This window comes from Bos mutus, chromosome 9 (genome assembly GCF_027580195.1).
Source record: "Bos mutus isolate GX-2022 chromosome 9, NWIPB_WYAK_1.1, whole genome shotgun sequence".
NCBI classification, from domain to species: Eukaryota; Metazoa; Chordata; class Mammalia; order Artiodactyla; family Bovidae; genus Bos; species Bos mutus.
Genome location: NC_091625.1, coordinates 19789098 through 19861186, shown reverse-complemented (window position 1 = coordinate 19861186; position 72089 = coordinate 19789098). Strand labels below are relative to the sequence as shown.

Genomic DNA, 72089 nt, shown 5'->3' with positions numbered 1-72089 from the left:
ATTGGAAGGACTGATGCTGAAGCTCCAATCCTTTGGCCAACTGATGTAAAGAGCTGACTCATTGGAAAAGACCCTGAAGATGGGAAAGATTGAAGGCAGGAGGAGAAGGGGGCAACAGAGGATGAGATGGTTGGATGGCTTCAATGACTTGATGGACACGAGTTTGAGCAAACTCCAGGAGATAGTGAAGGACAGGGAAGCTTGGTGTGCAGACATCTGTGGGGTCACAGAGTTGGATACAACTGAACGACTGAACAACAACAACCAGCAGAAACGGGAATGTCCCCATTAAATAAATGAAAGGGAGGAGCCATGGAAAACAAGATGTGCATGCCTATCTGCCCTGATGATTCTGTAGTGCTACTACAGGGGCATGGCTACCCTCACTAAATGACCTGCCACACGCATCCTAATTCCCTGAAAGGTCTTTAAGAATTGAGACTAAAAAGTCAATGCCAAAACCTGGGAGAATGAACATGCTATTAGGAATGACTTTGGAGATATCAATGATGGTCTCAGACCTTTACATGGAGCGAGAGCCTCAGACTCTGGAAAGGATAAGCAAGCTTAGAGTAACTTGGCACTGAAAAAACTAAACTGAAAGCAAAGGCTTCAGGGAGAGATACACTTCCTGGCATTTCCCCAGGACTTGGCTCATCTGGATGCTAAGGTCCGACCAAGCTATTGAGCAAGGGACCTCAACCGGCCAGGCTTGCTCAGGTCTGAACCATCAACCAGCACTGAGATGTCTCCCAGGCTGTGACGCTTCTAGTGACACAGCCAGGGAGGTCTTTGACAAACCATGACCTCTGGCCACCCTAATGATACTTCATGCCCAGTGTGGTTCCAAGGGAGGTCATGTGAGCCAAAAATCAGATTTCAGAGGAAGGGTCTGAGAGCACTTTTCATGATGCAAAGGCATGATTCATGGGTGTTCATTGTAGCTAATGGGAACTCCCCGCTATGACTTCTTCCTGGTCCCCAGCATGAGTGGCGAGAAAGCAACAGGTCTGTTGCAGGAAGAGGGACTCCTTTCCAGGACCAGAAGGGGGGTTCTTGTCTAACACTTGGAGATGAATTGTCCAAGGAGACACACATGTTGACAAAGCAAGAGATGTTTTGGGAAGGGGCACCTGGGCAGAGAATAGCAGGGTAAGGGAACCCAGGAGAATTGCTCTGCCAAGAGGCTCGCAGTCTCCGGTTTTATGATGATGGGATTAGTTTCTGGGTTGTCTTTGGCCAATCATTCTGGCTCAGGGTCCTTCCTGGTATTGCTTACATTGCTCAGCCAAGATGGATGCAACAAGGATTCTGGGAGGTGGTGGGACATGTGATGTCTTCTTTTTGACCTTTCCCGAATTCCTCTGGTTAGTTCTGCATTCCTTATCAGGACCTCCTGTCTTGAAATAACTGACAAAAATGGTTACTATGGTTCCTGATCAGGATGTGCAGATTCAGTCCGTGTGTTTTGCCTAACAGGTCCACAACCTTTAAAATTAACACTTTAATCTTCAGTGACAGACAAACTCTTCCCAAAGTGCACAAATATTAAGTAAACCGGTTGTAATGAAAGCAGTTTCTGTCAAGTTTTTTAATGCTGTGATTCAGTGATTTGAGAATTACAGAATGGATTTGAGAATTACAGAATGAATGTTGAATTCTTAAAAATGCTGTGCTGTGCTCAGACACTCAGTTGTGTCCAACTCTTTGCAATGCCATGGACTATAGACCATCAGGCTCCTCTGTCCATAGGATTCTCCAGGCAAGAATACTGGAGTGGGCTGCCATTTCCTCCTCCAGGGGATCTTCCTGACCCAGAGATCGAGTCCATGTCTCTTATAACTACTGTACTGGCAGATGGATTCTTTACTACTAGGGCCACTTGGGAAGCCCCTTTTTATAAATAACCTAGTTCTGTTTCTAATTGTGCTTAACATTTACTTGTGGCCCAACATATGTTGAGTTTTTCTTTCCCTGGGTTTTCCATAGTAAAATGACGAGCTACTGTCCACGAGAATAAAATTTTTATTATGGGGTCATATTTACTCCAGTGAGTGCAATGATTTAAGGATCTGGTTGTCAGGCCGTACTAGCTTGAATTACTTACTAATACATGGCCTTGGGTAAATCTTATGACTCCCTTCCCCCATCTACTAAGTGGTCAAATAATAGTTCTTACCTCCGTGAATTGTTGTAATGATTCACTGAGATTGTTTAGAATGAAGTGAAGCAAAAGTCACTCAGTTGTGTCCAACTTTTGTGACCCCCTGGACTATACATACAGTCCATGGAATTCTCCAGGCCAGAATACTGGAGTGGGTAACCTTTCCCTTCTCCAGGGGATCTTCCCAAGCCAGGGAGTGAACCCAGGTCTCCCACACTGCAGGCAGATTCTTTACCAGCTGAGCCACAAAGGAAGTCCAAGAATACTGGAGTGGGTAGCCTATCCCTTCTCCAGCGGATCTTCCTGACCCAGGAATCGAACTGGGGTCTCCTGCATTGCAGGTGGATTCTTTACCAACTAAGCTATCGGGGAAGCCCTTTATTTAGAATAGTACCTGGCATAAATTACGTTACTACTAGTATTCTCTATATTGATTGTGCGTGCTTAGTTAATTTGAACTTTCTATGTGACATATATTTGCAAAACAGTTGATGAGGAACATGAGCCAGGGACTTAAAACATTAGACTTGGGGAGATAAATTTTATTGCACACAACTAACTAGTAATGTTTTCAGTAGTTTGATGTGTGACCAGCCTCAGATAGTCAGTGTATTGATGGGATCTAGCACAGACCCCCAGGTAGTACAGCACATTGAGATTCAGAGTAACTGGACCCAAGGCATTGGTCAGCCTTAGCTTACCACTCAAGCAGTGTAGTTGCGTCCGAGGATCTAGAGGGGAAGAACAGACTGACCAAAGAAACCTGATACCCTCTCCTGCAGTCCCCTTGGAAGTACAGTGTAGTGTTGCTTTCAGGATTTTGACCTTTAAAGAGTCATTCAAGTGACCTCACTTTCAAATGTAGCTATTTCTGAGAAGTAGTTATATACAGATTCTTAGTTTATTTTGGTCTTCTGTGTTCCTAATTCCCACAAATAGCAGCCCCACACTGCAAAAGCCAGAAAGCTACTATTGCCCTTGTTTGTCACCTTCCCCAATTAAAGCGACCAAATCTGCCTGCAGTGCAGGAGACCCTGGTTCGATCCCTGGGTTGGGAAGATCCCCTGGAGAAGGGAAAGGCTACCTACTCCAGTATTCTGGCCTAGAGAATTCCACGGACTGTATAGACTATGGGATCGCAAAGAGTTGGACACGACTGAGCGACTTTCACTTTCACTTTATTGCTTTCAAAGAAAATATTTTATTTGGATGTGCAGGGTGTTAGTTGAGGTACATGAGACCTTTAATCTTCGCAGCATGTGAGATCTTCAATTGGGGCATGCAGACTCTTAGTTGGGGCATACGGGATCTAGTTCCCTGAGCAGGGATCGAACCCAGGTCCCCCTGCATTGGGAGAAGTGTCTTAGGCCCTGGACCACCAGGGAAGTCCCCCGTATTATTGCTTTTACCTCGTATTTACTGAATTCCTCTTCTTTCCACCCTAATCCACTGCCATAGTTGCAGCGCTCACTGTCTCACTGATGACTGCCATAGCCTTTAGCAATTATCTTATTTGCTTATGTTCCCACTACTCCATTTTTCTCAAAGAATGAGAAAAACATTTTAAAGTACAGGTAGAGACAGAACTGTGTCTCAGTCCTGCTTTAAAACTTTTAAGTGGTTCCCAGCAGGTGGCAGGAAAAGAAGTAACTCTTTCCTGTGGTCTACAGGTTCCTCACACTTGTCCCTTACTCCCCACTCCAGCTCCTGCTATGCCCCTACCAGCTTTTAGGGATAGAAACTCTGGGAGTTGGTGATGGACAGGGAGGCCTGGTGTGCTGCAGTCCATGGGGTCTCAAAGAGCCGGACACAACTGAGTGACTAAACTGAACTGAACTGATTGTCTTATTTACTTTATGTCCCCAGCCCTAGATTCAATAAATATCTGCAGAAGGGAGGAATGCCTGCATGCATAACAACAAGCACAAACTTAAAAAGCAAAAAAAAAATGTTTTCAGCTCTAGGTTTTCTATGAATGGTTCAAATTTGCTTTCAGACTGTAAAAGTGAAACTTCAAATTTCAGCTAGAAACTCAATTTGAACACAGAAACCGACTGTAGAAACCGTATTTAAAATATGTAAGTACATATACATAGGGCTTCCCAGGTAGTTCAGTGGTAAAGAATCTGCCTGCCAATGTAGGAGACTAGGGTTCAATCCTTGGGTCGGGAAGATCCCCTGGAGGAAGAAATGGCAACCCACCCCAGCATTCTTGCCTGGAAAATCCCATGGACAGAGGAGCCTGGCGGACTACAGTCCATGAGGTCATAAAGAGTCGGACATGATTGAGCATGCACGCATGAACATATATATGTGTTTATGTGTGTATATACTAATATATATGTATACACACCAGAGAAGGCAATGGCACCCCACTCCAGTACTCTTGCCTGGAAAATCCCATGGATGGAGGAGCCTGGTAGGCTTGCAGTCCATGGGGTCGCTAAGAGTCGGACACGACTGAGCGACTTCACTTTCACTTTTCACTTTCATGCATTGGAGAAGGAAATGGCAGCCCACTCCAGTGTTCTTGCCTGGAGAATCCCAGGGATGGGGGAGCCTGGTGGGCTGCCGTCTATGGGGTCACACAGAGTCGGACACGACTGAAGTGACTTAGCATAGCATAGCATGTATACACACAGAGATGTTTTTCATAGACTGTAAATATTCTTATTTCCTAAAAACCTACACATTTTTTAGCATGATAAACATATTGATATTTACATTTTTTTGCCAGATTAAAAAAATGAGATTTCAAAAAATTAAATCATGATAATTAAAAATTAACTTTTAAAGCAGGCATCTAGGCTTTTAAGATTAGCTTCATCATTAGGAAAATAGAGGGTAAAGAGGACCACAGTAAGACCACAAAGAAAGGCAAGGAGTTGCTGTGACTGGAGCCCAAGAATCAGGCCAAAGGAGTGCACACCTGACCCTTTGCAGCTGTGACCTGGTAGTGTCTGGCTGCATGTTGCAGCTGCATGTGGCAACTCATTGGACACCATTTCAGCCACCTGTAAATCACATCATCAAGTACATCAACTGAGTACCTCCTATATAACAAGTGCTATGCTAGGTCAGAAGAAGGCGTGGGGGACGTAAAACACGTCTTGACTGAAGGAGCTCAAAATCTAGCAGGAGAGACAAAAGTATGAATTAGCTACTAATTATGGCAGCATATTCAAAATGCTGACCCCAGGAAGAAGCTTCTGCCTGAGTGATGAGACCTGAGGAGCCTAAACCAGTTTCTCAAGGGAAGTGACATGAACTGGGCCTTGAAGGGAGATCCATCATAGGACCCAATGTGCGTACTGGCAAGGGAGATGGTGAATCCATGGCAATGTAGGTGCCAGATGGAACGTCAGGGGAAGGGATGGAAAGGAAGCTGGACAGGTTGGCTGAGGTCAGTGATCGGTGTGAAGGGCAATCTAAATAATAAATGGAAGGGACTTCCTTGGCAGTCCAGTGGTTAAGACATCACCTTCTAATGCAGGGGGTGCGGGCTTAATCCCTGGTCAGGAGGCTAAGATCTCACATGCCTTGCAGCCCAAAAATCAAGACATAAAACAAACAATAGAGTAACAAATTTGACAAAGACTGTAAAAATGATCCACATCAAAAGCCTACAAGAGTTGTAAACCCAGCATACCAGTCTGATGCTCTAAAACCAGACCACTCCAGAGAGGGGGATTCCATGGAGGACTGTTCCTTATCCATGAAGCAACAGGGACTACTGAGCCAGGGTCATTTTGATTTGTTAAGTTTCAAAATCTACATCATGGTCTTAATTTAGTGTTAGAGAAGTTGCCCTCTTCTTTGCCATGGTTTTCAAAATGCTAATCAAACCATGTACAATCCAAGCATTTATGATTTTCTAAATGTGGTTTTCTAATATAGCCTTATTAGAGCTAGCTATTTGACCATCCTAGTAAAACGTGCTTTTTTATCTTCCCGCTGTGGAAACTTTTTACTTTTATGTAAAACTGTGGACCCCATATTTTTACTTTTATGCGTTTATTTATATTCTTACCTCTTGTACAAATGAGTTCATGTAGTCTGTAATGGCCACAGAATAAAATAAGGGTAAAACTTAAGTAGGAATAAAGAACTATGACCAGGAAAATAGGAAAAAAAAAAAAGTAAAGTTCAAGACCAAGGGAAAAAGAATAAATGTGCAGATGATAAGAACAGATACAGGACTTCCCTGGTGGTCCAGTAGCTAGACAACACACTCCCAGTGCAGGGGGCCCAGGGTCATTCCCTGGTCAGGCAACTGGGTCTCACATGCTGCAACTGAAGTTCACAGGCTGCAACGAAAGATCCTGCATGCTGCAATGAAGACTGAAGATCCTGTGGGCTGCCACTAACCCAGTACAGGCAAATAAACAAATAAATATTACCAAAAAAAAGCCCAGATATAATTCTTTCAGAAGAGCTTCCTGGGAACCAAAGCAAAAAGGGGTATGCCCCATTCAACTGACAGTTCTCACCAGGAGAAAGAGCAGAGCACAGCAGTTGCTCAGGAGACATGTCTTCTAGATCCAGGTCTTCTACTAGCTTGTGTGGCCTTGGAACAGTAGCTGAAGACACACTGTGTGTCAGAGTCCTCATCTGTGAACGTATGATAATATCTCATTTAGCCTCTCTCGGGAGAATCAGATGAGTCTGATTCTTTTGTGTAAACACAAAAGTGCCTTGAATATTGTGAAATGTCATACACATGGAAGGTATTATTGTTTCTGCTGCTGCTGCTAAGTCGTGTCAGTCGTGTCCAACTCTGTGTGACCCCATAAACAGCAGCCCACCAGGCTCCCCTGTCCCTGGGATTCTCCATGTAAGAACACTGGAGTGGGTTGTCATTTCCTTCTCCAATGCATGAAAGTGAAAAGTGAAAGGGAAGTCACTCAGTCATGTCCGACCCTTAGCAACCCCATGGACTCCTCCGTCCATGGGATTTTCCAGGCAAGAGTACTGGAGTGGGTTGCTATATCCTACTCCAGGGAATTTTCCCAACTCAGGGGTCGAACCCACATCTCCTGTGTCTCCTGCATTGCAGGCAGATTCTTTACCCTCTGAGCCATCAGGGAATGCTCATGCTGCTCCTGCTGCTGCTAAGTCGCTTCAGTCGTGTCCGACTCTGTGCGACCGCATAGACAGCAGTCCACCAGGCTCCCCCGTCTCTGGGATTCTCCAGGCAAGAACACTGGAGTGGGCTGCCATTTCCTTGTCCAATGCATGAAAGTGAAAAGTGAAAGTGAAGTCACTCAGTCGTGTCTGACCCTTAGCAACCCCATGGACTCCTCCGTCCATGGGATTTTCCAGGCAAGAGTTGCTTTCTCCAATTATCGTTTCTAATACTGAGAAAATGACCTTCAGTGTTTCTGTGGTCTGTTGGCAACAAGACTGAGTCCATGGATCTCAGCAGTCATTCCTGTCAGTAGGGTACTCACGTTGAGTCACATCAGCTCACCAGGTAAATCACACTCTAGCTATCCCACAGGTAGCGAACTATCATTCTCCTGGCCTTAAATGATACAATTCCTGGGACACGTCAAGTCTGCCTCTATAGAAACAGCATTCAGAAACATCTCTCAGCTCTTCCACTATAGATAATCCCTTCTCTTCTGTTTACTTATAGATTTATTTGGACCCTCCAGTACACAGCTGAGTTAATCTACACTGATACTATTCTGTGCCATTTATGGCACATGCTCATTGCTAATACATGTAAATATCTTCTCTAAATTTTGCCATTAACTTTTTTTCCTCCTTCTCTAGCATTGCCTTTCCCCCAAATAAATACCTATTTTAATATTTGACATATACCATTTAACTTGGGGCTTCCCTTGTGGTTCAGTTGGTAAAGAATCTGCTTGCAGTATGGGAGACCTGGGTTCGATCCCTGGGTTGGGAAGATCCCCTGGAGAAGGGAATGGCTACCCACTCCAGTATCCATGGGCTTACGAAGAGTCGGACACGACTGAGCGACTTTCACTTCTTCACCATTTAAGTTATATATTTCTTTATAAAAATATTTTTCTGTGTGTATTTATTTTATTATTATATTTTACATATTTATTTGGCTGCACCAGGTCTTAGTTGCAGCATGTTCTCTGCAACTAGGTTCTCAGGACCTAGTTCTCTGATCAGGGATTGAACCTGGGCTTCCTGTGTGAAAAGCATGAAGTCTTAATCCCTGGACCACTAGGGATGTCTCTGTGTGCACTTATTTAATTAAATGTTCTTGTTTCTGTTTCTCACTTTCTTAGCACTATTTTCGAGATCTATGCATGGTGGCTCATGGACAACTAGTGTACTGCTACTGGCATTTCCGCCATTGATTTCCCCATTTCTCCCAAGACAGATTGCCTCCAATTTCTTGCCCACCAATGTGTTGCCAGAAACATCCTTGAATGCTTCTCTGTGAATATTTGTTTAGTCTTACAAGCTTTAAAAATTCTAACAATTTAAATGAGAAACTGTCACTGCAATAAAATAGTTGAAGTGTGGTCTCTACTATCTTTGACAAGAATTAGGGAGTCAGAAAAAAAGTGAGAAATAAAAGAATTTAAATAAATGAATTTAAAATGAAAAAAATTACATTTTAAAGTAGGAAGACAACCAATGAATAATCAATATAAGTTTTATTCTTCTACAACCCAAGAGTATGGAACAATTGGCTGAATGGTACGTATCCATTTCCCTTTTAATATTTCTGCTGTGTTGTGGAAAGAAGAGAAAGATTGAAAGATCTGTGACTGACTTCGGAAATGGATTTCTTAAAGTATAAATACTTTATATTCATTATATTATGCTCTTGGCTCACTCATGTAATCATGTATCATGACTTACTCATGCAACAGCCATTGCCTTTTCCTTGTAACCAGGTACATCAACAGCCAAAACTCCTCTGCTTCTGCTCTGAGAACCCAAGACCTACTTGGGCTTTCTTTTCCTTCCCTATCCTAGCAATGACTGGCCTCAGGACAGAATGTTTATGTCATGGCCTCTGAGTTTGGAAACACATTCAGACCCCTTGTCCAGGGCCATCTGCTATGTTAAACATACAGGCCAAGAGCACAACCAAAATCTAAACATCACTTTTTCTACAAAGCCTTCTAACCCTGGATTGCAAAAGAGGCCTGAGTGTTCCTCTGAGCAAATGTCAAGAGTGTGAGAGTTTGTTGTGAGCAAATAAGAGAGTGTGAGAGCTGGCATTTAATGACTGGGTGACTTCATGGGGACCAAGGTGTCAAGGTGTTCCATGTTCTTAATTTCCTTGCTCTCCACTCTCTTCCTCTCCCCTTTAATGTGATCTTTCAAATAACAAGGAGAGAACGTGCTTTAGAGAGCAAAAGCATCTATAGATGAGGGAAATAAAATTAATCAAATTGCTGCAGTTAAAACATCTCTTCTGGTGTCAAAATTGGAATAGAGATGATTCCCCTTACTACTTGCTCTTTCACTTCACATTACCAATTTTTATATCATGTCTCTCAGGAAGGATGCAATGATTCATTTTGTAGATCCCGTAGCAGTCTTTCTTACCCAGTTTCAATTAGCCTGGTCTTGAAAGTATTTCGTATTGACATCCTCTTCTTTGTCACCTGACCTGAGCCTCAATGCGAGAAGAAGAGACAAAGTTGAGGAGTAAATGTATCTTAATCTGGGGCAAGAAGCTCATTTGTGTACATTAAAATGCACCCAAGAGGACTTCCCTGGTGGCTCAGTGGTTAAGAATCTGCCTGCCTGTGCAGGGGACATGGGTTCGATTCCCAGTCAGGGAAGAATGCACATGCCTCAGAGCAACCAAGCGCCTGTGCCACAACTACTAAAACCAGCACTCCCTAGGGGCCGTGTTCTGCAGTGAGTCAATATGATGAGAAGCCTGAGCACTGCAACTAGAGTAGCCACTGCTGGCAGTAACCAGGGAAAGCCCACGTGCAGCAAAGAAGACCCAGTGCAGCCAAAGATTGAAAAAAAAAAAGCATCCAAGAGCAGTAAGACTTAAGTCTTAGAACAGTTCCGGGCCTGTTTCCTCATTCGTATATTCAGAATATTAGTGAACTTACATATATTAGTGAAATATCCAGTTCTTCACTCCAACCACTGCTGACTGTCCTCTTTCCATGCGTTCTCTTCAGCAATCACAAATTTGGGAGAAGTTGCCTATCTAGTCACATAGACACAGCTATTGTACATGATGTCATCAAGTGTCCGGTATGTCCTTGGCATTTTATATTCCTTGCTCCACTTCATTCTCAAAATAATGCGGTAAGGTATTGTTAACCATATTGTACATAAGAGGGAAAAGGCATTGACAGAGGTTAAGGAAGTGGCATGAGAACCCACAGTTAGGAAGTGATGAAGCTGGGGCTCAAGTCCATCAACCCCTAAATCTACCCTCTTTCCGTTAAAACATACTGCTGACCATGCAAATGAGTGCCAACCAACATGCAGACGGTAAAGGCCAGAGTTGTTCTCTTTCCATCCTAAGTACCACTGGCAATTAAGTGTCTGTTTTTCAGGTGGTGTGCTGGACATTGGGAACCAAAAAGGTATATCAGGGTCTTACATTTACAGGAAGAGATAAAGATGGAGAGGCCATACTGAGTGGATAAAGGAGCTCAAAGGAGAGGCTTCTTATTCTGGGCTGGGATACTCACCGAGGCAGTAGAAGTGAAGAGGCCTAGAGAAAATGTCTGTGTCCAAGCAGAACAAGGGTATGTGTACTATTTAGGACACTTTCAACTACATATAACAGACGACATGCAGCTTAGCTTAATTATGACTATTTTTAAAACTATTTACTTACTCACTTATTTGGTTGTGCCAGGTCTTAGTGGCAGCACATGGGATCTTTAGTTATGGCAAGCAAACTCTGAATTGTGATCTAGTTCCCTGACCTGGGATAGAACCCAGGCCCCCTGCGTGGGAAGCATGGAGTCTTAGCCATTAGACCACCAGGGAAGTCCCCAACTTGGCTTAATCATTAAGGAAATGTTATTATCCCATAAAACAAGAACTTCCACAGTGAGATGGCTTCAGAGCTAACCTCATGCTCTGGCACATCCCCAAGGATCCATGCTTTTTTCCCACCCTTCTGGTCTGCCCTCCTCCTTCTAATCCGCTTCACAGTTGCAGGGGGGCGACTAGAGTTTAAGATCAATGCAGACATGACTACATCCAGAAGACTAGGTACTGCTTCTTTCCATAAGTTTATTTTTACCACTAGGATATACTTCCAAGAGCTCCCTGACTTCCCTTCGTATTTCATTTGCCAGAATTAAGATCTGTGCCTAGGACTGAACTTGTCTTTGGCAGAACAATGAGACTACCAAGTCGAGCTTCGGCCAATCAATATCGACTCCTAGAGCCAGGGACAGAGCCAGTTTTCTCTGAGTCCCTTGGAGAGGGGTCTGGACACCTCTGTGGAACCTGAGCCCTGCTTCCAGGCAGAAAGAGGGAAGAGCTGTGAGCAGGCAGTTAGTGTGGCTGCCGTATGCACACAGGATAGGAGGTGACTACCCTCTAGAAGCCAACCAGCAAGGGTGTCACATGAAGTACTGGATGGGCACAAGATTGGACTGGCAGCTAGGCAGACCAGAATGAGAATTATCGGGCTACTTGTTGAAAATACAGAAAAAAGGAATGAATAAAAGAATGTGTCTTTGGGCAAACAGAAAGATGTATTATTTCCTTCACATGCCAACTAAATAGAAAGTAATCTAGCATAGTTTCTGGGAGAAGGCAGTGGCACTCCCACTCCAGTACTCTTGCCTGGAAAATCCCATGGACGGAGGAGCCTGGTACGCTGCAGTCCATGGGGTCGCTAGGAGTCGGACACGACTGAGCGACTTCACTTTCACGCACTGGAGAAGGAAATGGCAACTTACTCCAGTGTTCTTGCCTGGAGAATCCCAGGGACGGGGGAGCCTGGTGGGCTGCCGTCTATGGGGTCGCACAGAGTTGGACACAACTGATGTGACTTAGCAGCAGCAGCAGCAGCATAGTTTCTATTCTGTCTAGATCATTAATTTCCTTTTTAACATCCTCAAATTTTCCTTAGTTTTTTTTTTTTTTTTGGAGAGGGGGTTATGCCCCATGGCATGTAGGATTATCCCAGTGCCCCCAGCAGTGAGAGCATGGAGTTTTAACCACTGGAACATCAGGTAAGTCCTCTAGTTTTTTAAAATTACTTTAAACCTCTAACATTATCAGCAGTCTTCTTGTTCCTTTACTGCTGACCATTTCTTTCATGCATAATTGGTTATTTTCTGATCATGGAGCAAAGGGTTCCTCCAACTCCAACAGGGAGAAAGGTAGGGAATAAAAGATATGGGAGGTGTAGGCCATCAGGTGCAAATACAGACATAGAATAGCAGAATGACAAGAAAAGTTTTTCAAGTTCAGTCTTGCCAAGAGGAAAGGATCTCTTCAAAGTCAGAAAACAAGCCAATTAAGTACTGAAAGAAATATATTAACCCTAATATTTACTGGGTACTTCTGCTGTGCCAAGCACTTATCTAAGCACTTTTCATGTACTGACTCATTCATTGCCCACTGCTGCTGCTGCTGCTGCTAAGTCACTTCAGTCGTGTCTGACTCTATGCGACCCCATAGACGGGAGCCCACCAGGCTCCCTCGTCCCTGGGATTCTCAAGGTCCACTGTGACCCTGCAAATTAGGAACAGGGTCTTAGTCTGTAAAATGGGGACAATAACTGAGGCCTGGAACAGTTAAGTAATGTTTCCAAGATCACACAAGTAGTAAGCAGTGGGGTCAAGATTCAACCTCAGGTAGTTGCCTCAAACCACACTCTCTTTCCATTACTGCCTCATAATGAGAAGGTATAGATTGGACTAAAGTTTAATTGCATATCAATAATAAAAAAATAGGCCATATATATTAAGTACTTATTAAGTGTCTAGTATTGTGCTAAGTACTCTGAAGCATCACGACATTCACTCTTCAGAGTAATCATGTAAAGTACTGCTGTTGTTCAGTTGCTAAATCATGTCTGTGACCCCATGGAATGCAGCAAGCCAAGCACCCTGTCCTTCACTATCTCCTGAAGTTTGCTCAGACTCATGTCCATTGAGTTGGTGATGCTATCTGACTATCCCAGCCTCTGCTGCTCCCTTCTTCTCCTGCACTCAATCTTTCCCAGCATCAGGGTTTTTTCCAGTGAGTTAGCTCTTTGAATCAGATAGCTAAAGTATTGGAGCTTCAGCATCAGTCCTTCCAATGAATATTTAGGGTTGATTTCCTTTAGCGTTGACTGGTTTGATCTTCTTGCAGTCCATGAGACTCTCAACAGTCTTCTCTAGCACAATTTGAAAGCATCAGTTCTTTGGTGCTCAGACTTCTTTATAGTCCAGTCTCACATCCATAGACGACTACTGGAAAAGCTTTCACTATATGAACCTTTGTCAGTAAAGTGATGTCTCTGCTTTTTAAATATGCTGTCCAGGTTTGTCACTGCTTTCCTTCCAAGGAGGGAGCATCTTTTAATTTCATGGCTGCAGTCACCATGTGAAGTGATTTTGGAGCCCAAGAAACTAAAATCTGTCACTGCTTCTGCTTTTTCACCTTCTATTTGCCATGAAGTAATGGGACTGCATGCCATGATCTTAGTTTTTTGAATGTTACCTTTTTCACTCTCCTCTTTCACTTTCATCAAGAGGCTCTTTAGTTCCTCTTCACTTTCTGCCATTAGAGTGGTATCACCTGCATATTTGAGGTTGTTGATATTTCTCCCAGCAATCTTGATTCTAGCTTGTGAGTGATCCAGCCCAACATTTCCCATAATGTACCCTGCACATAAGTTAAATAAGCAGGGTGACAATATATAGCCTTCTCATTCTCCTTTCCCAATTTTGTGCCAGTCAGTTGTTCCATGTCTGATTTTGTTGCTTCTTGACCCACATAGATGTTTCTCAGAAGACAGATAAGGTAGTCTGGTATTCCCACATCTTTAAGAATTTTCCACAGTTTATTGTGATCCACACAAAGGCTTTAGTGTGGTCAATGAAGCAGAAGTAGATATTTTTCTGGAATTTCCTTACTTTCTCTATGATCCAATGAATGCTGGCAATTTGACCTCTGGTTCCTCTACCTTTTCTAAAACCAGCTTGTACTTCTGGAATTTCTCAGTTCAAATACTGCTGAAGTCTAACTTGAAGGATTTTGAACATAACCTCACTACCATGTGAAATAAGTACAACTGTATGGTAGTTTGAACATTCTTTGGCATTGTCCTTCTTTGGGATTGAAATGAAAACTGACCTGTTCCACTGTGGCCACTGCTCAGTTTTCCAAATTTCCTGGCATACTGAGTGCAGCACTTTCACAGCATCATCTTTTAGAATTTGTAATTGCTCAGGTAGAATTCCATCACCTCCACTAGCTTTGTTTGTAGTGATGCTAAGGCCCACTTGAGGTGGCATGTCTTCGCACATTAGGATATTTGGCTCTAGGTGAGTGACCTCACCATCATGGTTATCCAGGTCATTAAGATTGTTTTTGTATAGTTAGTTCTGTGTATTCTTGTCACCTCTTCTTAAACTCTTCTGCTTCTGTTAGTTCCTGTTTCTGTCCCTCATCATGCCCATCTTTGCATGAAACGTTACCGTGGTATTTCCAGTTTTCTTGAAGAGATCTCTAGTCTTTTCCATTCTATTGTTTTTCTCTATTTCTTTGCATTTTTCATTTAAGAAGGCCTTCTTCTCTCTTCTTGCCTTTCTTTGGACTCTACATTCGGTTGGGTATGTCTTTGCCTTTCTTCCTTGCCTTTTGCATCTCTTCTCAGTTATTTGTAAAGTCTCCTCAGACAACCACTTTGCCTTCTTGCATTTCTTTTTCTTGGGGATGGCTTTGGTCACTGCCTCCTACACAATGTTACCAACCTCTGTCCATGGTTCTTCAGGCACTTGAGATCTCTACCAGGTTTAATTCCTTATCCATTCATTGCCTCCACTGTATAATCATACAGGATTTGATTTAGGTCATACCTGAATGTCCTAGTGGTTTTGCCTACTTTCTTCAATTTAAGCCTGAATTCTGCAATAGGGAGCTCATGATCTGAGCCACAGTCAACTCCAGGTCTTGCTTTTGCTGACTGTATAGAGCTTCTTCATCTTTGGCTGCAGGAATAAATCAATCTGATTTCGGGATTGACCATCTGATGATGTCTATGTGTACAGTCGTTTCTTGTGTTGTTGGAATAGCATGTTTGCTATGACCACTGTGTTCTCTTGATAAAACTTGTAAGGTATTGTCAGTTTCATTTTATAGTGGAGAAAGCAAGGCTTGGAGAGATTAAGCAATTATGAAAAAATTACACAGAGCATGACAGAGCCAGGGTTCAAATTCATATCTGAATAACTCCAAAGACAATGCCCTAAATTATGCAAACAAAGGATGAGGAGAAAGTTTCAGGTGAGGACCTGAATTATAATTCAAAGATTAGAAAAACAGAGGCATTAAAGGCCAAGCCTATGTCAATCATTCTGACAGTTGCTTTTACCTCATAATTTAAGTTCATCTCAGTTATTAAACCTTTCTTAGAATTAGGTCTCACATCTGAAAATCTGGAATCAAGTTAGGTATTAATTATTCTCACCTAGATAAAGATTCATAAGATATAGACTCTTAAAACTTAACATAGTTTTCTTTAAAAAAAAAAAAAAAAAAAGCTATAGAGATTTCAAGAAAAAATAAGAGGTCTAGGATGGTAAGTCAGAAGATCTGGATCCTAGTTTCTACTCTGAAAAGGAACAGCAGTGCATCCTTGGGTAACTTGCTAATTTTCATAGCTGTTTCTTCATCTACTGAGTGACATCCTCTAAGAAGGCTGCCCTTTTAGGCATTTCTACAATTACAACTCAGGAAGGAAGCAGTTCCTTGGCTCCTGAGTGTCAAAATCACTCAGCTCACAAAATGAGGCAAGACAAAATTATCATCATCTCCCCTGATTTCTACTCGTGGGCTCACCTTACAACCTGAATTCCTAGTCACCAATTGGCATGAAGGTGACATGCTCCTCTCAGGAGAAATAGGGTGTTATTTAAATCAAACTGTCCACTTGCACTGGTTTCCTGTCACTCCTCTTTCCTCTTGCTGGTATATTCTGGTATCTGAGGCCCCCATTCACCTTCCTTGATGTCTTCTTAGCTCCCTTTTCAGACTCGGGCATTCAACAAGTATTTATCACGTGTTTACAGGGTGTGTCTAACAAAGAGTCCTTCCTTCCTGTTTGTTTCTTTCAATCAAAAAGCCATCTTGGGCTTCCCTGGTGGCTCAGTGGTAAAGAATCCACCTGCCAATGCAAGGGACTCTGCCAACCCTTGCCCCAATTCTATGCTGAATTCTCCTCCGCTCAAGCACTTTCATGAATATGCATATACCCTTAAATTAAAACTTCCCCAATTTTGCTGTTCCAGGAGACACTGCTTTGGGAAAGATCCCTGGTATTCTTCTTACTGCAAATAATAAATCCTTCCTTCTGCTTTCTGGGTTGCATCTTTTGGCTCAACACCAACTAAGAGGAAAACCCAATTTTCAGGTAAACAACACTGATGCTGCTACTCAAGGAAGCACACTTTGGAAACCACCATTGTACAGGATGGAATGGAGGACACGGGAGTGTCAGGACAAGAAGGGGTTTACAGACGAGAGTGCAAGAATGGGAGGGAGTCATATACAAATTCGGTGTGTGGTTGGGATAGAAAAGAGAAAAGTGGGGGGAAAGGGAGACAAAATTGTTCAGAGTTCAAATCTGGAGACTGAAGTGGCAAGAAAAAAGACAGAGAATGTGGGGACTTCCCTGGTGGTCCAGTGGTTAAGACTCCTCACTTCCACTTCAGAGGGCATGGGTTTGATCCCTGGTTGGGGAACTAAGATCCTACATGCCCTATGGCACAGCAAAAAAAAAAAGGAGAATGTTGGCTGTAGAGCCATCTTGATAATCAGAAGAACAAAATATCAATCTTTGTAAAAGAAAAAAAAAAATCATTCTTCATCATAAGGAGTTGCTGCTTGAGCTGAACCCTTCTTGACTTGTTCCATGTTGCCCCCAGTCATAGAAGGTTAAGCACCAAGGACCAGTTGCTGAGGACAAAACAAATGCAATGATCTGCAAAAACGCAAGGAAAGTTCTCTGGGCAGTGACCAGATAGATTTGGGTAACTAGCAATCGTCAGTCTTTCAACCTGACCTGACCCACTTAGCAAGCCAGTCCCTGGCTAAGACCTACAGCGGAGTTTCAAGTCAGTCCTTGGTGCAGACTCACACCCAAACCAGAAATTCCTGCTGAGGACCAGAACCACAGATGTTGTTGCTGCTGCTCCACACCCAACCTGGGGGTTGTGAACGTTGACTCACTAAGCCACCGGCTTCCAAACTTCTGGGGTGAACGGCACCCTCAGTACCTCCCACCCTTACCACCAGGGGGCCCTCTCAGCCAGCCAAGCACGTGGAGCCAAGGGAGTCTCAGCCTGGGGTGGGAAGAACCTGAAAACATGGCTCCTACTGTATCTCCACAAGAAATCTGTTCTAATTCTTCCTTTCCAGGAAAAAAAGCTTTTATTCATGCTTTCAACTAATATGTATCAAGTGGCAATTACCGGCCAGGCACTGCATTAAGCACTGGGGATACAGTAATGAAGAAAACTAATAAAAGAGGTTTGCTTTATTAGCCTGGTATTACAGTAGAGGGAGGTGAACAGTAAAAAGTTAAATCCATTATAGAGAATGTTAGGAGGATGTTAGAGAATGTTCACGTTAGAGAATGTTAGAACGGTGGCTCAGCTGGTAAAGAATCCACCTGCAATGCGGGAGACCTGGGTTCAATCCTTGGGATGGGAAGATCCCCTGCGGAAGGAAACCACTATCCACTACAGTATTCTGGCCTGGAGAATCCCCACAGAGGAGCCTGGCAGGCTACAGTCCATGGGGTCACAAAGAGTTGGATATGACTGAGAGACTATCACTCAGTTTTCACTCAGGAGGATAAATAATATTTAAAGTAGTAAAGCAAGTAAAGGGATTACGTAGCACAGGGAGAAGGGGGGGGTTGTGATTTTAAATATGCTGTTTAAGCAAGGCCTTATTAGGAAAATGACATTTGAACAAACATAAAGAAATGAGGGAATAAACAGAGTGACTACTGGGGGAAAAGCATTCTAGGGAAGAGAACAGCAAAGACAAAGGCCCTAAGGCCTTGGCCAGATATGACTGCATACAGAAAGCCCGCCTTTAAGACACTGGGCATTTAGCATTTATTTTAAATTAGATGTGACTCAGGTGGACGGTAGGGCTTCCCAGGTGTTGCAGTGGGGAAGAATCCACCTGCCAATAGAGGAGATGCAGAGACACAGTTTTGATCCCTGGGTCAGGAAGACTCCCTGCAGTAGGAAATGGCAACCCACTCTAGTACTCTTGTCTGGAGAATCCCCATGGACAGAGGAGCCTGGTAGGCTACAGTCCATGGGGTCGCAAAGTCAGACAAGACTGAGCATGCATACACAGGTGGAGGGTATTGAGCAGAGCAGCAATACCCTCGATACAGGAGGGTATCGAGCTGCATGTTCTGTGAAGAGCACAGTACAGAGCAACGCAAGTAAAAGCAGAGAGAACAGGTAGGAAGTTACTGCAATGATCCAAGGTGATACAGGTGGAGTAGGTAAGGACTTCGAGTTAGAGATATATCTTGAAAGTGGAACCAACAGGATTTTCTGGTTAGATAGCCTTTTCTTCTCCCTAAAATATTGTTAAATTGAATCTACTTACAAAGGTACTGGGTTGACCACTACACATCAGGAATGGTTTAAATGTAAAATCAAATCTCAGTTTCCAAATCTAATATCAAATTGCTGATAGATCCAAAAAAAAAAAATCCATGACAGTGTCACAGTCTTTATTTATGGATTTATGTTATTAGTTATGTTTTAGGACAAATGATTAACTTCCATTCCTTAAAAGCAAAACAGCTTTGTTGTAGTTTATTCTGAATTATGTAACACAAATTGTAGTTTATTCTGAATTATTTAACACAAAATTTAAAAAAAAAAAGAAATATTTTTTTACATTCACATGATATTTCATAGGAATCAAAACTGTATTTATGAAAGGTTTAAATGATTTAGGAAAATGCTTATGAGAAAAGCAGGTGAAAAAACAGGAGTATAAAGTTATCAATATATTATCTCAATTGTGCAAATATGCCAACTGTTACCAGTAACTAACTCAGGGTGTTGGGATTAGGCATTCTTTGCCAACAAAGGTCCATCTAGTCAAGGCTATGGTTTTTCCTGTGGTTATGTATGGATGTGAGAGTTGGACTGTGAAGAAGGCTGAGTGCCAAAGAATTGATGCTTTTGAACTGTGGTGTTGAAGATTCTTGAGAGTCCCTTGGACTGCAAGGGGATCCAACCAGTCCATTCTGAAGGAGATCAGCCCTGGGATTTCTTTGGAAGGAATGATGCTAAAGCTGAAACTCCAGTACTTTGGCCACCTCATGCGAAGAGTTGACTCATTGGAAAAGACTCTGATGCTGGGAGGGATTGGGGGCAGGAAGAGAAAGGGACGACAGAGGATGAGATGGCTGGATGGCATCACTGACTCGATGGACGTGAGTCTGAGTGAACTCCAGGAGTTGATGATGGACAGGGAGGCCTGGAGTGCTGTGATTCATGGGTCTCAAAGAGTCGGACATGACTGAGCGACTGAACTGAACTGAACTGAACTGATGATTCTATTTTACTTCTCAGGTAGATTAAGATGAGACTATTTTCCTTTTGTAATTAAAAAAACACTAAATGAATAAAATAAATAATCAACAAGGACTTATTGTATAGCATGGGGAACTACTTAATAATCTGTGATAACCTATATGGGAAGAGAATCTGAAAAAGAACAGATATATGTATGTATATAACTAAATCACTTTGCTGTACACCAGAAACTAAAATGCTGTAAACCAACTATACTCCAACAAAACAAACAAAAAGCACTAAATCACTATTTAGTGCTATTAAAATCACTATTTAAATCACTAAAGCACTATTCAAAAGGAAAAGCCTCCATTTTGCTTGGAGAATCCCATGGACAGAGGAGTCTGCGGGGCTACAGTTTATGAGGTCACAAAGAGTCGGACATGACTGAGTGACTAACACAACACGTAAAAGATTAGTTTATATTTATTCCAAGAGATGATATGTAAGAGGCAATTTACCAGATGTAGTCAGCCGATCTGTCCCACCAAAGGGAAGAAAGGTAGCATGCTCAATCTCCCCTAGTATGCTTTCCCAGTGTGGTTCCTAACCCTTCCCCAATCCTTCTCCACTCCTCCGTTATCTGCCTTCAACACACCCCACCCTGACTCCACCACCACCACAAACTCCATTAGACTTTTCTCCTGGGTAGAGTTAGCTAGTCCACCATTGCTCCATGACTAGTTATCACGTTCTTCATTTGCAAATGCTTTTTTAAAAAGCATATTAAACCTTTATATATATATACACACACACACACATACACATAATATGTATCTTATAAGGACATTATAATATCCCTGAACTAAGTGAAGACTTTATTACAGAGTTTGGGCTGGACCCTCTGCTCTACTTGCTTGAGTACAACTGTGTTCTTGCTTTACCTCACTGGTGAAGTTGTAGCCAGAATATAAAACAACCATCCACAATTACTTCCTCCTTACCCTATCTGTGGCTACGGGGACCTTTCTGATCTTATTCTCTCAAATGTCTAATTTAGTACATTTCTAATAATAGTATAAAAATTGGTTATATATATATATATAGGGTTGCCCAAAAAGTTCTTTATGGAAAAACTCAAATGTACTTTCTGACTAACTCAGTATCTATACATATATACACACATTTTACACACACACACACACACACAATTATGGCTCTACAAACATTGTAACCCAATAAAAGTTATTTCTTACTTTAACTATTAAGCAATTAAGTAGTGTCGTTACAAATACATTTTCCTCTTCAGTACAATACACTTTCTCCCTGGAGGTAAAAGTGGAGAAGTAGAGCAGAGAGGAAGGAAGAAAGAAAAGAAGAAAGAGGAAGGAGAACACCATGGAGAGCACCCCAAAGTTGCTCTTTGGGAAAAAAACCCCACCAAAGTGACACAAAAGAGAATACTTCTATTCTGGGCTTCCCTGGTGGTTCGGTGGTAAAGAATCTGTCTGCCAATGCAGTAGACACAGGTTCAATCCCTGATCTGGGAAGATCCCACATACCATGGGACAATTAAGCCCGTGTGCCACAGCGACTGAGGCCCACATGCCCTATGGCCTGTGCTCCATGGAAGCCACCACAATGAGAAGCCTGAGCACTGCAACTAGAGAGCAATCTCCATTTGCAGCAAGTAGAGAAAAGCTGACCAGAAATGAAGACTCAACACAGCCAAAAAAAAAAGAAAATACTTCTACTCTCTTTGTGTTACTCCACACCCAGCAGTCCTGGGAAGCCCTGAACTACAGGATAGGAACCCCTGTTTGAAGCAAAATAAGAAAGGGTATTGTTATATCTTCTGTTAAATTTTAATTAGTGTTGTTCATAGTATATTTTTAGCTTTTTCTATTTTGAACACACAGTTATTACATTAAGCCATGTAACTTCTTTAGCCAATGAATTGTGTATGGAAGTCAAGGATGTCACTTTCAAGGAGTAATTGTAAGAGACAGTGTAAAATTTATCACACTTTCCCTTTCTGTCTGTCATGGCAACCTGAAAGTCTGGGTCTGAGAGTGTAAGGACAACCCAGAGCAATGTCCTCCTTCCTCCCCCATAGATATTAGCAGGAAACAGAATTTTATTGCTTAAAGCTATTGATAACTTTTAGGGTTGCTTGTTACCATGACAATAACCTACTCTGATTGATACAAATACTGGTTTAACAGCAAACACCAGCTTCCTTAAGGACTTCCAACAATTGAGATCAAGCAAATACATCACAAACAAAGACAGACAAAACTCACAAGAAGGGAAGCGTACAGAAGAGTCAACATAGCAAGCCTGAGACTGCTGTCCTTTAAAAGGCTTTCTTATAAGGCTGGCCCTTGGCTGAAGTCTGGGAACTAGGATTTCGGAAGGGTTCCCAGCATTATCTAAGTAGTAAGAGTGGGTCCTTGTGCCTAAACTGTGACGAACAAGCAATCTGGTTTAAGCTAAACATCAGCTTTCCTTCTGGGAGCCTAAAACTTTGGCACATCCCAGACAAAGGGTGAGTATGTGACCAGCCCCCAACAAAAACCTAAGCTGCCAACTCTCTAATGCGCTTCTGTGGTATTGTCACAAATTGCTGCTAGGAAATTAAGTGCACCCTATGTGAACCACTGGGAGAGGACCCTCGGACCTAATGTCTTGTTTCCTGTGGACTTTGCTCCACACACCTTTTCCTTTGCTAATTATACCCTTTCACTAGAATAAGCCATAACCAAATGCTGAATCCTCTGAGTTCTCTGAGCAAATCATCAAACTTGGGAATGGTCTTAGAGATCTCCAATTCAGTAAAAAAAAAAAAATCACCATAAGAGTTAGAAAAAAAAAGATTTCAATGCAGAAATATCACTGGAATCGTAGGTATGAAATGTAAAATTGTTCCATGTAAAATGATTAAAGAATAATAATGTAAAATCATTAAAGAATCACAAATTTGAGGAAGAAGCAAGAAATCAGCAAGGAAAAATGGGCACATTCAAAAAATAACCAAATGGAATTTTTAAAAATGAAAAAGTTTGAAGACATAATAGCTAAGAAATTTTGAGTCAAGAAGATACGTGATTCCAAACACTTGGAAAGCATAATATGTACCAAACAATTAAAAGAAAAAAAAAAAAAAAGACTAGCCATATTTTAGTGAAATAGCAGATTACAAAAGGTAGAAAGATCTTAAAATCAGCTAAAGAGAAAGGCAGATCACTTATTTTGAAATAATAATGAGATGGATAGAAGAGTTTCTAATAGCAATAATGGAAACCAGGCGTACAATAATAACCTCAATGTGCAAAGAGAAAATAGGTATCAGTTTAGAAATCAGACCAGAAAAAAATGTTTATGTGAATCTTAAATAAATATTGTTTGTATAAAATGATAGTAGTCTATGGGGTTATAGTAGGATAAAACTGTTACACCACAATGCCACAGAAGTTGTGTTAATGTAGTTAAAATACATTAAAGTCATTGAATTCTCTGGCAGGAAGTCAAGATATTTGCTTAACTTAAATCTTTGTTAAGTTAAATAAGAATGGTAAAATTTAAGACTAACAACTGAAAAGAAAAAAAGTGAGATAAAATTCTAAGCCGTCAGTGGCGAAATTATGAAATAGAAAAAGAAACACAAAACTAGGAAAAAAGATGGGAAGGGTGACTAAAAAAAAAGGAAGCACAGAACAAATAGATTAAATAGAAATATAAGCATATGATAGTAGGAACACATTTAATATAATCATAATGAATGTTAATAGATTAAAGTTGTCAGGTAAGAAAGAAATTGCCAGTGACAATAAAAGGTAAAATTCAGGTATGTTATTTATGGGATATTCCTAAAAGGACACAGAAATTAAAGAATATATGTGTGTATGAGGCAACTATTAACCAAAGAAACATAGAAAGGCCAAGACAAATATATATTTAGAAACAAAGAGAATCCCTATGAAATGGTGACCATTATATTATATCTAGTGAAATAGTCTCAAAATACACAGGGCAAAACTGGACATAATTTAACAATCAGAAGATGTTATTTTAAACACTGTAATCCTAACTTGATAGCTTGCCCCTTGTTTAAGGGTGTTTTACTATTTTATGATATGTTATTTTTACACAGAAGATCTGATTTTTCAAGAACAAATTAAGGAGATATCAGTATACTGATTAAGAATATACACATACGTAAAACAGTTACTTTTTTAAAAAAAGGAAAAGGTAATTTAGGCCAACACTCTTAAGGATAAGCTTTAAAATCTGTACGAAATAGGAAAAAAAAATCATAAAGAGAGCCAACATTTGCTGGTAGTGAGTCTCAAAGGTAGCCCATGATGATCTCTGCTTCCTAGTAGTCACACCCTGGAGAGAAATTTTAAGATATTTCAATTAACAGAAATGAAAATAGAATTTATTAAAATTTATGGGATGCAGTAAAAGCAGTGCATAAAATAAAATTTACAGCAAAATTAAACAAAAATACAAGAAAGATCTATAATCAATGATTTAAGTCTGTACTTTAGAAAACCAAAAAAGAAAAGCAAATTAAATCCAAAGTAAACAGAAGAAAAAAAATTAATAAAAACTAGAGGAGAAATCACTGAAATTGGAAACAGGAAATCAAAAGAGAAAAATCAACAAAACCAACAGCTGATTTTTTTTGAAAACGATCAATAAAAATTGATAGGTTAAGTTAATCATAGGGTGGGACTGGGCAGAAGCACTGACAGCTGCACTGTGCACTAGAGGGGCCACTGGGACAATTTCACAGCTAACTTAGGGCAGGGGCAGGGGCTTGAAAACAAGATACAGCACAGTCCTGCTTAAGGTCAGCAGGGGGACAGGAGAAACTAGAAGGGCCCAAGATGATGTCAGCTACACTAACAGCCAGTTATCCATTACATCAACAGGCTAAAAAAAGAAAAATCACATAATCATTATTAATATTGATACAGAAAAGCATTTGATAAAATCAAATACCCATTCATGATAAAAACCTTCAGCAATCTAGAAACAGAGATTTCTCAATTTGATAAAGAATAGCCATAAAAAATCATACAGCAAACAGCATACCTAATAGTGAGAAACTTTATCATGTATGCAGAAAATTCAAAATTAAAAAAAAAAATCAATAAAACACTCTTGAAACAAATAACCAACAACAGCAACACCGATATATAAATACTGATTGTTTTCCAATATAACCACAAAGAACAAGTGGAATCTGAAATTAAAAACACATTACCATTTACATCGGTGGTGGTTTACTTGCTCAGTAGTGTCCGACTCTTGAGACTCCATGGACTGTAGCCCGCCAGGCTCTATGGGATCCTATGTCCATGGGATTTCCTAGGCAAGAATACTGGAGTGGGTTGCCATTTCCTTCTCCAACCATTTACATTAGCCACCCCCCACCCAAAATGAAATGCTTATGTATAAATCTAACAATGTATGTACAAGGTCTATACAAGGAAAACTGAAAAACTCTGAATAATTAAACCAAGAGAAGAGCTAAATAAATGGAGAATAAATGTTCTTGGAACAGGAAGACTCAATATTGTCAAGATGTCAGTTCTTCCCAATTTGATCTACAGATTCAATGCAATCCCAATCAAAATTCTAGCAAGTTTCCTTATGTATATTGACAAAGAGATTCTAAAGTTTACATGAATTGGCAGAAAACCCAGAACAGTCAAGACAATAGTAAAGGAGAAGAACAAAGTTGGAAGACTGACACTGCCTGACTTCAAGACTTACTATAAAGTGACAGTAATCAAGACAGCATTTATTGATGAAGGAAAAGCTAAACTGATTACTGGAACCGAATGGATAGCCCAGAAATAGACTACCCATAAATACAGTTAACAGATCTTTGAAAAAGGAGAAAAGATCTCTCTAAAGAAGCTATCAGATGGTTAAGTATATGAAAAGATTCTCTACACAATATATGTCAACAGGGAAATGCAAATAAAAAGAACAATGAGATATCACAACAAATCTACTAGAGGGGCCAAAATCTGGAACATGAACAACATCAAATGCTGACAAGGATATGGAGCAACAGAAACTCTCATTCACTGTTAGAGAAAATGCAAAATAGTACAGTTACTATGAAAGACAGCTTGGTAGTTTCTTACAAAACTGAACATACCTTAACCATATAATATATCAATCATGCTCCTTGGTATTCAACTCTTTGAAGCTGAATATCACACAAAAACCTACTTACAGATGTTTAGAGCAGCTTTATTCATAATTGCCAAAATTTGAAAGCAATCAAGATGGCCTATAGTACGTGAATGGATAAATTGTGGTACATCCAGACAATGGAATACCATTAGGCACTAAAAAGAAATGAGCTCTCAAGCCATGAAAAGACAGGAAGGTGGATGTTACTAGGTTAAATGCATACTGCTAAGTGAAAGAAGCTAATCTGAAAGGCTAAACACTGTACAATCCCGAATATATGGGGTTATTCTAGAAAGGGCAAAATTATAGAGGCAGTGAAAAGATCAGTGGTTGCCAGGGGTTAGAAGTAGGAGAGAGATAAACAGGTGGAGCGCAGAGAATTTTTCAGGCAGTGAAAACACTCTTAAAATAGCATAATGATGGATGTTATTATACATTTGTCTGAATCCCTAGAATGCGCAGCACTGAGAGGGAATTGTAATATATACTATGGGCTTTGGGTGATTATTAGTGTGTCAATATAGCTTCATTAAATGTAACAACAGTACCACTCTGGTGGTGCATGTTGATAGGGAGGCAGGCCATGCGGGAAATCTCTGCACCCTCCCTTCAATTTTGCTGTGAATCCAAAACTATTCTAAAAATAAAGTCTTAATAAAAAAAAAAAAAAAGGTCTATCAAAATATAAAGAAAAAATTGGGGAAAAGAATACTGTATGATAATATCTTTAAGTAACCTGTTAGACTCAGAAATTCTGGGACCACATTTGTAATTGCTCATCATTAAGCAAGTCATACAATGAGGTCATGCTCTATACTGCCTACTTCTAGGAATCCAGCATGACACTCTGAACACCCAAAACAAAGATATTATGAAGAATCAAAGAGAATTAAAAGAGCTAAGTGCAGCTCTAAAATGATGAAGTATTACCAGTGCCATAAAACAACTGGAAATCTTTTTTTAGAATTTGAAACCTTTGGAATTTTTTCCCCCAAAGTTAATTTACTAAGGTCTACTCTCATGTTTTCCCTTAATCCATTTTTATTAAGAAATCTGTTGCTTCACCAACAGTATATTTGCTTGAAGAAAACAATTCTATAACTTTGAGAATTTAGTGTCATTTTATATTATACAAAGCCTATTTACATAGTTCTTCAGAATACATTTCCATTTTCCATCTACTATCCCAAGTGTGAAAATGATATCAAATAGATTAGACTTACAGGGAAGCATAAAAGGGAAAACAATTCTACAATTTAATACATACAGTGCCATTAGCGGATTTTTACAGTTTTCTTTTGAGGATAATCCACCAAATTTTTCTGTTCAGAGTGAAGCTGTCTTCAAGAGATTTCCACAGAGAACCAAGAGTTTAACAGTTCCGATATTTTACAGGTGATACCTGACAGTTCGTGAGTAGCCACAAATCATTTTCTTTGCCATTTTTTTGCCAAAGTCTTGGATGATGAAGAGGAACCATGACTTTCACCACCACTGTATTGCTCATATAAAGTCTAAAATTAAAAACACACATCTGATTTGTAATATTTAAAATTCAATGTATATCAGATTAACAACGGTTTAATTAACTTCACATCTTCTTATATGTAACATTTCTCTATTGTTCTTATAATTACAAATTATTTTATACACTATTGGCGATAGTTAAAGGTTTTAAACACCTAGCTTGGCCTAAGAATCAGCTATCATGAGATGCAGCTCAATCTTTCTGGAAGAAAAATGTAACACAGTTATTTTTAAGTGTATGGATGCATCCTCAAGGTCGCCTTAATCTCCCTTACTTTTTCTTTTATAGCTGATGTACATAGTTTTACATAGCAAAACTTTTTATTTGAAGTATATAAAGTTGATTTATAATATTGTGTTAGTTTCTGGTGTATATCAAAGTGATTCAGATATATTTATATCTGTCTGTTCGTCTATATATTCTTTTTCATTGTGTTATTACAAGATACCTAACTTTTTCTTAAATAAAGCCAGTCTTAGATATAGTATACTTTACTATATAGTATAGTAAAGTCCTATACTATAAAATAAAATCAACAGAAAATATACTTTCAGTTGATATTTAAACTAAAGAATGGAAGACATTAAAAAATACAACTGCTATATAAATAAGTCTAATTAATATACTAAAATCTACAATATTTAATAAAGGATTTAAGGCTAAGCTAACATCTAATTTATGAAGATAGAAGATATCTTTGCCATCAAGGAACACATAATCTTAGTGATAAAGGTAATCCACCTAATTTTATTTATAAAAGGCTTTAAACAATACACTGGTAGAATTAGAGAAATGAAATATAGAGAAAAATTACATAACAAATTTTGGTCCAATTTCAATTCCTAAAGCCATTGATTTAGTTATCAGCACTCGAGAAAACTTAAGAAAAAATTTACCTTATATAAATGCAAATAATGGTAAATATGTAATAAATTCCTCCAGAAATGTATTCAAGTTCTTAACATCTTAGATTGGTGTTATCCCTATCCAGAGAGCTAAGAGTGTTTTTTAGTTTAAGTTACTGTAATTTTACAATAATGTTATAGCTGAAATATTAAACTAGTAACTAAAGTCAATTAAGTATACAGTGTTATATAAAAATGATTACATGTTTAATGTCAGTGAGATCCAAAAAATTATGGTGTAAACAGGCACTGGGAGACTAACAGGTTTGAGACATTTGCTTTGAGAAAAGTACTGACTGCTATATACAGCTACCCAGAAGTCATTATATGTGACAAATACTCTGATTTGTCTAAGATGGTTTAAAAATAAAATTGGCTATAAGAAATAAATTCAAAAGCTGTGTTAAAAATGGGGTTGATTTAAAAGATTCTTTACTGAATTTAGTCTGGTTGAGACCTACTTGACAGCAATCTTTTCAATATACCTTATATGACAATCCATTTTCAATTGTGCTGTGTGCCCATTACAAGAGTGCAAATCAAATAAATCTGTATTTGTTAAAAAGCACATATTCAGTATCTAAATACAGAAACACACTTCATAGCTGATCTAATGACTGGGCCAATTTTCCTTTGGTTTACTTGTTTAAGTGCCTATTAACTCACTAAACTATACAAAACAATTAAAATTAGTGTAGACAGAGCATAGACATACTCACTTTAGCAGCTTTCAAAATGGAATTAGGAGAATTCAGGCCAACAAGTTGGCCCAGAACATATTTCATTTCTTCAGCGGTTTCCTTAGCCATCTGGTTACCTATAAAATAATTTGGTTTTGTTGTTTAGTTGCTAAGTTGTGTCTGACTCACGTCCGACCTCATGGACTACAGCCCGCCAGGCTCCTCTTCCATGGGATCTCCCACACAAGAATACTGGAGTGGGTTGCCATTTCCTCCTCCAGAGGATTTTTCCAACCTAGGGATTGAACCCACATCTCCTGCTTGGCAGGCAGATTCTTTACCACTGAGACACCTATGAAGCCTAGGTGTAAAATAAATATAGAATTAATAGCACACTGGTATCAAGTAAGAAAAATAGAAGTTCATATATAAATGTGTATTCTGCTTAAAAGCACAATAACTATATTCTTATAATTTATCACTGTTCATAGTCCCTTTCCTAGGATAAGTAAAAATGAATGCCAGCAAGTAAAGGAAGGCGATCTCATTTATTTTCGTATTTAGCATTAAGGAACTTCGTTAAGGGAGGAGGCATGCAGGAAAAGAGTAGTCAGAAGGTTGTTGATATTACCAATTGGATAATGAATTTATTTTTAAAGAAGTACCTGGATGAGTTTGAAGCTGAACATACGGATGTGCCAGAAGCTCAGGAATGGATATCCTCTTTTTAGGATCCCTTATTAAACAACACTATAAACATAAAGGTTAAGTTTTTAAAACAAAAACAAAGCAAGTTTCCTTATGCAATATTGATAAAGTATTTTTCCAGGTTGCATCATATTACAGAAGCTGCTTTCTAGAGTGCCTACTCAGAAATGACAAGATGATTTTACACATCATTTCTTCAAAATCTCCAAGTATTCATATGTTTTAAAAACCTTCAAAATGAACTTTCAGTGGAAAAGCTTTATCTACTCCAGAAATTCCAATCATTTCATCTATTTCTCTTTGATTTTCTGGCCATGCCATGCGGCTTGCAGGATCTTAGTTCCCTGGCCATCGAATGAAGCTAGGCCACAGCAGTGAAAGTGCTGAGTCTTAACCACTGGACCACTAGAGAATTCCCTCAGCTATTTCTTTAAGTAAACAATTAAGTACTATATGAAATATAATTCTTCTATATTTATATACTATTAATATTACCTTTAATACATCTTGAAGATCTTTCTCTGGAATATCAGGAAATTCAATTTCATGATTAGGGTCAATTATGGCATGTAATTTAGAAATCTGATTAATTATATGCTGAAACGGTGTTTTCCCATAAGTCATATAGTACAAAATGCAACCTAACGACCAAACATCACTTTTGGGGCTTATCTAAGTTAAAAAAAAAAAAAAAGAAGAAGTTACTGTTATTTTGGCATAAAATTAAAATATTATACACACACACATATTTACCCTCATATTTAAAATCATAATTAAACATCATTACATGTGTCAAGTATTAAATTATGTTCGTTATAAAACATCCTTTTCTAGTTTTTATTACATTAGGCAATTTTATCAAAAGAAATGAGCTCCATTCAACAAACTCATAATTAAAATAGATTGACTGAAACAAAATATTACATTCTTGTCAGTCTGTGAAAACACAAAGCTAAAGATCATAACTGCAAGCATGAAATTTACTTGTTTTCCCCAAAATTACTGGATTAAAATATGGTTTTAAATAAATTCATAATATGTAACTATGTATAGATTTTAAAAAAGGTTAAGCTGAGCTACCCTAAAACTAAGAACATAAACTATAGAGCCAGACTGGGCTGGGCTGGGCTGGGCTGGGCTTGAGTCCCTGCCTTAGTACTAGCTGGTAGCTCTCCTTATCTGTTTCCTCACTTCCAAAACAGAAATAATAAAAGGACACTGTCATGGACATTAAATAATCATGAGATATGGGTAAACATAGAGAATAGTTTCTGGTTCTCAGTAAATATTAATTATTAAATGTTCTTTGTATTAAATTACCTCATTAGAAGTAATGCAATATTACAACATAATTCTACTTTTGACTTTAAAAAAACATGATTAAGACCAAGCACAGCAGTGAGTATAGTAAATGAGAATGGCTAAACTCCTCTTTTAAAAGATACATACTCAATATACAGTATAACAAAAGTAACCATATGTTCTATACAAAGGATTAATCTAAACCAAATGACACAGAAAGCTGGAGGGGGAAAAAAATGGACACATATAACCAAATACAAAAAAGAAAAAGAAGAGACAACAATATTAATATTTAGAAAAAGAGAACACAGCAAAATGCTCCTAACAGAAGAAGGTCATTTCACTGTGATAAAAGGTATAATCAACTAAGAGATGTTATGAATTTTTATGCACTGAAACCACATTTAATAGAACTATATTAAGCAACTATATTAAATTCTTTGAAGTGGGGGCAAATTTTAACATGCCCTTCAGAACATGAGCAAGAAAATAGATTCCGTTATCTGAACACAAAGACAACTGATAATAATAATAAATAATCTTTTCCTCTAATTTAATCACTTGGAAATTTAAGTCCATTTCTAAACCTAAATCACAAACTAAAAATAATTTCAGATTCAAGGAAAATAGCAGTGTTATGGCAGCATAGTTTTTCAAACTCTCCAAATCCCCAGATAAGTTAGACAGAGCTGCCTGGTAGCAAAACCATAAACATAAGGAAAATATTTACAATAAAACCAGAATGTAAATGGAGACAAATCACCAACAGCCACAAGTCCTGCATGGTAGAGGCATTTGACGCAGAGAGAAGTAATCAATGTGCCCGACAGACCTCAGAACAGAAGCCCCAAGTGGCCATTAGCTGCTCACTGGAAAGCAATTTCAGAACAGAGCTAGACTGGGAGGGGCCCTGAGCTCTTCTTTAGCAACAATGAGCTTACATGTTGGGATAAAAATTTATCTTCTATTCAGAATCCCTAAGGCCACTGCAGAGCAGGTGATACAATGGAATTGATATTTCCCATTATTACATATTAAAGTATTGAGTTGACAACTGAAAAAGATCTGAACATTACATGCAGCTCAAACCCAATTTTATTTTAAAGAAAAAAAAATAAAGAAAGAAAAATTTAAACCTGAAATCGGGAATTTTGGAAATTTGTGAAAATAAGAAACGCTACAGTAACAGTAGCAGCAACAGTAAAACTCAAAGTTTTACTTGAGTAAAACTTTATACAGAAGACTACTAAAATTAAAATAGCAATTATTTAAATGCAGAAGCAAAGGGAAAAAAACCTAAAGGGAATACAAATGACAAAGACAAAAGCAGAAATTAATTAGCAAATGAAAATATAATAAGTGAAATCTAGACCTGGTTCTTTATTTTTTTAATTTATTTTTAATTGGAAGATAATTACTTTACAATGCTGTGTTAGTTTCTGCTGTACAACAATATGAATCAGCTATAAGTATACATAGATGCTCTCCCTCTAGGGCCTCCCTCCCACCTCTACCCAAGACCCAGCTCTTGAAAATTAACAAAACTATGGCAAGTCTAATCAAGAAAAGACAGCAGACAAATCTATGTGTTAAAAGAAAAGGAGAAGCTAAAGAGATTTAAGAAGAATTTTTATAAGAGAAGCTGTTAGGCATAATTATATGTCAGTTATTTGCAAAGATATGTAGAAGCCACAATTTTCTAGGGAGGAAAATATAATTTAGCAAGTGAAAGCATATTTATTAAGCAACTGTTTTCAGCTGGACAATGTACTAAATGCTTTATATTCTTTCTCATTTAATCCTCAATTACTTTTAAAATAGGTACTATTCGGAAGCCTAACTGACAGACCAAGAAACAGGCAAGTCAGGTCACAAAGACAGTTGATAATGAGGTAGATCTGTAACTTGAACACAGGGACTGCACAGCGATGTATGCTTGCATCCGTTAGACTACACTGCTATAGGGGAAAAAGGATGAGTCTGGAGCCAGAGGCACCATGGCAGGCAAAGCTGACTCAACAAAGGGCACCAGTGAGACTAGCATGAGCGCTCACAGTGGTAGCAAAATAAGGCAAGTGGGAAAGTACATGGAAAAATTACCTGCTAGAGTTGTACTTGGAAATGTAAAATTTACAAATGAAGAAACGGTAAGAAATAAAACGTTAAGAGTCAGAGAGGAAACAAAAAAGACTTCTAAGGTTATAAGTTCAGTGTTAATTAAGATGTCCATATCAGAATTTAGTCTTATTTTTAAAACTAAAAACATATCCAATATGCATTTCTTATAGGAGCACATTGTAAGGCATCACCACATTAAAAGCACAATATTAAAAGAGCAATCTCAAATCAATAAAGAAGGGTAAAATTGAATCCCAGGACAGTCTGCTTAATAAGGCAAGGTCTCTATAATGGCTTAATTTTAGAACTTAAAGAAATAAAATTTCAGTTATCTGTTAATTTAGTCAGAGACTAGCCCATTTCCTGTTTGTGCAAAATAAATGGGATATAAATAATCTTAAAGTACCTTCGATTTGGACTTCCCATTTTCTCTTGAAGACATATCTTTGATTGCTTCTGGTGGCATATAATTAACCGTCCCAACCTACTTGCCAAATCACAGAAAACACGGAAATCAATGAAAATACTTCAGTCTGCTATTTTTAAAAACATGAATGCCAAATTCTTGACAACTTGAATAATTACAGATTTCAGTAATATATTTGTGAAACTCAAATAACTGACAAAAATATTAAAACAAATTTCTTCACATTTCCAGCAAAATAAATTAGATTCATAATCAAAAAATTAACTCCTTTCAGAATGCTGAGCTATTTCTATGATTATGGTAGGCAGAGACCATAACATTTCACAGGATAAAATTTATTAATGGCCATAAACTTTGAAGGAATTGATTCGTCACTCATTTCTGTGCTGGAATAGACCCAGAACACTTTTCAATATAAACCACCAACCAATCAACCAAAAATCCAGTTTGTCTCTAAGTATTCCCTAGGCCCCCGTCCAAATAGAGACAGGATGGGTGTCTACATCATGCAAGAGTTTCCGCAGCAGGATTATGCCAACCTTACACTGTATTTGTTTTATTCTAAAATGATTCTGCTTTCAAATAATGAATGCCTATACTTTAGAGTCTTGCCATAGAAGTTATCATCAAACTGATTTACAACTAAATTTCAGCTGTATTTTTGATATAAAAAGAAGTAACTGTCAAACAGAACTGTTTGAAGGGCATGCTGCCCAGCTACTCCTAAAAAAAAAAATCCAGTTTTATTCCTAGGATTAAGGCAGATCCACATCAGAGATCTGCATACATGGAGCACACTGTCCTGGCTGTAAGCAGGATTATTTTTAGTCATTCTTTGATTGTCATCACCTTGGTTTTTATGGGAACAAGTTTATTAAGATTGCTGTTGCATATCTTATTATAAAAATGTGGTTGAGTACAATATTTGTTATGTTGTTTCCAATATCATGGCCCACTTAATAATTTTTTTCAAATGTAAATGATAGGGAAAGCTTTACTTCTCTGGAAGAATGAAATAATCTTACCTCATAAAGGACAATGAAAAACATAAAACTGCAATTCTCTTTGGCTGCTACCAGGAAACTGAGACAAAGTTTTAGGTGAATTTTAGATAACCAAAATGATTTCAAGGCAGGTATTACTGCTTCTCTACCTCAGCTATATGAAAATCATTCAAAATTGCTGGATATATGTCTACTGGGACTTGACTTTCTATACTAAATTGTATTAACTGTGTGACTGATTTATTTTTTATGGTTATAATATTTATTCTTATAAAAAAAGTTTTCAAATCCTTTGAAAAATGAAGTAGGGAAAAATAAAATCCTCATTAGCAAATTAATACTTCAAAGATGAAAAGGAATTGAACTCTACTGTGTAGTAACCAGCCATTAATTACCTGAGAGTCTTTAACAATACTTGTTGTATCTGGTTGCATTTGGTTTGCGATTCCAAAATCGATTAGCTTTAGCATTCCATCAACTATCAGAAAGTTAGCAGGTTTCAGATCACTGTGAACAATACCTTCAAATTAAATACAGTATAATATCAGACAATGTCAAACATTCTAAGTACAAAGATATTGCACAGTCTACTCATGAGTTGGTTTCTTTAGTCAAATTAAATATTCATTTTTAATATACTCTGTGAACATACAGCAAATTGCTACACGCTAGGCACTATTTTAAGTTTGCAGCTTGTATTGAACCATTCAACCCTCATACCAATGCTGAGGCAAGTACTATTATTATCCTCTTTTTAGTTGCAGAAGCTAAGGTAGAGTTTAAGCAATCTGTTCAAGGCTACACAGCCTAAGGAACAGAGTCATGAGTTGAACCAGGCAGTCTGACTTCAGAGTTTATGCTCTTAACAACCACTGTGCTTCTCTGACCACAAGACAGTACTGTAAATGATGCTGCCATGTGGTAGGACTCTATTGCCCCTCACATACCCACCCCTAAGCCTGATCTTGATCACTGGTGAATTATCTTCTAACTTATAGGAAGAGAGACATAAGGAGATAGTTTACAATTACCTATATTATCAGTTATTTAAAATAAGGAAAAGGCAAAGAACCACTAAAAAGAACCAAGTCCAAACTGTTGAAAAGTTGGAAGGAAATTCAGGATTCTATGAGGAAGGAGAAATAGATTAGGGGTTGCAGGGAGAGGCTGGGATGCAAAAACAAGAGACAATTGCTCTGTACAGTATATAAGGCCATGATAGAATTAAAGAGTTTTAAATAAAACAAAAAAGCAAAATAAACAAACAAAAAAGAACCAAGACCAAGTAAAAAGCCAACCCAGAATGTAGAGCTAGTAGTTAAAAAAAAAAAACTCTCATACAAGGTGCATAATACAAAACAACTAGAATGAGTAAAATAAACATTTAACATTTTTAGAATGCCTGAACCTTAGTCTCAGATCTGCTGCGATTCAAATATTTGGAGACCCAGGACTAGGGACTATGTTATTACTGATAATGAAACATTTTGTGTTATGGATGCTTCATGAACGTGGGGATTTGAGTTCATGCCCTGTATTCTTTTGTTAACAGTATTTTAAAGAAATGGTTTTGTCTCTTCATCTTCATTAAACTGCCAAATATTTAGTTTATTTAGCCTAAAGCTGCCAATAACCAATACCTTAAAATTATAAGTGTCTTTCTCTAAGATGGCACTACTAATGAATATTTTAACATTATAATGAAGAGATTTTAAAATACCATGTTGATGAATTGTGTAAACTGCCTCCAACATATTTTTCCAGTAACTCTTCCGTTCCCATGGACTGATGGATTTTTTCTTTTTAAGCCAAGTATTCAGATCAATATTTCCACACTCCATTACCATGTAGATGTACTGATCTGTGATTTCACTGCCATTAAAATAAACGAAAACAAAACAATAAATGGTTAGATTATACTACCAAGATTTAAGTGTTTATCATAAGAATTAAAGCAAAAAAAAAAAAAAAGTTTTCTTTTAAACTGAAAAATTCTTACTAATCATAAAGTCGGATGATCTTATCACTATGTTGTTGTAGTTTATTCAGGTAAGCAATTTCATTCCGGTAACTCTCAACTGTTTGGCTATCTGCTTCTTCTAAGTTCACATACTTTATAGCATGTATTTGTTTCTTTTCATTCAATACCTGAAATACCTATACAGTAAAACAAAGGAAAAAGTTTAGAATACATTATTTATATATTCTCACAATACTTCTACATTTATTAGACAGACACATAAGGATTATTGATGTAAATAATTTAAAATGTTTGGCCTTCAATATCACTGATGAACATAGATGCAAAAATCTTTAATAAAATTCTAGCAATCAGAACCCAACAACACATTAAAAAGATCATACACCATGACCAAGTGGGCTTTATCCCAGGGATGCAAGGATTCTTCAATATCCGCAAATCAATCAATGTAATACACCATATTAACAAATTGAAAAATAAAAACCATATGATTATCTCAATAGATGCAGAGAAAGCCTTTGACAAAATTCAACATCTATTTATGATAAAAACTCTCCAGAAAGCAGGAATAGAAGGAACATACCTCAACATAATAAAAGCTATTTATGACAAACCCACAGCAAACATTATCCTCAATGGTGAAAAATTGAAAGCATTCCCTCTAAAGTCAGGAACAAGACAAGGGTGCCCACTTTCACCATTACTATTCAACATAGTTTTGGAAGTTTTGGCCACAGCAATCAGAGCAGAAAAAGAAATAAAAGGAATCCAAATTGGAAAAGAAGAAGTAAAACTCTCACTGTTTGCAGATGACATGATCTTCTACATAGAAAACCCTAAAGACTCCACCAGAAAATTACTAGAACTAATCAATGATTATAGTAAAGTTGCAGGATACAAAATCAACACACAGAAATCCCTTGCATTCCTATACACTAATAATGAGAAAACTGAAAGAGAAATTAAGGAAACAATTCCATTCACCATTGCAACGGAAAGAATAAAATACTTAGGAATATATCTACCTAGAGAAACTAAAGACCTATACATAGAAAACTATAAAACACTGGTGAAAGAAATCAAAGAGGACACTAATAGATGGAGAAATATACCATGTTCATGGATTGGAAGCATCAATACAGTGAAAATGAGTATACTACCCAAAGCAATTTATAGATTCAATGCTATCCCTATCAAGCTACCAACGGTATTCTTCACAGGGCTAGAACAAATAATTTCACAATTTGTATGGAAATACAAAAAACCTCGAATAGCCAAAGCTATCTTGAGAAAGAAGAATGGAACTGGAGGAATCAACCTACCTGACTTCAGGCTCTACTACAAAGCCACAGTCATCAAGACAGTATGGTACTGGCACAAAGACAGAAATATAGATCAATGGAACAAAATAGAAAGCCCAGAGATAAATCCACGTACATATGGACACCTTATCTTTGACAAAGGAGGCAAGAATATACAATGGATTAAAGACAATCTCTTTAACAAGTGGTGCTGGGAAATCTGGTCAACCACTTGTAAAAGAATGAAACTAGAACACTTTCTAACACCATACGCAAAAATAAACTCAAAATGGATTAAAGATCTAAATGTAAGACCAGAAACTATAAAACTCCTAGAGGAGAACATAGGCAAAACACTCTCCGACATACATCACAGCAGGATCCTCTATGACCCACCTCCCAGAATATTGGAAATAAAAGCAAAAATAAACAAATGGGACCTAATTAAACTTAAAAGCTTCTGCACATCAAAGGAAACTATTAGCAAGGTGAAAAGGCAGCCTTCAATGGGAGAAAATAATAGCCAATGAAGCAACTGACAAACAACTAATCTCAAAAATATACAAGCAACTCCTACAGCTCAACTCCAGAAAAATAAATGACCCAATCAAAAAATGGGCCAAAGAACTAAATAGACATTTCTCCAAAGAAGACATACAGATGGCTAACAAACACATGAAAAGATGCTCAACATCACTCATTATCAGAGAAATGCAAATCAAAACCACTATGAGGTACCATTTCACACCAGTCAGAATGGCTGCGATCCAAAAGTCTACAAGCAATAAATGTTGGAGAGGGTGTGGAAAAAAGGGAACCCTCTCACACTGTTGGTGGGAATGCAAACTAGTACAGCCACTATGGAGAACAGTGTGGAGATTCCTTAAAAAACTGGAACTAGAACTGCCTTATGATCCAGCAATCCCACTGCTGGGCATACACACTGAGGAAACCAGAAGGGAAAGAGACACGTGTACCCCAATGTTCATCGCAGCACTGTTTATAATAGCTAGGACATGGAAGCAACCTAGATGTCCATCAGCAGATGAATGGATAAGAAAGCTGTGGTACATATACACAATGGAGTATTACTCAGCCATTAAAAAGAATACATTTGAATCAGTTCTAATGAGGTGGATGAAACTGGAGCCTATTATACAGAGTGAAGTAAGCCAGAAAGAAAAACACCAATACAGTATACTAATGCATATATATGGAATTTAGAAAGATGCTAACAATAACCCTGTGTACGAGACAGCAAAAGAGACACTGATGTATAGAACAGTCTTATGGACTCTGTTGCAGAGGGAGAGGGTGGGAAGATTTGGGAGAATGGCATTGAAACATGTATAATATCATGTATGAAACGAGTTGCCAGTCCAGGTTCGATGCACACGATACTGGATGCTTGGGACTAGTGCACTGGGATGACCCAGAGGGATGGTATGGGGAGGGAGGAGGGAGGAGGGTTCAGGATGGGGAACACATGTATACCTGTGGCGGATTCATTTTGATATTTGGCAAAACTAATACAATTTGTAAAGTTTAAAAATAAAATTTAAAAAAAAAGGAAAAAAAAAATGTTTGGCCTTATTCTGAGTATAGAAGGGAAAAAAAATGTTAGGAGAGTAACAGTACATTTTCATCTACTTATGACAATGGGTATTCAATGACTCCAATGCATAAATCTAATAAAACATCTATCAACATATAAGGTAATTTAAATTTCATATACATTCATAACACTGTTAGATATCATAACCAGGGAAATAATCTGAAGAAAAAGACATTAAAAAATGCCAAGGAACACTAAGGGCTGAATAAGGGGATCAAAAGTAATTCATTTCACAGATGGTGTTGATTCCACTATGACTGGAGTTGACAATTTCATCCATGTGGTAAACAATATTAAAAATAAGTGCTAATTGTAAGCTATCAGTGTATTTGGTTGTGAAAAGTAGATTGAGTTTCAATTTTTAAAATCAAGTTGACAGTAACAAGATGTTGCTATGGTGAGGTCCAGGCCAAACTGTTCTGGCTATAATGACAGTCAATTTCTAATCAATGCTTATTAGGCAGATAATATTAATACATTTGGAAAAATACTGGTAATGTGTCTAACTTTCAGCAAATGTGCAATGGGATGGGGCTTCTAAAATGTATAAACTCAGATACAGAATGCCAGTGTAAGCAAGAAATATTAACTTACCTCTTTTAACATTAAAGAAAACATCATTTATTTAAAAGCCAAGTAACCTTGACTATCTGCAACAGTTAGAACTGGACATGGAACAAAAGACTGGTTCCAAAATCAGGAAAGGAGTACGTCAAGGCTGTATATTGTCACCCTGCTTATTTAACTTATATGCAGAGTACATCATGAGAAATGCTTAGCTGGATAAAGCACAAGCTGGAATCAAGATTGCTGGGAGAAATATCAATAACCTCAGATATGCAGATGCTGCTGCTGCTACGTCGCTTCAGTCATGTCCAACTCTGTGAGACCCCATAGACGGCAGCCAACCAGGCTCCTCTGTCCACGGTATTCTCTAGGCAAAAATACTGGAGTGGGTTGCCATTTCCTTCTCCAATGCATGCCTGCATACTAAGTCACTTCAGCCGTGTCTGACTCTGTGCAACCCCATGGACAGCAGCCCATCAGGCTCCCCTGTCCACAGTATTCTCTAGGCAAGAATACTGGGGTGGGTTGCCATTTCTGTCTCCTGATATGCGGGTGACACCACCCTTATGGCAGAAAGCAAAGAAGAACTAAGAGCCTCTTGATGAAAGTGAAAGAGGAGAGTGAAAAAGTTGGCTTAAAACTCAACATTCAGAAAACTAACCTCATGGCATCTGGTCCCATCACTTCATGCCAAATAGATGGGGAAACAGTGACAGACTATATTTTGGGGCTCCAAAATCACTGCAGATGGTGACTGCAGCCATGAAATTAAAAGACGCTTGCTTGGAAGAAAAGTTATGACCAACCTAGACAGCATATTAAAAAGCAGAGACATTACTTTGCCAACAAAGGTCCATCTAGTCAAAGCTATGGTTTTTCCAGTAGTCATGTATAGATGTGAGAATTGAACTATAAAGAAAGCTGAGCGCCAAAGAATTGATGCTTTTGAACTGTGGTGTTGGAGAAGACTCTTGTGAGTCCCTTGAACTGCCAGGAGATCCAACCAGTCTATCCTAAAGGAGATCAGTCCTGGGTGTTCATTGGAAGGACTGACACTGAAGCTGAAACTCCAATACTTTGGCCACCTAATGCAAAGAACTGACTCACTGGAAAAGACCCTGATGCTGGGAAAGATTGAAGGCAGGAGGAGAAGGGGACGACAGAGGATGAGATAGTTGGATAGCATCACCAACTCAATGGACATGAGTTTGAGTAAAGTCCGGGAATTGGTGATGGACAGGGAGGCCTGGCATGCTGCAGTCCACGGGGTTGCAAAGTCGGACACAAGTGAGTGACTGAACTGAACTGATCCAGCAAATAGTGGCAAGAAATAAGAAAAGAGCCCAAGAGTAAATGAGATTCATGCATTGAAACCACACTGAAAGCAGAGTCTATCAGGTCGTCGGCTACATCCAATTACCTGTACTTTAAATACAAAACTCTAACAAAGTATTGTTGGTTTACTTGCTCAGAAAGCAAATTAGAGGGGGAGGAACATAAAACAGTGATAGGGCAAGAGGCAGCAGACAACAGCAAGGAATGAAAGAAAAGCAATTTTAAACAGCACAAAGCTATTTGGCATGAGGTAAACACACAGAGTCGGACACGACTGAAGCGACTTAGCAGCAGCAGCAGCAAACAGCCTTACGGGCTTCCCTGGTGGCTCAGTTGTAAAGAATCTGCTTGCTAATGCAGGAAATGCAAGTTCGATCCCTGTGCTGGAAAGAGCCCCTGAAGAAGGAGATGGCAACCCACTCCAGTATTCTGGCCCTGGAAATCTCATGGATAGAGGAGCCTGCGGGGCTACAGTCCATGAGGTCCAAGAGTCAGACACAACTTAGCAACTAAACAACAAACAGCCTTACACCTCTCAGAGAATTTAGAGTATCTACTATTCTGTTTCAATACAATTAGAATGTTAGGAGCAGCTTCTGCACAGGGCTGGAAGGATGCTGAGATGACATGTTTGTGTGTAGCAAACATTAGCTACCATTATTAAAGACAATTAGGACAGAATAAAGTGGACATTCAAAACATATTACCATTGTCAGGTATATCAGAAAAAAAGATTTGCAGGATATTAAAACAGAGATCTCAAAAATTTTGAGCAAGTGCAACTTCTAAATCAGCTTTTTCCATGTATGTGCTTGTCCTCCCCTAATGTCCCTGCTCTGGCAATAACTCATGAAAAGGATTAGGGAGCATTTACTTCCAGTTAGAGATAGTGTCAGTTATAATTTTTCAGTTTCATGCAAAGTTAATGAAAGAACTAGAATGGTCAATGTCTTGACCATTTCTACTAGCCCCATGAATCTTCTAAAATGTTCTTAATACAGTCTAAGTTGGTCACTGTCTAAACTCTAGCAGACAGAGCATGAACAGTGTTAGGTTCATAAAGCATGTTACCCTCTTTTCCCTGAGGCATACTGAATTTGGCAAGGCCATCATGATAATTAAATAATTTAATTGCACGAAGAAAATACAGGCTGGTCATAACTTTATCGTTTGGCCCTTGACTTAAGTAAGCTTACATCATCATTATCTTCCAAGGAAAATAATGTTCAAAACACTGTTAAGATGAAAATGAACCCAATATGGTTTGGACTTCCCTGGTGGCTTAGATAGTAAAGCGTCTGCCTACAACATGAGAGACTCGGGTTCAACCCCTGGGTTGGGAAGATCTCCTGGAGAAGGAAATGGCAACCCACTCCAGTATTCTTGCCTGGAAAATCCCATGAATGGAGGAGCCTGTTAGGCTACAGTCCATGGGGTGGCAAAGAATCGGACACAACTGAGCAACTTCACTTCAATATGGTTTATGGCATATGTATTATCCATAACAACTTAGAACAGCAAAACAGCTGAGGAGGGTCAGCTTATTCATTTAACAAACACCTCAGTCACTGTTCTGTTCCAGGCACCGTTCTAGATAATGGAGCAAACATCCCTATGTTGATGGAACTCACATTCAACTGCAAGGGGACACAAAAAACAAAACCAAGTAAGTAACTTACAGAACATATTAGACGAGCTAAGGAGAAAAATACAGCAGGAGAGAATACAGTGTGCTGGGGACTGGAAGGCAAGAGCGATGGTTTTAGAATGTAGTCAAGGGAAGGCCTGATCTAGAAGATACCTGAGCAAAGATGTGAGGGTATCTGGAGGAAACTAAACCCTTACGCTAAAGCAGACAAGAAGAGCAAGAATCCATGAGACAAGTTAGGAGGCAATTTTAAGAATTCAGGTGAAAAGATGAAGCTACTTTGGCCAAAGGGACAACAGTGGAGGTGGTGAGGAAGAGTCAGATTCTGGATGGACTTTGAGGTGGAACCTGCTGATCAGCTGGATGAATGTGTAAGTGTAAGCGGAATCAGTGATGACCCAGGGTGTTAGGCCTGGTGATTGGAAGAAAGAAGCTGCCATTTACTGAAATGGGAGACTATGAAACAAGAGTTATGCTTGGGGCATATTAAGTTTTAAATATCTAGAGACACCCAAGAAGAGATGCTGAGCAGTCAAACTGGATACACAACGCTGGAATTCAAGGGAGAAGTTTGAGCTGGAAATATAAATTTGGGAACTGTCAGCATATACCTGGTGTGTAAAACCACAAGACTGGATGAGAGCACCAAGAGAGTGAGTGAGTTTAGAGACAGAAGAAAAGAGGTAACTGAGCTCAGGGGCCTTGCTCTTCTGAGGTCAGAGCTATGAGAAAAACAGAACAGCCACTGGAGAAGAGAAACACGGAGAGGCCAAGAAGGAAAAAGAGCTTTGGTGAGGAAAGTGATCAACTGTCCCATTTGCTATGTAGCCCAGAATCAAAGGCAAGAATTAGTTTTGGTAAAAATATGGAGGTCATTGGTGATTTTTTTTTTTTTTTTTTTGGCCACACTGTGTGGCATGCAGGATCTTAGTTCCCCAACCAAGGATCAAAACCAAGCCTCCCAAAGTAGAAGCATGCACTTTTTGTCTTTTTTAAATTTATTTTTTAATTGAAGGATTTACAGAATTTTGTTGTTTTCTGTCAAACGAAACATGCACTCTTAACCACTGGAATCTCAGGGAAGTCCTAGTGATTTTGATAACAACTGTTTTGAAGAGCAAAGAAGGTAAAAATAAAAATCTGTTTTAAGTGGATTGAACAGAACAGAATGAGAAGTACTGAAGTTGGAAACTCTTTTGAGATGCCTTTTATCCAGAGAACTAGAACCATATGGATTTAGAACTCAGATAAATTTCAGAAATGATCTAGTCCAATTCTAGAGAATCATTTGCTACTAAACTCTGTTTTTTGAAAAGAAAAACTCAAAACAAGACCCATTAATCAGAAACCTTGCTGAATCATACTCAGCTCACTTACTACTTAATCACCATCAGCCTCACTTTCAGAAAGATTCTTTGGGGATGTCACAAAGCTGTCGTTTGCCATCCCCCAGTCAATGTTAAGAAATACGGAATCATAGGCCACTGGAGGGGAAGAACACGGAATTGAGATTGAAAGAAAGGGGAGGGGAGAAAGGGATAAGGATTTTTTGGCTCAAGGGAAATATGGGCCCCTAGAAATTAAGAAAAAAGGCCCCAAAAGGTACACAGACAAACAGAGGAAAGTTTAAAATATTTTTATTCATTCCTTAAAAATTTAAGAAACTTACCTTACTTGAACCTCCACTTCCTATCTGCTTCAATATGGAATATATTTTTCCTTTAACTGAAATGCATTCATTTGTTGAAGAGGATGCTGAAATCTAAATAATTAAAATAAGATAAAGCTTCAAACATTCATAGAACATGGCTGAGAAACTAACTTGGATTTAATATAGTGAAACATTTCCAATTTTGAAGTTATCTGAAATCTTAAGCAATCAGATATGTCACATTTCAATATTTTACAGAAGCAATATACATACTTTAGTCAAAGAAATAAATTTATTAATATATAAGCAATGGTTCAAAGTCTCCTCGTCTAACTTATCTCAACTTTACATACATAAACAGAAAATTTAAGGGGGAAAAAACCCCACTTAATGTCCAACAGACAAATTCACAAGCTGTCACTTTTCATCTTTCTCATCTATTCTCTTATACAAACCTCTTTACTTACATACATAAACAAACACACAACTTTATCATATTCGTTTTTCTCATTTAGCCTAACATTATAAAGGAAGCAGCATGCTAAGGTGCTAAGTGTTCCAGAGTCAATCAAAGGCAGATTTCAGCAATGTCCCCTTTATGCTGGATAATATTCAATGAATTGCTTAGTTTGAACTCGAGCATCTTCTTCAGCAAACTCTCAACTGGTGAACCATATTCAACTTGCATGCCTTCCCTTCCCTGAAGTGAGAGCCCTCTGTGGACCAATAAATGCTCTGAATAGATGGAGAGCATGAGGACTTACTCTGAGCTGAGCAGGAAGCTGGACACAGACACCACCCAATCAGCTGACTAACCAAGTTGAAACAAGGTCTAAATGAACCTCAGTTCAACTAAGTCCTGCTTTAGATCCCAAACGGTAGAATCTTTCTCGGGTGCTCTCCTACATAATGTAACTGGTACACCGTGCTCGTTCTCGGTCATATCCGACTCTTTGCAACCTTTGGACTGTAGCCCACCAGGATCGTCTGTCCATGGGACTTCTCAGGTGGAATACTGGAATGGGTTGCCACTTCCTCCTCCAGGGGATCTTCCCAACCCAGGGATCGAACCTGGGTCTCCTGTGTCTCCTGCATTGCAGGCAGATTCTTTACCTGCTAAGCCATCAGCAGGGAAGCCCCGATATAAAAGAGGACTGTAACTTCTTTAACTTTTAGGGTTGAAAAGACACTGTTGAGCCATGAAGTATGTTTTCTATAAGAAAGTGTTAGGCTTTGACATATGGACACCTTATTTTCCACTGAGTTGCCCTTCACTGCCCTTCCCTACTCTTCCTTCTGGAGCTTCCTCTCCTGCGAAAATTTCTGAGAGCAAAGGAAGCGGTCCAATATCCTTTCCTTCTAGCTGCTGACTGTTTTTAGAACACAGTAACTCTGACCTATATCTGATTCAACACCAGTGTGAAGTTCAGTGTCCTACCCAGAACATCCCACAACCTGCTCAGTCCACCCTCCTCACCCATGATCAAAGTAGATTTCTCCAAAATACAAGTAAGACTGCTTCACTCCCCAACTCCAGCTTGTTCCACAGCTTCCTAATTCCCTCGGAGCAAAGCCTAAAGAGCCCAGCAAAACCCTGAGGATCGCCCTGCCCCTTGGTGAACTCTAGTCACACTCTGGCTTTTCAGTTTCCTCCTGACACCAAGCTCCTCTAGAAGGATCCTCTGGCTTGCCTTTCAGAGTTCAGCTCAAACAAGGCCTGACATGAGTAATTCCTCAATGAATTTTCTTTGAATTAACATGATGGGCAAACCAGGCTATCTTTCTCTTTCTCTTTTTTGTAGTTTACTATACTGTTGAGTCAACCCTCAAAACACTATTACCTCTTTTAGCATAATCTACTGTCAGCTAAACTTGTTCCATTGGTTTTTAAATTGTAGTAAAATTTACATACCATAAAATGTACCATCTTAACCGTTTTAAGTGTCCTATCTGTGGCATTGAGTACAGTCACATTGCTGTTCCAACATTACTTCCATTCATCTCCAGGCCTTCTCATCTCATACTGAAACCCTACACCCCTTAGAGATAACCCTCCATTCCTCTTCCTCTAGCCCCTGGTTACCACTGGTTTATTTTCTGTCAGCTAATTTTTTAATCTCTTGATTTATTGAGTTCATTAATTTTTTTTTTTTGCTGTTTTTCTTAAACAATTGCTACCAACTTTTATTCTTTACCAAGCACCAGTTTCTGATCTAAGAGTTACATATATATTAACTAAGTTAATCTTCACAGTCATCCTATGGGATAGAGAGCTTTATTATCCCTATTTTATAGATGAGGAAATAGAGAATTTAATTAACTTACAAAAGGTCACATAGTTGGTAAGTAGTGAGGCCAAGAGTCAAGGCCAAGCAAACTCTCACCAAAGCCTAGTCTTTCTACCAATATTAAGCTGCTTCTCAGATAGTTACTAAAAATTAATTTTAGTATTGATATCAAGAGTATCTAAATAGTTATCTTTCCAGATGCCAATACAATCGCCTCACCAGCAAAAAAGGTTTTTTTATAATATATTCTAGTAGCATCTCATATTGCTATTCTGATATTCTTAAAAACTTATATATTACTTGTATATATATTAATATATATACTTGTATATTAATCAGCTGATGAAATGAAGCTGCCCAATAACAACTGGTTTAAATAGCTGTGTGGAATGAAAAATCACCTAGATTACAAAAGAAATTTTATCTAGCTATTCAGACTAGATACTTTGGACAAGTTAATGAAAAATACTTCAGTTTCTTCAGTAACTCACCTATCAGTCACGAGGCACCCTTATCAGAAAATCAGTTTGGCCTAATGGGACTAAGATTGAATAAGTTTTTAACACTGTTCTTAACAAATAAATCCTGCAAAAATAAAATCTTTGATCATACCGTATCATGTACCATCATAAATAAAGCTTATCAAACCTGTAAATTCTGAAGTGGAGTAACAGGTATTTGCTGCTGTTGCTGCTGGAAATAGGCAAGTTGGCTATATGGTGTTGACAACTGACAAGCAGGTGGAAAGTCATTCTTTACCACTGGAGTTCTAAAACTGGGGAAAGATATATTTTTTAAAATTTAAAACATTTAAGCTTTAAAAACAAGATTCTTTCTGGCTTACTTCACTCTGTGGGAGAGGGAGAGGGTGGGAAGATTTGGGAGAATGGCATTGAAACATGTATAAAATCATATATGAAACGAGTCACCAGTCCAGGTTCAATGCACGATACTGGATGATTGGGGCTGGTGCACTGGGACGTGCCAGAGGGATGGTATGGGGAGGGAGGAGGGAGGAGGGTTCAGGATGGGGAACACGTGTATACCTGTGGCAGATTCATCTTGATATATGGCAAAATCAATACAATATTGTAAAGTTAAAAAATAAAATTAAATTAAAAATAAAATAAAAACAAGATTCTGACTCAGACTTTGTGTGGTGAGTATAAATGTGTTATATCAAATAGAACCCAAGTCAGTTTTCCTAATACATCTGAAATATTTATTTTAGATTCACCATCACCAGAAATTTCACTTTGGGGGTATTCTTTCTGAAAGTAATTTTTGTTCCCAGATGAGAAGTCCTTATTAAAATAAATATGATGTCATTTAAAAATACAGTTAAGAGTTATTTTACAAAATTTAGCCAAGACAAAGCTCAATCATTGATTTTATGAGTGCTTTTTAATAATAATGTTCTATGACAACCTACTAGAAATATCTGAAAGCCAATTACTTGAGAGTTTGACCTTGGAACACAAAGCTGTTCAGCTTGCATTTGTGCTTTGCTTCTCTTATTCACTATTGTATCTTCAACACCAAGAATAGTGCTTGGCACAAAGGAATTCTACAAATATTTGTTGACAATAAATAACTTGATAAGAAATAACGATATCCTATTTTAGTTAGCAGTCATTCTTTAAAGTATTCTAAGTATAATAAAATGAGGTAATAAATAGCAAAATTGTATTAAACAGCTTACTTATTTAATAGAATCAGTTCTAAAACTCCAAGGCCAGTTCTAATTAGTATTCAAGATCACATTGTGAAAATGAAAAGCTGAAGACATGAACTTCAGTTATCCTCTAAGACATTAAAACTATATTAAAAATAAAGCCACTAGTTGAAGGATATCACATGCCATATCCCCTCTTTGCTTTCTTAGAAATGCCATAGATTTGCTTTTCAACATGCCTTATGTCTTCTGTCAATCAGCACTGATCAGCTTCTTCACTCATTCCTCACTAGCAGCCACTCCAATCTTGAACAAACCCAGAACTATGTGAGATATGCTACCAACCTCTCTCACACTCCAATTAACACCTCCTTCGCTATAATATGCATCCACCCTTTATCTACTGTAAGAATGCTAATCTTTAAAGTCTCTCAATTACAGAGATATACAAGTGGCAGTGCTTGATTAACAAGAATTTTTGCATACTCAAACTATTTAAAGGTACTGCCTAGAGACCTATAGATATAAAAAGCATATACACAGAGTAGGTACAGATTACAATGACAGAGACTTTCATAACAATCCTTAAAAATATATTGTGGCTACCTTCCCTTCCTTTACAGATGAAAAAACTGATGATGAGAAAAATAACATGAATTTAGAAAGTCTTTCAGGTAATAGAGCAGGATTCACCTCCAGATCTGTTTGCCCCAAAGCACATGTTATACCAAGCTAAGAACCAAAAGGAATTACCAGCTCATGTAATCATCTAAGGCACTGTTGCTGGGTGTCTTACAAATAGATTTTGGATCAATCCATTTAGGTGTTGATATTGGTGGTGACTGCTTTGAAACGGAAAAGGCAGGTTGCTCAAAAGTGGTTTGTTTCTGCTAAACCAAAATAAAAAACATCATGATTTCGGGTTTTTTAATTAGTCACTTGTTCAACAATTTCACAAATATTAAACTTCTAAAAGAAAATTAAAATATGAAATACAAAAATATGCTAAAATAAGTAGATGTATGTATTATAGGCTTTCAATAACTTTTCAGTTAAAAGCTCTTTCACTCTAAATTTTGAAGCTTGTTATACTTCCCTCAAAGAGATTGCAATTAGAGGGAAGGCACACAGCAGTGTTGAACAAACAGGATCTAAATATTTACTGTCACTAGCATTGGACTTGTATAATCTAGATATTAATAAGTGTTCTGTGCTTCAGAAAACCAGTCTTTACAAATAGAATCATCCCCTACTTTTATGTTTGGAGGGAAAATGATCAAATACTAATTATTTAGCAACGTTTGAAATGGCAAACACCTATCTAGTGTTCTTCTCCCTTGTAAAAGACATATAGCTTACAAAATTTATCTCATACAAATTCCAAAGCAATGATGAATGAACATCCGCTACAAAGGAGACTGACAAAGTACAACCTGTAGGTTGAATTCGGGCTGTTGTTTGTTTTTATAAATAAAGTTTTATTGGAACACAGCAAAGCCCATTTGTTTACATATTGCCTGTGGTTGTTTTCATGCAATAATGGCAGAGTTCAAAAGCTACAACAGTGACCATCTGCCTCACAAAGGTTTTACAGAAAATCTTGCCAACTCCTGCAAATCACATTTTGTTTGAACACTATTAGTAACTGATTGCTCACTATCTCTACTTTAATTTGGGGACAGCTTTAGTTATTAGTAAGTATTCACTGATATCTAGATTAAATCAGCTTCTATAATTTCAATCCACTGGGTCCACATTATACTCTGGAGATCCACAATGGATAAATCTAAACTATTTTCTACTTTTCAGTCTTTTGTGTTTTTGGCCACTATACCTCTTTTCCCAGATAAATTTTCCATTTAAGATTTCCTTATATATATATACACATCAGATCAGATCAGTTGCTCAGTCGTGTCTGACCCTTTGCGACCCCATGAATCACAGCACGCCAGGCCTCCCTGTCCATCACCAACTCCCAGAGTTCACTGAGACTCACGTCCATCGAGTCAGTGATGCCATCCAGCCATCTCATCCTCTGGCGTCCCCTTCTCCTCCTGCCCCCAATCCCATATACACACACACATATATATATATATATGTGTATATATATATATATATATATATATATATATGCATATGTGTGTGTGTGTGTGTATACACACACACACATATTTGGATTAGTAGCCAGAATGGTATTGAGAAAATGTGGTAGCAAGATTATTTAGTAACGAAAGTGGAAAGGTTATACTCACAGACCATAGATTTAGATGTTTGCATTTGAGATTTTGGAGATCAGAATTGAGGGCACAGGAATGGGTAGCTAAGGTGAAATTAACAAAGTAGGCATGAAAGAGGAAGAAGTTATGAATTTGGAGGCCAGGTGTAGGACTAGTGATACATAGGGGTACAGAAGCTAACAAAAAACAATGACAGTTGTTGGGTTGAAGTTGAAAGAAGTGATCCAGAGCCTAATATTTTCAGAGAATGATGGGGAGTCACGAGGATGTTCAGAGATAATGACAATGAACAATTGCAGGACAACACATCCCAAAAGAAGGCACCTCAGAAGGGTAGGGTTTGGGGACTTCCCCGGGTGGCCCAGTGGCTAAGACTCCACGCTTCCACTGCACAGGGCACAGGCTTGATCCCAGGTCAGGGAATTAAAATCTTGCATGCAGCACACACCACCAAAAGAAAAGTACAGGGTTTTTACAAGGGAAGAAATGGTCTGGACATAGCTAGGGGGAGCTTATAGCTATAAGGTAAGTGAAGCAAAGAGAAAGTAGCTCAGTCGTGTCCTACTCTGCGACCCCATGGAATTCTCCAGGCCAGAATACTGGAGTGGGTAACCATTTCCTTCTCCAGGGGATCTTCCCAACCCAGGGATCGAACCAAAGTCTACCGCGTTGTAGGCAGATTCTTTGTCAGTTGAGCCACCACGGAAGCTCAAGAATACTGGAGTGGGTAACCTATCTCTTCTCCAGGGGATCTTCCCAACCCAGGATTGAACTGGGGTCTCCTGCATTGCAGGCAGATTCTTTACAAAAAACTGCCTAGTCTTTTCTTTTTCACCTAAGTGTACACTTCTGTGGTTTTTAATATATTCATGAGTATGCAATCGTCACCACGATTTAAATTACAGAACATTTTCATTATTCTAAGAAGAAATTCTGTATTAGCCATTACCCCCAATCTCTACTCCTCCTGGACTCTGGCATCCACCTGCCTACTTTTTGTCTCTGTGGATTTACCAATCCCAGGCATTTCTTATAAAGGAGATCACAAAATATATGGCCTTTTGTGACAGGTTTCTATCACTTACCATGTAGTAGCATTTATCAACACTTCACTACTTTTTAAAAAATGTTTTTCTTTTAAGACCAAAAACATTTTTGCATTGGGGTATAGCCGATTAGCAATGTTGTGGTAGTTTCAGGTGAACAGCAAAAGGACTCAGTCATATACATACATGTATCCGTTCTCCCCCAAACTCCCATTCCATCCAGGATGACACATAACACTGAGCAGAGTTCTATGTGCTATACAATAGGTCTTTGTTGGTTATCCATTTTACATATAGCAGTTTTTACATGACCTTCCCAAAGTTCACTAGTTTTTACTGTTGAATAATAAAATGAAATAAAATCAGAATACCACATTTTGTTTATTCACTCACCAGTTGATGGCTATTTGGGTTAACAATTATGAATAATGCTGCTATGAACATTCACATACAAGCTTTTTTGCAGATATATATTTTCTTGAGTATATATCTAGGAATAGAATTGTTGAATTATACAGTAACTGTTTGCTACACATTCTGAGGAACTGCCATACCATTTTTCAAGAGACTGCATCAGTTTAGCTCCTCAGCAACAGTGTATGAGGGTTCCAATTTATCCACATTTTCAACAACACTTACTATTGTCTCTTTTTAATTACAGCCATCTTGGTGTGGGTGAAATAGCACCTCATTGTGGTTTTAGTTTGAATCTCCCTAATGACAAATAGTTTTAAGTCCTTTCACCATTCTATTAGTTTATAACTTTTAAAAAGAAAAATACAGGAGATGCTGATTGTCCATAATTCAACCTCTCAGGATTCTTCTCATTTAACATTTATTATCCACTCCATTACTTAGATAAACAGTTCTCAACGAGTGACCCAGAAATAGCAGAAAGTTTGCCAGTTTCCCCAAGATACTTGCAGGGAGTCTGAGAGGTTAAAACTATTTTCATAATCATACTAAGACATTATTTGCCTTTTTCACTTTCATTCTTTCATTAATATAAAGTTTTCCCAAGGCATGTGATAGTGAAACAGACTGGATACAAAAGCAGATACAAGAAATCTAGCCCTCTAATGCCAACCATTAAAAAAAATTGTAAAGACTGTAAAACAAATATCACTCTCCTCACTGTAATTAGTTTGTTTTGAAAAATATTTATTTTTCAGAAGAAACATATCTCAACATAACAAAGCCACGTATGACAAGCGCACAGCTGACATCATACTCAACAGTGAAAAGATGAAAGCTTTCCCTCTGAAATCAGGAACGAGACAAGGATGCCCACTCCTGCCACTGTTACTTAAAATGGTATTGGAAATTCTAGCCACAGCAAGTAGACAAGAAGCTGAAATAAAAGGTATCAGAATTGAAAAGGAAAGAGTAAAACTGTCACTATCTGCAGATGACATATTATATGCAGAAATCCCTAAAGATGCCACACACACACACAGAAAAGAACCTGTTAGAAAAAATTAACAAATTCAGTAAAGTTGCAGGAAACAAAATCAATATACAAAAATCTGTTACATTTCTATACCTTGATAATAAACTATCAGAAAGGGAAATTAAGAAAACAATCCCATCAAAAATAATAAAGTACCTAGGAACAAATTTAACCAAGTAAATGAAACACTAGTACACTGAAAACTAAGACACTGATGTCTTCTTCTTAAACTGAAGACACAAATAAATGGAAAGATATTTTGTGCTCACTGATTGGAAGAATATTGCTAAAATGACCATATTACCCAAAGCAATCTATAGATACAATGCAATCCCTATCAAAATTCCTATGGCATTTTTCACAGAAATAGAACAATCTTAAAATTTGTATAGAATCACAAAAGTTTGGAATACCCAAAGCAATCTTGAAAAAGAACAAAGCTGGAGGAACCACACTCCCTAATTTCAAACCGTATTACAAAGTTACAGTATTTAAGACAATCTGATATTTGCAAGAAACAGACATAGATCAATGGTCTTCAGAAAACTGGATAGCCACTTGGAAAACAATGAAACTGGACTACTTTCTCACACTACACACAAAAATTAACTCAAAATGAATTAAAGACTTGAATGTAAGACCTTAAAACATTAAACCTTCTAGAAGAAAATTCGGGTATTGGTAATGAATTTTTGGATCAGACACCAAATGTAAAGACAAAAACAAAGATAAATAAATAGGACTACATCAAACTAGAAAGCTGCACAGCAAAGGAAACCATCAATGAAATAAAAAAGACAATCTATGAAATGGGAGAAAATATTTGCAAACCACATATCCATTAAGAGGTTAATATCCAAAATACACAAGGAACTCATTATCAAAAAATCAAATAAAAATTAAAAACAAAAACAACTTAAAAATGGAAAAAGGACTTGATTAGATATTTTTTCCATATAAGACATATAAATAAATATCCAATGGATATGAAAAGAAGTTCAACATCACCAATCATCAGGGAAATGTAAATCAAAACCACAATGATGTATCACCCCATACCTGTCAGAATGCCTATTATCATAAAGATAAGAAATAACAAGTGTTGCCAAGGATGTGGAAAAAAATGGAAGTCTTGTGCAGGGTTGGTGAAAATGTATATTAGTGTAGCCACTGTGGAAACTAGTATGGAAGAGCTTCAAAAAATTAAAAACAGAACTACCATATGACCTAGCACTTCTAGGTATTTATCCAAAGAAAAGGAAAACACTAACTTGAAAGATGTCTGTACTCTCATGTTCATAGCAGCAGTATTTATGAGAGCCAAGAAACAGAAACAATCTAAATATTCATTGATGGCTGAGGGGATAAAGAAAATATGGTACAGATATACAATGGACTATTATTCAGCCATAAAAGGTATGAAATCTTGCCATTTGTGACAACACAGATGGATCTTGAGTGAAATAGCCAGTGAAAGTGAATACTGCATTATATCACTTAGATGTGAAATAGCCAGAGAAAGACAAATACTGCATTATATCACTTAGATGTAAAATCTGGAGGGGAGAAAAAGCAAAAGACCAAGCTCACAGATAGTTTGGGGCTTGCCAAGGGGTGTGGGTGGGAGGAGTGGAGATGGATAAAGAGGATCAAAGGTACAAGCTTCCAGTTACAAAATAAATCAGTCATTGGAACGTAATGGACAATGTGGTGACTATAATTAATAATACTGTATTGCACATTTGAAAGTTGCTAAGTGAGTAGATCTTTAAAATTCTCATCTGAAGAAAAAAATGTGTAATTAGGTATGGTGATGAATGCTAACTAGACTTATTGTGGTGATCATTTTGCAATATAGTTGATTCTTGAACAGCTCAGAGGTTAGGGGCACTGACTACCCACAAAGTCAAAAATTCACATATTACTTTACAGTTGGAGTTCTGTATCCACTGTTCCACATCCTCAGAGTCAACCAACAGAAAATCATATAGTACTATATGTACATATGTACTGAAAAAAAATCCATGCATAAGTTCCCACACAGTTCAAACCCATGTTGTGCAAGGGTCAACTGTATATACAAATATCAAATCATAATGTCATATACCTAAAACTAATATATATTATACCTCAATAAAACAAAACACTTTTTTCATAACAGTATTATTTACATGTAATCTGCTTATTATTCATATTTTTAATAAATTAGCAAATACTTTAAAAATTTATTGGTTTTACTTTCTAATATAGCAAAAAGAGATCAACATAGCCTACATAAACCAAAGTTCTCTAGGGGCTTCAATAATTAAGAATATAAAAGAGGATTCCCAAGATGGAAATATTTGAGAACTGCTGAGTGAGACTACAATTAAAAATTAATTGTAAGGAGAGTATGACCAAGGACTATATTCAGATGTATCTCTCTAACAGATCCTTTCTTCTGAAATAGACCCCAGCCATGGGGAATGATCATTCAACTTGTTATGAATTCACATTATCTAGTCTGTATTTTTCTATTTTATCCATGAGGTTTCTGTTGCAATTACTTAGTTCTGCTTTTATAGTTCAAAAACAGGCAAAGACAGTAAGTAAATAAATGGACATAGCTGTGTTCCCAAAAAGTGTTGTTTACATTCAGGCTGGGAACGAGATTTGGCTCCTAGGCTGTAGTTTGCTGACCTCTGCACCAGTCTACCAGCAATCTAGAAATACTATTGAAAGCAGAAAAGAATTCAGCTTGATATATACTGTTACTAAACTAAACCTATTGTTTAGTTTGTTACTGATCATTGTTTTGTGAATTTAAAACACACACACACATACTTCTGAGCAAACTACTCCACTAAAGAATACAAGAAGAAAACACTTAACATGATCATCACATTATAAAAAATGCTACACTTGATGTGGAAAAGAAAGTTACCTCTGTATCAATTTTGGGGATTACCTCTGGAATCTGCCACTGACTGGAAAATGCAGCAGCATTCTGGTTTGCACATTCAGACTTTCTCTTTGATTGCCGTTGTTTCAGTTCACTTTCTGGAACCTTTAGTTCTTGATGTTCTTTAGTTTCTGCAATTGCATTTATTGTTGTCATTAATGGGCAAGAATATTGGATAATAACAAAATTAAACCTAAACAACAGAACATGTTACAAATTCTATTAGCGTTTTGCTCTTAAAAACAGAAATTATAAGCTTTACCCAGCTACTGACAATTTGCTTTTAGCAAATCAATTTTACAAAGCTGCAACAGCCATCTTCCTAGGTTGTTATCTAGAGCTTTATCAGAGACTATTCTCAGTTTAAATACTTCTGTTTTTTACCAGAAAACAAAGAAATAAATATGCAAAAGTCCAAAAACATATATCATAAAGTCTCACTAATAAAAGCCAGTTCACCACTTTTCATAGATCTAGTTTTTTTAACAAAAATTTTACCTTACGTTAGCCTGTAATTTACTATCTTAAGGGTCTCTGAACAAGACAGACTCAACAATATTGACTGTTTTATGAGTGTCACTATTCCATCCCTATCATTACAAATGCAAAAATTCTAAATAAAATATTTGCAAGTGATATACAAAAGGTACAATAAATTATGACCAAGCTGTGTTTATTCCTAAATGTAAAGTTTGCCTAACACTGAAAATTAATTTGGCATAATAATAAAAAAAGTACGTGACCGACTCAATAAACACAGAAAAGGTATCTCATAAAATTCAACATCCAGTCACAAAAAAACTGTTAACCTCAATCTGTTTTGATATATGATAAAAAAACAGCTTTAAGACTCTAAGCTAGTTATTATACAAGGGTAAAACAGTGAAAGTGTCTCTCTAAGGAATGAACAAAAATGCTACTTATCAATTCTTTCTATTCACCATTATTCTAGAGGTTGTAAGTGCAACACAGCAAAGAAATTAAAGTAAAAGGATTGGAAGAAAGAAAATGTTATATATTTTCAAACAACATGAAAGAACTCATAGGCAAATATTAGATGTAAACAGTGATTTTAGCAATGTCTCTATAAACGAGAACAATAGTTAAAAATCAGTTGTAGTTTTATATACTAGCAACAAAGAAGCAAAGGATAATTTTTTTTAAAGATCTCATCATTGTATTATCAAAAATATCAAATATCTAGGTATATTTCTAGCAAAAGAAATGCAAAATCTCTATACAGAAAATAATTTTTTCAATAATGTTTTAAAGACTACTTAAATGAATGAAGGGGTATGCTAGGTTAGAGGACTAGAAAATTTATTTGTTAAGATGTCAACTTGTCCCACTAGGACTCAAACAAAATACCATTAAAAAAAAAAGAAAAAAGGAATCTGACGGATTCTAACATTTATATGGAAATCCAAAAGGCTTAGAATAACTAAAATAGTCTGTAACAAAGAAACAAGTTGGAAGATTTGCACTGACAGATATGAAGACTGACTTCAGTAATTAAGACAGAATTAGCACAAAGTCATAAAAGGACTATGGAACAGAGAACTACCCAAAAACCAGACATCACAAACAGACTCATCTAACTTATAACAATTCACTGAGGGGAAAAAAGGGTCTTTTCAATAAATGCTGTTGGAGTCTACTAGATATCCACATGGAGAAGAAAAACATGAATCCTGCCACTTCATCTTAACCATACATAAATATTAAATTCAAGTAGAATAGAAGTCTAAATGTTAAAGGTAAAATGATACCTTCCAAAACATATAGAAATATCTTTATGATCTTGGAGTAGGAAGATTTGTTAAAAGACAAAGAAAACACTCACCACAAAGGAAAAGACTGATAAATTAAAATGCATGATAATTTAAAATTTAATCAAGTCTCCACCACATTATGGGAGAAGTTATTTGTAACACATGTACCCAACAAAAGAACTGTATATAGACCAAAAAAATCAATGAGGAAAATAAAGGACACTCAATAGAAAAATTGGTGATACTTGAACAAACACTTGAGAAGATACCCAAATGGCCAATAAACACAAAGAGGCATTCAACATCATTAGACAACAGGAAAATGCAAATTAAAACCACAATGAACTATTACTTAGCAGAATCAGAATGTGTAACATTAAAAACCAACAATAAAATGATTGGGAAGAATATGGAGTAAAAGCCAATATAAGTGCTGGTTAAACACAACACTTTGGAAAACTGCTTGGTACTATCGATGAGCTGAATGTATACAATTGCTGTGAACCTGACCACCCCACCCTGAATATACTTGACAGAAATGCACGTGAAAGAAATGATATGTCATTTGGCTGTATTCTTATGCTTTGGGTAGTTTTCTGATTGCAAATTTTACTACATAATAAAATACCATTAACATAGTGTGGGTACTCAGTAAGCATTCACTTATTTGGAGAAGGCAATAGCACCCCACTCCAGTACTCTTGCCTGGAAAATCCCATGGACGGAGGAACCTGATAGGCTGCAGTCCATGGGGTCTCGAAGAGTCGGACATGACTGAGCGACTTCACTTTCACTTTCGCTTAGCATTAAATTAGGTGCCAGATCAGTACTATAAACAAGTATTTTTGGTAAAGATGCTTTTTCAGTCATATCAGTTTGTAATAGATGCCATGAAAACATAAAATAAAATCATTTCCTCCAAATATCAGGAAAAGAAATCTATAGTTGGTCCTTTATATCCACAGGTTCCACAGAACTGACTATACTACATCATTTTATATAAAGGACTTGAGCATTCTAGGATCTGAGCATCTGGGGATCCTGGAAACAATTCCCTGCAGGTATCAGGGAACGCTGATGGTCCCAATCAAAATAATGGCATCCCAGTTTTCAGGGTTTCCTGAGACATGGGACTTTCAGGGCTAAAACCTGTCTCATTCATTTATATGCTCTTAGAATATCCACCATAGTACACATATAGTGGAAAAGCAAATGTTTGACAAAAGAGGAAAGAAAAGACTTGTCATATAAATACAACTTTCCCAAATACTTCTCAAGCCAACTGAGAAAATTAACTCAATGCCATTGAATTTTCCCTCTATTCTCTTACACACCTTTTAGGCAAATCCTCTGCTATAGAATTGAATACTTTTCATATACTTTATACAATTTAACTGAAACACAAGATAAAGGGACCTACTCTTCCATGTCAATTTTTAGGGGGCTGGTCAACTTTCACAAGAAACAAAGTGGTTCTTAATTAAAGAGGTAGTCTACTTTGTCACTCTTACCTTCTAATTTTGTTAGAAAACTTGATTCACTTTTATTCTTCAGGGTTACTGAATCAGTAATAAGTTCAGAACTCTTCTCATCTGACATCACAGGTTCCTTGGAACGAACATTTTGAACAGACTACATAGAGTAAGATTTTATTTTGATGTAATATAAGACAAAGTCTTAAAAACAGAAGTAGTACCAATCTTAGTGTTCAATATACTAGAGTCTCATCTATATGAAAAGACTGCTAGGAAAATAATTATATGTAGACTCACAAGCAAAAATAACTTCTTGAATTATTGACTAGAGCAATGGGAATGGCCATAATGATAGATTTGGCCAATTTGCTTTCAGTAGACATATTATCAAATGATAAGGCATATTCACTTAAAAAGAGAGGTTAGAAAGCTTAAATTCAACATAAAACATGCTTCACTATTTTGTTACTATATCATTTTATCACCAAAAATAACAACATTGGTCAAAATTAAGATTTATAGAAGTCTAAGACAGTGCTTATTCTAAATCCCAAAAGTAAACTCCTGACACAACTATGTGCTATTCCCTAAGATAGCTGTAAATTAGTTAAACTCATTTAAAAGGATACATCACGAAAGAGAGAGAGAAATTACAAAAAATGTAAAACTGAAAAGACCCACATTATGATGCCAAGGGTCTAAATGAACTTCAATAAGAACAGTATAACCCCTAAAAATCAGTGCATCAGGGACTAAAGCTACTTCCTGTCTTGGAAGTTCACATGTCTGCCATATCAGGATGTCAGGATTGAGTATCTTAAAGCCCTCACCTCTGCCCCACCACAAAGACACCCTCTCATTTTTGTCTAATTTGCTCTGTCAGATCATATGATTCAACACACCAAGAAACAAAAGCTTGCCCCATTATTCCCAAACCCAGGCCAACTAACCTGCTTAAACACTATATAATAAATAGTACTTCAACAGAAGACGGTCATTCCTTGCCCTCCCACTTCCACTGAGGAGAAACAGTTTAGGACTTCTGTATCACTTCCCATTAGTGGCCCGACCTCTCCTGGGGTTTTAGGAACACTGTTGGAGATACATAAACCATGGATCCCTTCCCCAGAAAAAGCTCCATGAACCCTGGTCAGGAACCCTTGCTCCAGATAAAGATTTGAAAATGGAAAAACCTTTAAATGTCTCAATTCGCTGGAATCATTTCCACTTGATTTACATCCAGGTGTGATTGTATCTCGGCACTCTGACCCAGAGATATGTCTGTTACCATGAAACAAAACAATTGTTTAATTTGAAATCAATCATTTCAGGGTATTCAGGGTATTATCTTTTTCATTTTATTACTATTATTTTTTAGAATTAGCAAAGTCATTTAATCTTTTTCATTTTAAAGTTAGGTTAAAGCTGGAATCAAGGCATGAATATGGGAAAGAATAAGGAAACAGCAGTGTGTAGATTAAACTACATTTCAGGTTGTAAATAGCTTTAAGGATAAGAACTAGTGTGTAGACCCTCCTATGGGCCTCCACAGTGCCTAGCTCAGTGTATCAATACAAGCACCAAGAAAATGGCTGTTTTTGTTCTTATTTTTTTTTGGAGTGGAGAAAGTTTCCTTTAATCTTGAGCTAGTACTTGAAGATAACCAGAAAATAGCCACCTCATAAGATTTTTAGAGCTTAACCTTGACATCCAAAATGCTCTTTAATATCAATATTCAGTCAAACCTTAAGTATAATAAGCATTTAAGTAAAGAAGACACCAGCTAAAAACAATGTTTTATCTGTATAAGTTTACTGGCAAAATGATTCTGTGGAATCCAGGAGTCTTTTCCATTAGAAATAATGTTATGAACAGTGGTTAGAGTTAAAAATACACCAGAAAAATGAAGACCCTTAGCTAAGCTGGATTATGAGATTCTCATTTTTCAAACTGAAGGAAGGAGAACACTTCAGATGTGGTGGACAATATTTCATCTCTACCTACCCTGCCCCACTTCTTAAAGCCCTAGGCTCAGAAGCAAATGAGTGAGTTAATCATTTTTCCTACCAATAGCTGCTTTTTCCTTGAACTAGCTGCAAAGAAAATTGTTTTCAGACTTCCCACCCCCAGTGGACACTTACACACACACTAGAGTGTCTTACCATAGAGGCTACCATAAGCGATTCAAACGTCATGAGTTTTTACTGCTGGGCTAGTCTGTGCATAGTCCTGTAAGCTTCATATTAACCATACTTTTTCTTCTATGTCTCCTAACTTTTAAACAGTTGCTCTAATGAATATTTTTAATGAGAAAAAAAGCAAAATAAAGTCGTATTTCCCACTCGCTCCTCATTCTAAATAAAAATGTACTCGTAACCACTTTTATGTAGTAAGAGACTTTATAATCATTTTGCCATCAGTCTTCAAGTTTTGAAAACGAAAGTTAAAACTCAAACATACCTTTTAGTAAAATGTGGTGCAACTGAAACATCCATCTTCTCATGGGAATCCGGGCTACTTAGAAGGTTAACTGGGACTCTTCCAAATGGGCATGACTAAAAATGTTTTGGAAGATTAAGTAACTAACAAGGAAATAAGCATAGACCTCACCACTTCTGCTTTAATCAAAGTAAAAAATAACTTACCCGTTTAGCCTTGCTTGTTTGTTTCAAGGGATTTCGAAAGCCTATCTCTGTGTCTTGAGGGGGGATGTTCTCTCTAAAGAAAAAAAAGAAAAACCGATTTTTAAAAGAATAATATGATACAAGCATTTTCATCAACTGCTAAACACTATTATAACATGAAAACATATATGCAGATGATATATAATATAAATTTATGATGAATATTTAAAAAATGAATTCAGTTTCCTTACCCATATAAGAACCGGGCTTTAGTAGTCTGTCCTTTAGAATCACAACTAATGTTCCTATTCTGTAAATGTCCAAGTGTACTGGGAAATGGTTCTTGCGCACTTGATACTGTAGATGCTGTAAACATTTTGAAACTGTAATTAAATTTGTAAAGACATAAGGAATACACACACAAAACAAACTCATAAATAATACTTTAAAAGTCAATTCATAGTAAATATTTGTCCCTAAATAAGATATTCAGATATGAAGATGCTGTGATGCTAATTCTCCAACGATACTTCATAATTGTTTCATAATTACATAACTGTTTACCACCCTTACGGCAGAAAGTGAAGAGGAACTAAAAAGCCTCTTGATGAAAGTGACAGTGGAGAGTGAAAAAGTTGGCTTAAAGCTCAACATTCAGAAAACTAAGATCATGGCATCTGGTCCCATCACTTCATGGGAAATAGATGGGGAAACAGTGTCAGACTTTATTTTTGGGGGCTCCAAAATCACTGCAGATGGTGATTGCAGCTATGAAATTAAAAGACGCTTACTCCTTGGAAGGAAGGTTATGACCAATCTAGATAGCATATTCAAAAGCAGAGACATTACTTTGCTAACAAAGGTTCGTCTAGTCAAGGCTATGGTTTTTCCTGTGGTCATGTATGGATGTGAGAGTTGGACTGTGAAGAAGGCTGAGCACTGAAGAATTGACGCTTTTGAACTGTGGTGTTAGAGAAGACTCTTGAGAGTCCCTTGGACTGCAAGGAGATCCAACCAGTCCATTCTGAAGGAGATCAGCCCTGGGATTTCTTTGGAAGGTATGATGCTAAAGCTGAAACTCCAGTACTTTGGCCACCTCATGCGAAGAGTTGACTCATTGGAAAAGACTCTGATGCTGGGAGGGATTGGGGGCAGGAGAAGGGGACGACAGTGGATGAGATGTCTGGATGGCATCACTGACTCGATGGACGTGAGTGGGTGAACTCCGGGAGTTGGTGATGGACAGGGAGGCCTGGCGTGCTGCGATGCATGGGGTCGCAAAGAGTCGGACTGAGCGACTGAACTGAACTGAACTTACCCAGAGTAAAGGCATGTGCCTTATTTCTAACAGCAAAAGGTGATTCGCTTGCTTAGATCAAGTTTGTTTGGTTTGTTAGTTATTTGGCTGCCTTGGGTCTTCCTTACGACATGCGGGATCCTCACTACGTCATGCAGGATCTTCCCTTGCGGTGTGCGGGCTCCAGAGCGCCCAGGGCTCAGTACCTGAAGCTCACAGGCTTAAAAGCCCCACAGTATGTGGGATCTTAACTCCCTAACCAGGGATGGAACCTGGGTCCCCTGCATTACAGGGCAGATTCTTAACCACTGGACCACCAGGGGAGTCCCTGTTTGTTTTCTTAATTGAAATACAGTTGATTTACAATGTTGTGTCAGTTTTCGGTGTACAGCAAAGTAATTAAATTACACATACATACATATATATATATATATATCTTTTCATGTTCTTTTCCATTACTATTTATTACATATATCGAATATAGTTCCCTGTGCTATACATTGGGACCTTATTGCTTTATTTTAAAGTGTATTTTTTTTTTTGTAGATGAAAATTTTAATTTACTTATTTTTTGCCATGCTTTGTGGCATATGGGATCCTAGTTCCCCTACCAGGGATTGAACCTGTATCCCTGCAGTGGAAGCAGAAGTCTCAATCTCCAGACCACCAGGGGAGTCCGGGACCTTACTGTTTTTACTGAGTTGTTTTAATGTGTTACTAATTAGTTTGAGTAGGGGAAAAAAAAATGCCAGTAAGAGAGTAATGACTTTGTTACTTCTGCAAGTCTCACCGCCTTTACATCTAAAACTTAATCTTAGACTTTGATCATTCTAAATAAACAATATTTTTCTATAGAATATTATCCTGAATCCTTTTTTGGCAGGACTAAACACCACAGAAAAGTATTAGCACACACAAACATATTTACCAGATAAACTCTTCCTTTCCTCCTCTGAAAGCAGCTGCTTTTTCTGAAGGTTCAAATTCTGAATGGCAATTTCCAGCATTTCAAGTGGCGCTGCTCCACATTCCACAGCTTTATGAAGAAGTTGCTTACTTTTTTTGAAATTACCTAACAAAGTAAAAAATAACAGTCATTTTAATGCAGCAACCTTTACTCCTCAGATACATATTCTTTGAACCTAGGAAAAAAATTTTAAAGTCTCAGGCAAAAATATTTATTCCAAGGCTCACACATTTTATTTATAAGCAAACAAGCAATTTCTCACTTCTGGTAACAACTCATGTCAAACAGTTTAACTTGTGTAATGTGCAAGTGAAACTGGTATAACAAATATTTCGTACACTTACATTCAGGTAGCATCCTTCCCTGAATTTTCATCTGATCAACTTTCATGCCTTTTGCCTCATTATTTCTATTTCACACACATGATTTAAATTACAATAGGAAGTTATCTTTTACTTAAAATCTGGACTTGACATTTTCAGATTACCTTGTGATAGTTCAAACTGTGCAAAAGATATATGCACGAAAGCAAATTTCTTGCAGTTTGCTCTGGCCATTTGGAAGTAGTCACGTGCATCGTCTGGCTCTTGAATACTGAAATAAAGATTTCAGAGTTAAGTTTTAAGAAAAAGAACACAGTTGCCTGTTTGATAACTCCTCATCCTATTTTCCAGAAGACACAGAATATTGTTTTCTGTCTGTAAAATTAAATAAGTTAATTTTTAAATTTTTTTAGGTGGAGTCTAGAGTATGTAATTTTTGTGGAAATATGTACATTGTAAAGAAAGTTTACAAGTTCACTTGTTAATTATAAACAAAAAGACTTGGTAAAAAAAATATTAAACTTACAAGTAGTTCTGACAACATGTTTTCATTTTACCTTTTGGTGATGTAGTTTTGTATTATGTAATGTAGTTAGCTGAATACAGTTAAAATGCTAATACTTACGCTTTTAGTTCAGCAAATCTCACTTGAATCCTAGCAAAACTCTCATTTTGGCCATATTTATCTGGAGGAAGTGCTTCAATTGCTTGGTTGTAACGACCAATCAATTTATTTAAAAGGGCATCATTTAAAGGGACACTGTTTTTCTCCAGTTTGAGCAACAAATTCAACCAATCCTCTGGGTTGTTGGCCATCATCATTATTTGGTTAACAGTTCCTGAGTTATCTGAATAAGGGACAAAATATAGCAAAAAATGAAAGTCAAAAAACAAATACCAAATTGCACTTTTCTTTCAAATTACAGGTAATCATTTATACTCTCAGTACAAATGCACACAAACTCGTTAAAATATTTTTTAAACTTTAACAATTCATGTAAATATAAACATTTACTGAGTATATATCTTTTAAGAGGGTATGTTTTACTGTAAAAAGCTGCATATTTTGAAGAAATGAGAATTTGGAAATGTTTATGAGTAGCTTTAAAATACCATATGCAGTCTAAGAAAGCTATCCTGTAGCAGCCTAATTTCATTTTAGCATCCTAACAAGTCAAAGAAAACCTAAGCCTCTCCTACCACCACCAGTACCAACTTTCCTGGAAAATTCTTCATCAATGACTTATTAAAAATTTAGAAACATATCGTCCTAGCCCTAACATAACCTTCTTTACAACCTTATCCATCCAATATTATCTCCATATTCCTCAATTTACTTTTCAATCAATCAAAACCAGTTTACAGAAGATAAGCAACTCATATGGTCATTGTCTTCTCCTTGCAAGTTACCCACGTTTCTCCATAATTTTCACATTGTAATTTATTTTTAATTTTCTTTGGTGTTAACAGATTTTAAAAGACAACATGATTTAATGTCAGTGTCCTTGTCAGGTTACTTTAGTCATTACTAAACATTATTAAATTTAGAGAAACTTATCATCCCTTCTATTAGTTTCAGTTACCTTCAACGAGGGCTAAATATTTGCTTTTACAAACAAAATTACTGCTTTTGCTTTTTACTAAAACAGATTCAGAACTTTGTTTTTACCCATAATCTATTCTGATCTTAACTTCACTTTCCAGTTTCATTTCCCATCACTTCCCTAACAAATTTGTCTTCAAGTTTTCTTAAAAAGTCTTTAAAAATGCAGATGTATTTCTCATGCACTGTGCTCTCTCTGTTCAGAACTTCCTGTCTCTATTATGTCAGCAGTCATTTGAGCTAAACATGCATTACCTTGCAGCATGGTAAATAGGTAAATTCTTCTCATCTAGAAACCAGGTTTAACCTTACTCGGTATTATAATGTCTTATATCCCACTTATCAACATGTTACATATTCACAGTTTTGAGCAAGCTAAGGGTTTTAAATAAAGACTCATCTACCCTGTTGTAAATAAGCTTTATTGTTAAGTCATGTCCGACTCTTTTGTGACCCCATGGACTGTAGCCCACCAGGCTCCTCTGTCCATGGGATTTCCCAGGCAAGAATACTGGAGTACGTTGCCATTTCCTTCTCCAGGGGATCTTTCTGACCCGGGGATCGAATTCACATCTCCTGCATTGGCAGGCAGATTCTTTACCACTGAGTCACCAGGGAAGCCATAACCTTCAATGGTGCTACTTAAATACACAAAATAAAGTATGTGTTTATTCTATCACCATTAAAAAATTTGCTTAACACCAAAATGATAAGTTCCTAAGTTGTTTCAAGGAATATGACCTGCCATTTTGACTATTTATATGGATAGGTTTTTGCCTTTGCTTTCCAATCCTTCATCCATTGAATGGTTACTATAAATAAAACAAAACTTATCTAAAGGTGACTTTTTCAACAACCTAATATAAAGAGTTCAGCTTCTGAGCTAATACTTTTCATAAAACTAGGACATTAAACTTTGGGTATTTTCACTCATTCATCATTCAAAAAATATTTTAAGTACCCACTACTTGCCAGGAACCATTCTTAGTTCTGTAGATAGAGCACCACTGATAAAAACCATGCCCTCATGGAGCTCACATCCTAGTGGAGTAGACAGACAACAAATGAGTAAAGGAGATATGACATGAACTTGGGCAAACTCAGTGAGATGGTGAGGGACAGGGAAGCAGTCCACAGGGTAGCGAAGAATTGAACATGACTTGGTGACTGAACAACAACAAAGGAGATATGAGGCGACTACTGCAGTGGAGAAAAATAATACAGTAGGTTGCTATTTTCAATAGGTGGGTTAGGACCTACCTTATAGCAAGCAGAATTCTGCTCAATATTATGCTGCAGCCTGGACGGTAGGGGAGTTTGAGAGAAAAAGGATACATGTGTATGTGTGGCTAAGCCCTTTTGCTGTCCACCTGAAACTATCACAACATTGTTAATCAGCTATACCCCAATTCAAAATAAAAAAGTTTAATTAAATAAATAAATGGATTAGAGAGGGCCTTGCTGAGAAGACATTTGAGCAAAAACCTGAAGAAGGTTTAAGAGTGGGCAGAAAGCAAGAACAAAGGTACTGGGGTAGGGGTTGGTCTGGCACACAGGAGACACAGTAGGGAAGCTGCTCCCGCTGAAACAGAACGAGCAAAGGAGAACAGGCAAGAAAGGCTGGGAGAGTGCTGGGAGAGTAACAGAAAGGTTCTTCAAATCATATACTGTGTGGTTAGCCTTACATTTATACACCGTTTTATTAAGGTGTAATTAGTGAGGCTTTCTCAGATTGCAGCAAAATGTGGGGGGGGGAGGAGTACCTATTGATGGCAAGCATATGAGCAGAAATGACAGCTGCCAACAATGGAAGAGGAAGAAAACCACCTTTGAGCACACTGTAATAAATAGTGTTGTTTCCTTTTTTAAGAAAGTGGAAAATTGTGGAACTATTTTCACACAAAAGGATTAAAACATAAAATGTTTGTGCTGTCATTGGTGAGCATCAATCAGTTAACAGTTCCTTCCTCTACCTCAGAGGGCACTCAAAACAACGCAACTCACCTGTAGTATCAGTGGAGGCTTTAGTCAAGCTTTAGCTCGTCAGTAAGATCTTCATTTTTAAATTTATTTTTAATATCTCTCACTTTGTTCATTATGGAATCAATTGTCAACTCTTTGCCACTTAACTCCTCAGCCTCCATTTCTAAGGGAAAAAAAAAAATCGAACTATTCATAATTCCTACTTTAACTAGCATTTAAAAAAAAGATGTTGCAACTAGCCTTTCAGAACCCAGGAGACTAAAACATTAGTTAAACGAACACATTTCAACACAGATATTATCAGGGTGGTATTTGGGAAGCTATGTGCACAAAAACAATTGCATGTCTTTGTAATCTGTCCAGCAAGGTTTCCAACAGGTAAGTATTCAGTACACTCCTTCTTTCCACCAGAACTTCAAAAAGGCATTGCACAACAGGGAAGTTGCTGCCCCCTTTCAAACTTTTTTCTATGCCTTCCTTTCACTCTTTTTCCATAATTATTTTCTCTGGGCCATCTGCAAATTCAGTCTTTTTTTTAAAAAATGTGATAGTATATTTGCTTGGATTCTGGTAGAAACATATAGGCATAAAAAATCCTCTCGACAATGATAAAAACCATTCCTTTATTCACCTGCTTTATGTCAGTAAACTTGCACGTTGCAAGTGGTTACAAAGCAGAATACATACAACATCACAGCCCTTTATTCACAAATGGGATATCAGCAGGCTTATTCTTCTGTATATCTGGCAGAAAGGTGATGTGCTACCTTAATCATTCCCATACCGAGAATCTACAGTATTTGTACAGTACTGATTACTTATTCCATCTCCACGGTGTTGATGTTTGTTTAGTCCACAAAGAGTCCGCAGCCTTTCTTCCCGTCAATGTCATCTTTGTGATGATTCTCACACCCATCAATCCAGTAACCCAGGGTCACTGATATCAACGCCGCCCCCGACCTCGAGTATAGTTAATGAAAAGAAGCGACAAAGCGGGTGCCTGGTATCACCCCCTGAAGCCAGGCCCCAAAGGTAACTGTCAGAACCACGGCCACCGGCTCCTCTCCCGGTTCTAAAACACCACACAAGAAGAGGAGTCTCCCGCAGAGGCCCTAGCAGGCCCCTTCTCCCAGCCAAGTCCATACATCTACCTCTCGCCTCCTGAGTCCTCGACAAATAAACCGCCGGCACTAACAGGAGGACCGGCGGGGGACAGCGGGCCCGTCCCTCCCCCTCCGGCCTGTGAGCCGCACCCCACGTCCTCTGCCAGGCTCGGGGACCTCCCGCCTCGTCACCACAGCTCACCGGCCCGCGCGGCTCGGCTCAAGCGCCCACAGACCCCGGCCGCCTCCGCCCCTCCGTTCGCCGCCAAGGTAGGCCTCTCCACGGAAAAGCGGAGCTGAGAAGAAAAGATGGAAACTCCAGCCCCTCTCCACACACACGTTTGAATTTCCCCGCCGCTACCGACGCGGTCGCCTATTGGCCAGTGCTGGCCACGTGAAAGCATCTGCTGTGATTGGTTGGTGCGCGCAGGCACCGCCCCTTTTTTTGCGACCGGAACGTCCCTCGCGGCGGGGGTCTTCCGCTCTGACTCCACCGGCTCCGCGCCCCGGAAGTTCGAGGAGCGGATAGACCAGCTTTCCGGCACCTTCCGGTTTAAAAACCAGGCCAGGGTTTTGCCCCAGAAGGAACCACTCCCGAGCCGAGTTAGCCGGTGAGAGGGAGATAGGCGCTGGCTGACGCTGCTCTCAGCATCAGGACCTTAAAGGTGCCTGGTGAGTCGGCCTTTTTCCGCCCCCTCCGCCTCCTCACTTATTGGTCCTTCAGGGTCCTTGGTGCCGGAGGATGTGGTAGGGGAGGGTCGTTCGCAGTGCCTTCAGCCCTGCCGCCAGCTCAAAAGTCTCAGTGCTTTTTGTCCTTGAGTTTCCACTAACCTTAGTCCTTCCACTGTCTTTAAATGACGCTTTGCCTTGTCTTTAAGCCAAGGTTCTTCCATTCTGTCAGAATTCAGCGCAGAACACACACGCCCATCGAGATTCTACGCCTGAACTCGCCTTAGCAGCCTCCCTTCTCCCCTCCGAGCCTGTCCCACTTTAGAGCTCAAGTGCCCTCCGCGAGGGCTGGCTTGGCTGCTAAGTGCCTTTGCGGTAGGAGGCAATGCTTTCTCTCCTTCTTGGAAACGAGATGCCTGTTGTACCAGCAGAATGACATGCTCTATGGTAGGAGAAATTGGTCGGTTTTGTGTACGTGAAAGAAACTTAACTGCAGCTGTCCGTTGTTAACGCCAAAGCTTGTCTTTTGAACCCTCGCGTTCTCAGCTCTTGACTAGCCACCCGGCCAGCCTGAAAGCCCTTCCTTACTGACTGCATTTTTTTTAATACCTTCTGGCTCTGTATTTTTGTTTCATCAGAGCAAAATGATTTACTGTATCTGGTTGGCTCATCCCTGCCTTTGCATTGTTGAGTCCAGCACCTGCTTTTGCTGCTGCTGCTATTGCAGGGAAAAGCCAATCTGTTGGAACTGTCTTTGACTTGCTTTTCCTTGCTTTTGTTATTATAATCATACATAATGGCTTACCTCAGAGAATCATGCCCTTCTGCCTGTTAAAATGCCTTTGTTCAGAGACCTGTCCACCTCTAGATGGCAGGAAGGAGGAACATATACCCTGCCTGAGGCCTCCCATTCTAGGAGACAGCTGCAAGATTAATGGCTTTTTTATTTTGTTTCCTCACCTCCCCCCATCTCTGATCAATAAAAGAACCTGGTATCCAAACCCCAAGATGGTTATTTTGAGATATTAGTCTGCCATCTTCTCTGTCCGTCAGCTCTCAGAATAAAGTTGTATTCCTTGTCTCATCCCCCTCCTCTGCAATTCATTGGCCTGTTGTAAAGCGAGCAGAGTGAGCTTAGACAAGATAACTTGTTTAGTCCCTAAGTCGTGTCTTATTCTTTTGTGACCCCACAGACTGTAGCCCGCAAGGCTCCTCTGTCCATGGGATTTCCCAGGCAAGAATACTGGAGTGGGTTGCTGTTTCCTTCTCCAGGGGAATCTTCCCAACCCAGAGATCCTGTCTCCTGCCTGGCAGGTGGATTCTTTACCAATGAGCCACCAGTTTTTGTGGAGCTCTTGGACCCAACCCCCAAACTTGCATTTTTCTGAAAATACTACTGCTAACACTTTACAGTGATAGATAGCCTCCACTCTTACATTTTAAAATACCATCTACACATTAATGACTCCCAAATATATTACTCCAGCAGACCTCTCTCCCCTGAACCCCAGATTCATATCCACTGCCTAGTTAGCATGTCAATGTAAGGTAGATATTATAGATATTTTAAACTCAAATGTTCAAAATAGCCCCTAATCTCCCCACTCTCAATCTACTTCTTACAAAATCTTCTCTGTACAAGACATTCATAATTTTTTTTTAAGCCCAAAACTTTGGTGTCATTCCCAATCCCACATCTAATCCATAGGCAGATTGTGTCAAGTCTAACAAGGTAATGTTGGAATCCTACCACTTTTCTCCACCTCCAC

General features: G+C 38.1%; 1 protein-coding gene across 1 annotated transcript; it reads right to left on the bottom strand.

Moving 5' to 3' along the window:
• Positions 1–25266: 25266 nt before the first annotated feature.
• TTK (TTK protein kinase) lies at positions 25267–68709 on the bottom strand. Its single transcript, XM_005895139.2, is given in 22 exon segments — positions 25267–27611; positions 29250–29347; positions 29876–29960; positions 30414–30590; positions 33745–33822; positions 35165–35289; positions 36490–36641; positions 36769–36926; positions 44886–44978; positions 47804–47930; positions 49584–49720; positions 56487–56635; positions 59788–59908; positions 60945–61032; positions 62212–62306; positions 62397–62469; positions 62627–62741; positions 64601–64744; positions 65127–65233; positions 65588–65810; positions 68570–68600; positions 68602–68709. Coding segments are annotated over 22 exon segments (2571 nt in total). The 3' UTR covers positions 25267–27524.
• Between the last annotated feature and the right edge of the window lie 3380 nt (positions 68710–72089).